Source organism: Castanea sativa, chromosome 2 (assembly GCF_040712315.1).
Source record: "Castanea sativa cultivar Marrone di Chiusa Pesio chromosome 2, ASM4071231v1".
NCBI lineage: Eukaryota > Viridiplantae > Streptophyta > Magnoliopsida > Fagales > Fagaceae > Castanea > Castanea sativa.
The window spans coordinates 19,598,128-19,670,216 of record NC_134014.1 but is presented as its reverse complement, the minus strand read 5'-3'; the positions used below and the strand labels follow the sequence as shown (position 1 = coordinate 19,670,216).

General features: G+C 34.8%; 2 protein-coding genes across 2 annotated transcripts; both read right to left on the bottom strand.

Moving 5' to 3' along the window:
- Nucleotides 1-40,247: 40,247 nt before the first annotated feature.
- LOC142625016 (uncharacterized) lies at nucleotides 40,248-49,651 on the bottom strand. The gene is made up of 2 exons (XM_075798732.1): nucleotides 49,458-49,651; nucleotides 40,248-40,812 (listed from the first exon to the last, which is right to left on the bottom strand). Exons 1-2 carry the CDS (start codon nucleotides 49,649-49,651, stop codon nucleotides 40,248-40,250), a joined length of 759 nt encoding a protein of 252 aa, XP_075654847.1.
- Nucleotides 49,652-61,173: 11,522 nt separating this feature from the next.
- Nucleotides 61,174-62,826, bottom strand: LOC142623586 (protein LIGHT-DEPENDENT SHORT HYPOCOTYLS 4-like). Its single transcript, XM_075797025.1, has one exon. The coding sequence runs from the start codon at nucleotides 62,292-62,294 to the stop codon at nucleotides 61,632-61,634; it is 663 nt and encodes a 220-aa protein (XP_075653140.1). The 5' UTR covers nucleotides 62,295-62,826; the 3' UTR covers nucleotides 61,174-61,631.
- Nucleotides 62,827-72,089: the final 9,263 nt, after the last annotated feature.

Below are 72,089 nucleotides of genomic sequence, written 5' to 3'. Positions count from 1 at the left end.
CAGTGAGATTTATGAATAGTACCAAAAAGTGTAGTAGAGCCCATAAATAGTAGCAAAAATAAGCTGAATAGTAAAACAATCTGGAAACTTTAATTAATCCAAACACACTCTTAGGCAGCGTTTGGATAGCGCTGATGCGCGTCCAGCGTCTGTGTTTTTTTTTTAATTTTAATTTTATTTTAAGACCAGCGTCTATTGCACTGTTCATGGGACATGAACAGTGCAATTAGGAAATTGAATAGTAACCCTTAGGGTGAATAGTAACTTTTTAATTATTTTTTTATTGTTTTCAGTTTTTAGTTTTTAGCAAAATAAGCGGTATCCAAACGTGACCTTAGTCTCTAATGTTTCAATTGTGTTAATTTGGTTTTGAAATTGATACACAGAGTAAAGGTTAGAGACCAAATATATAATTTAGCCTAAATTTATTTATAACTTGATAGTTACAACGAAGGAGGAGAGATTTGAATTTGGATGGCTCTTATAAAAATTCTAGAAAGTGCTAACTAAACTACAAGATTCTTGGTAATTATTTCTATTTAAAAGAAAAACCTTTGCTGCAAAATTTTATATTTCTCTAGAACTAATTTTTGCCACATAACTTTCGCTTGGAAATCAAAACCTATTACAACTAGAGTAATATTATAGTCACAAAACATTTTACAACATTTTTACTGGTTTTCGTTTTACTAACATTGCTATTTTACTTTCCAATAACCACTTACCAAATTAGTATTTTGTAAAAAAAAAAACAAAAAACATAGTTTGTGACTTTAGCATTTTCTGTAGCAAATGTCAATAACAACCTTTCTTGCAGAATACTCCTTACGCATTAAACACAAGCCATCCAACACAAAACTCTCTATAAATAGGCCAGACTAGTTTGCGAAACCTCTGCGTATAGAGTTGCCCATAGTGACAACAAAATATAATACTAGGAAATAGAAACATGAGTGGAGGAGGAATGGAATCAGTGAGTAGAACCTTTCAAAAAATAGGCAACGGAGGACCCAATGGGCTGCACACAAGGGAGAGGTGTGAACACTTTCAGATGCCACTGCACTACCCTAGGTACACCCAAGCTGACTATGAGACCATTCCGGAGTGGAAGCTTGATTGTTTACTTAGAGACTATGGGTTACCAATCATTGGGGACGTTGACCATAAGAGAATGTTTACAATGGGATCTTTCCTAATGGCCTCGCTAGAATTTTTCATTTTTAGGGGTTGTGAACTTGTGATGTAAGCTGTTATTATGTTTTGGTCTGTACGAGCTAGTTTAGTATTCCATATTTTCAAGTAATGTTTTGGGGCGGTAGGGTAAAAGATAGTCTATTCACAATCAAGTTGAAGTATATATCCACCTGAATATGCACAGACACACAAAGTCATCAGAACCATCTTGGAAAAGAATATTGTCACAGGAAACAAATATCAGAGCACAGATGTGATTACCAGGAAACTATAACACTAACTCTTCCATCATTCGTAGTCTTCGTGTGCAACTCTATTTCTTGATGACTGTTTGGCCATTTTCAAAATTCAAATTAGGCGAAAATGCACTTTTGGTCCCTACATTTTGGTCCCAAAATTGATTTCTTTGCTAATGTCATCCTTAAAAAAAGAAAATCGTTTTTAAAATGGTTCTTTCCGTCAGGCTAAAAACGGAGAAATCCTACGTGGCTAACGGAATGCCCTATTTGCTGACGTGGCTATTAAAATATTATTAAAAAAGATTATTTGGCATATTTAAATGCCATGTCAGCATTTTAATTTTTTTAAATAAATCCACGTCAGAAAATTTATATAAAAAAGAAATTAAATTTAAAAAAAAACCTTAAATCTAATTTAATTAAAAAAAAACTTGTTTCTCAAAAAAAAATAAAAATAAAAAAACAACTTGGTGTTCAGTGTTCTTCGTGTTCTTCCCCATCAAACCCAGGAAGAACTCAAACCCACATTCCCAGAAAACAAACCCAACAACCAAACAACAAACACATACCCAGATTGGCAGAACCACAACAACACACCACAACAGAAACAAAAACTCAAACCAACAGCACACCACACGGCCAAACCCACAAATCTGACCACCACTTCCACTGTCACCCACCAGCCACAACCCCAAACCACAGCAGCAGAAAAAAAAAAAAAAAAAATCAACCACAACAAGAAGTCACCACTTCCTCCTCCATCACTTCTCAACAAATCACCACCATCCACAGCAAGAAAAAAAGAAAAAAAAAACCCACAAACCAAATCAACCAAATCGGACCACGACTCCTACGATCCACGCTCCGACCCATGAACAATCAGACCCGCGCTTTGATCCACCATTCGATCCACGCTCATGACTCCTTCGATCCACGCAGACCCACGAAGAGAGAACAAAGAACAGAGAAAGAGGGAGAGAACAACAAGCCTCTGCGATGTTGGGTGTTGGGTTGGTGGGTTTCGGTCTCAGCGAGAACAGAGAAAAGAGGGAGAGAAGAAGAAGCGTCCGCGACATTGGGTGCTGGGTTGGTGGGTTTGGGTCTCGGCGAGAACAGAGAACAGAGGGAGAGAGGAGAGAGCAAAGAAAAGAAGTGAGAGAGGAGAGACAAGAATAAGCCTGAAATGAATTAGCTCCTTTGCTGTGGGATGATAGGTGTTGGTTTGTGTTTGTTGTTTGGTTGTTGGGTTTGAGTTCTTCCTGGGTTTGATGCAGAAGAACACGAAGAACACCTAGTTTTTTTTTTTTTTTTTTTGAGAAACAAGTTGTTTTTTAAATTAAATTAGATTTAAGGTTTTTTTTAAATTTAATTTCTTTTTTATATAAATTTTCTGACGTAGCTTTATTTAAAAAAATTAAAATGTTGACATGGCATTTAAATATGTCAAATAATCTTTTTTAATAATATTTTAATAGCCACGTCAGCGCCACGTCAGCAAACAGGACATTCCGTTAGCCACGTAGGATTTCTCTGTTTCTAGCCTGACGGAAAGGACCATTTTAAAACGATTTTCTTTTTTTAGGGATGACATTAGCAAAGAAATCAATTTTGGGACCAAAATGGGAATTGACCCAAAATGTAGGGACCAAAAGTGCATTTTCGCCTTCAAATTAAAATATTTTGAAGGGTTTAGATAGCTAGATGAATCTTAATTGAAGTAGAAAATTAAAACACTAGAAATTTCCAAGGAAGTTTGCTGAGAAATAATTAATGACATTACCAGGCCAGCTGTATTTGTTCTTTTATATATTGCATCACAATGCATGGCATATTGTTGGGATTTGACATGTAAAATACCATCCAACCAACTTGGAACAAGATGAATTTCTTCATATGTTTCTGTTTCATTATTATGTAAGTCATGTAGCTTCCACAAACATTAGCTTTCAACCATGAGAGGGCCAGAAGAAGAAGAGAGAGAAGGGGGCATGGGTAACCAATCTGTGTTAGCCTTGAAATCTAATGAATCTCATCCCAACATAGAGAAGTAAAATTAAAAATGAACTTAACAGATAGCATGAGATGCACACTAATTGTTGTATATATATAGGTATAGATAAGGATAGGTTGTAATAATGATGTTTGAGTTTGGAGAATATTATTTTATAAAGTGAAAATTCAAGTTCTAGAATTTTCTAAGTGAAAATTCGAAATACAACATTTTCGATCGGTTGAAACTTTGGCTCGATTGATTGAAAATGGTAAGAAAATAATTCAAGAGTCTTTGGATGTCTCGATTGTTGTTCGATTCCTATTCAACCAATCGAAAAGAGCACTCGATCGATCGAAAGTAATTTTCGACTTATCGAAAATCGTGAAACGAGATTTTCTATAAATTTTTCTGGTGACTGTTCAAAAAGGTTGAAGATGTTTCAAGCCTTATTAACGGTTTTATGAAATGTTTTAACTCTCCATACGTGTTTTTTGATGAAATATAACCCTATAGGTATAAATAGAGGCTTATGTTCACTTGAGAAAATACTAAGTTTGAGAGAAACACAAGAAATCTTGTGGTTATTCTCCAGAATTACTCTCCGTAGAACTTAACATCTTGGTTGTATTCTGGGGACAAATTTACAATAACCCTTTAGTAACGATAGCATGGGAGGCAAATATTGTCTAAGGAAAATGATATAGTGCCTCTAAGTTATCTATTTTTTGTTTTTTTTTTTTGTGTGTTAATCTTGTTCTTCTATTATTACTTTGTGTAATATCCCAACACTAATTAGTGTAAAAAAATTACAACTGTCAAGTATCTAGTAAAACAAATGTCTATGTGAGGCACCATAAGATCAATAACCACAATTACAAACAATGATAAAATAGAAATAAATCTTAGAAGAAAAGAAACAGAAAATTAGATGTGACCAATTTTCATAGTAATTCACATGTCTCAAATTTAGTACTGGTAGGAAAGCATTCAAAGAATATTGCCTATGAATACTATCTTTCAGTGAAGTAAATCCAAAGAAGTAGGATCACTCTTAAGAGGACATATTGAAGATAAAAAAAATGCACATCATAAGCTGTGCATAGAATGCAAACTATTATCTTTATAGGAAAACATAAATAACAAAAAAGAAAATAATGTGTGGTGATGCACAGAAAATCAGTAAGCTAAATGTTCTGAGTTTCAATGGGCTAGTGGTTGCTTGGAAGGCCTGAAAAGAAAGAAACACAAAATCAAAGGTAACTGGGGTGAGACGGCCAAGAACCCTCCGATGTTTAAGTTAGTTTTCTCTCTAGAACTCAAGAATTCCAACTTTAGGAGTGGTGAAAACTTACTTTCACTTTATATGGATGAGTCCTTTTATAATGAGCTTTGGAGTGGTTACTTGTTTAGTAACTTCCTCAAAGTGGATGGAAGTTAGAAGGTTCAGACTTAACTTCCACAATTGCTATAGAAGTTAGAAGGTTCAGACTTATTTTTTACAACTGCTATAGAGGTTAGAAGTTTCAGACTTATCTTCTACAACTGCCATTGGAAGTTAAGAACTTATTGGGAAGTTAGAGTGATGAATAAGGATTTTGCCCATACTTCATAATAGTAGAATGTGGTCTGGATTATAAGCTTTTGAATATAAATTTATCCTAAGAATTACTAAGTGTTGGGATGTTGTCTAAGTGCTGTCATGTTGGACGACCTTCTTACACTTGAACGACCTTCTCGGATTGGGATTACCTTTTTGGACTTGGATGACCCTATGGACGAACAAGAGATAGTCCAATTTTTTGGTCCACCATCAGTTGCCCCCTTAGTCCATGGGTCGTCTTGGACATTGTAGTAGTACTCTGATTCACCATTTATGTTTGACACGTGTCAATATTTTAATGGTTAGTTGATGTGCCACGTGTCGTCCTTGCTTAGGTAGATTTTTGTCGCTTCAAATTATGCCACGTGTCATGATCTTATTAATTGACTTGTTGCGTTGATTCATTTTTTCAAGGAATATGCCATGTGTCAGCTCCTGATTGGTCCGCATCGCTTCGTTGACCCACCTCTAGGGCCTATAAATATGTACATTCTCTCTCCTACCCTTTCACTTTTTTGATATTTTCCATGCTGCCATCTCGTCCAAGAGCTTCGTCTAGTCATCCTCGTCTCTAGTCTCTTGTCAAGTACTTCCTTCCCTTCTTCCTTAGGTTTTTGTCGTCAGGAAGTTCTGTGCATTTTTATAAATATGTTTGCATCTAATGGTAGTACAGAGAGAAAGCAATAGACCAGTATCAGGACAAGTCCTCTGGTAGTAGTGGCAGCTTTGAGAGTAGTAGTGAAAGTAGTGATAGCAGTTCCCTAGACGAGCATTATTTGTCTCGGGTTCCTGAAATTTTTTTAGAGGAATTCTAAGAAATGCAATGTAGGACGACTTTTAGGACTGAGGCTAGCTCGTCCAGAAGAAGTAAATCACCAAGTCCTCCTCAAGATGAAGAGGAGGACGGAAATGTCATTTATAGCTATGCCCCTGAGGTGGCGTCCACCTTATACACAAGTAAGTTGGCAACCTTTGTTGGTAGATATCATATTCCCAATGAGTTTAGGCCTCATCTACCTGAAAGTGGAGAACGGTGTTGTTCTCCTATTTCTGGTTTTGGTGTATATGCTTCCTACCTGTTATCAGGTCTTAGGTTTCCTTTTAATTCTTTCTGTAGAGGTCTCTTCTGTAGGTTGGGTATTAGACCAAACTAGCTTAATCTGAATGGATGGAGGACGATAGTAGCCATGCAAGTGTTATGGCATGAGGTGTTTGAGGAGAACCGTCCAATCACAGTGGACGAGTTTCTTTATTGTTATAGACCCTTAGAAATTAAACAGTCTGCTGGTTTTTACCAGTTTTTGTCTAGGGGCCTCTAATTTAGTTTGATTAGGGGTCGTAGTTCTTTTGATAGGTTATGGAAGAAATAATTTTTCTTTGTTTCTGGAAATTGGGCTGGGGACCCAATTGATGTAAATAATGCCCCCTTCCTTCCTTTTACTAATGCCCTAGGTTGTCTTCGTCCTGAGGGTACATCTTTCTTCCTTTACTTCGTCTATTATATTTAATCCTTTCTATCCCTCTCTTATGTTTGTACAGCTATTACTTATCCACGCTTTGACAAGTTTCACTTGGAGTGTATTGATGGAGCTCGTGCTCATCTTGAGAGGTCATTCCACAGCTTGGTAACCCTTCGTCGTCTTGCTGTCTGGGGACTTGGTCCAGAACCCACTGAAGAAAATCTTGTGCACGAGGAGACCACTTATCGAAGTAAGTGTTGTCCATTGTACTTCATCATTCCTCTCTCTCTTTTTATTTTTATTATTATATATATATATATATATATATTATTATTATTAACCCTATATCTTCTTCATCACAGGGTTAGCCACTATGAAAGAAAACAAAGGGAAGAATGTGGCTAGTGGCACTGAGGAAGAGGAGGACGTCCAGGTTCAAGACGAGCCAACTCCTTCGGCCGTCCAGAAACCTAGCATCCAGAAGTTTGCCATCCAGAAGCCTACCATCTAGACTTCTGCTGGGAAGAGGAAAAGTATTTCAAGCAACATTGACCTTGGAGACCTTCCAAGTTGTTGAGGCCAGAAGAAGCAAAAATCTGGCAAGACCCCTCTTCCCAAGGTTCCAAAGCCCCAAAACATGACGATAATCCTAGACAACCTGGCAGTGAATGTGATGCCTCCTCAAGCTTCTCCTTTAGTCATCTAGCCTGAAAATCCAAATCCTACTCCCTCTACAGCCAAAGGTCCACAGAGAGTTCATCCCTTAGTTTCAACCCCTCGTCCTCCTAACTTGGTATTGGACAAAGGCTATGCCTGGAAGACGTTCAAAAGAAGTATCACTGATAAAGAAGTGAGTGCATGTTATGACATGTCAGTGAAGGACTTACGATCTTTTCAAGGTATGTAATTTTCTTATTATTCTCATTTTATTTTCTGAGAAATTTATGAAAAATTTCTAACTCTCCTTCATCCATTTTTTTTCTAGGCCATGGCAAAGTTTTATATTGCGTCCAGCCAAGCCAAAGAACTCTATGATGAGACTAAGACTGCTAAGGCAAAGAACAAGGAGCTGAAGGATGAGTTCCTTTTGAAGAAGGGGGAGGTGATTAGGCTGACCGAGGAGCTTACTCATTTACAAGGGATAAAGAAGAGTTGACGAGCGAGGTGGAAGAGCTTAAGGCAAACTCCATTGAGAAGGAGACCCGTATCAATCACCTTGAGGTGGTAGCTCAAGGGTTTGCCTCATCCTTGGAAAATGCTCAGAAAGAAGTCATTGCAACTTTTTTGAAGTCAGACCACTATGTTGCTGGCTATAAAGACTTTCACTCTGATGCCAAGGAGGCTTAGCTTGAGATGGATTTTGATTCCTTCAAGATCCCCTCTGCAGAAAAGAGTTCCTTGTTGGGAATGCCCATTGTTTTGGGCTTTATTTTAAAATTTATTTGAGTAAAATCTTCTCATCCAAATGCATGGATGTATGATAACAGATAACTGCCTTTATTGGCACGCATAATTTAAGGGTTTTTGGATGATGGTCATCCACCCTTTTATGCTTTTATGAATTTGCACTTTCATTTCATATCTATTGTTGAACATATTTGTTTTTATGCTTGAATGAATTTTCTGAAGTTCACATCATCCAAATTATATTCAATGGTTTTTTAAGTGTGGTTTGTCCACTTGTGAATGGCATTTGGTTCGTCCGTGTTGGGACAACCCTTTTATGTTTAAAATTTTACCATTCATAATATAACAGTTAGATTTTACAAGTATAATTTGTCTATGAATGGAACTTCTTTCACCAGCTGTCCTTGTCCATGGGTTTGACTGTTATAGCTAGTGTTAATTTACGTCCATAGGTTGGACGTCTTATTATTCGTATTTGAGCAAGACGCTTCCAGCATTTCCTCATCTAGAAATTGGATTGTTTGGCTGGTTACACTATCCATGGATTTAAATATTTTTGTATGCATACTTTGCCTTGTCCATTAGTTAGACGAAGATACCTTTTTTTTTTTTTTTTTTTTTTTCTGCCTTTAGCTCGCCTAAGGAAGGCTTATAGACATTACATCTTTGCGTCTAGATTTTTTACTCGTCTTGGACCTTTAGCCTTCTTGTGGATTAACTTAGGTGAAAATTTCAACAACATAGATTGAAAATTCACACTTTATATACAGTGGGAATCCGAATTGTATTTACATAATATAAACATCGTCCACAAGCATGGCACATGCTGGACGCTAGTGCCTTTAGGGAATTGAAAACACAATGTACAAAAGGACTAAGTTCATGACCTCATCCTAGAAGGTACATACTCTAGAAGCTATTGTACTTTAGGGAATTGAAATGCTGGAAAGCATAAAATACTTCTAACAAACATAAGTAGATAGAAACAACAACATAAAAAATCTTAGTTGGAAGATGTCTAAGGTGATGCTCGTCCAGGATGGTTCTCGTCCAAGATGTCTTTCACTAGTAGTACCTTTTCAAGTGCTCAACATTCCAGAGGTGCTCCAATTTTCATCCATCTAGGGCTTCCAAATCGTATGATCCCTGACTTTTGCAATTGATAACCTTGTAGGGTTCTTCCCAATTAGGCCCCAATTTTCCATGGGCTAAGTTTCTGGTTGCTAAAGAGACCCTTTTTGGGATGAGGTCTCTAGTGTTGAGGCACTTATGTTTCATTATTGCATCATACTGCCTGACCATGAGGTTTTTATACCTCGTTGTTCACTATTCTACATCCATCCTTACCTCGTCTATGAGATCAAGGTTAAGACAAAGGTGCTCTTCATTTTCCTCGTCCTTGTACTTTATCACCCTGTGGTTAGCCATGTGTATTTCTATAGGTATGATTGCTTCATTTGCATAGGCTAGTTTTAAAGGTGTTTCCCTGGAAGGAGTCCTCACAGTTGTCCTGTAAGCCCATAGAACACCTGGTAGCTCTTCTGCCCATACTCCCTTTGCCCCCTCAAGCCGAGTCTTGATGATCTTCAACAAGGATCGGTTTGCTATTTCAGTTTGTCCATTTGCTTATGGGTGGAAGGGTGAGGAATAATGATTCTTTATCCCAAGTTGCTCACAAAAATATCTAAAGGGTGTGTTATCAAATTGCCTTCCATTGTCTAACACTAGTATCCTAGGAACCCCAAATCGGCAGACGATGCTCATTCAGACAAAATTCTTGACATTTTGCTGTGTAATCTTTGCTAAGGGTTTAGCTTCAACCCATTTAGTGAATTAATCAATCCCCACTACTAAAAACTTCATCTGCCTGGTGCCTGTTGGAAATGAACCCAAAATATCTAATCCCTACTGTGCAAAGGGCGATGGGGTCATCATCGGGGTGAGGTACTCCGATGGTTGTCTAGGGGATGTTGCTAAAAAGCTGACACTAATCACACACCTTAACACAAGCCTTAGCATCTGCTTGAATGGTCGGCCAGTAGTAGCCTGCATGGATGACCTTATGGACGAGTGCTCTTGCTCCTGAATGATTTCCACGTATTCTTTCGTGAACTTCCCTCAACACATAATTTGCTTCGTCTGGAGCTAAACATCTTAGGTAAGGCTGTGAGAAGCCTCTTTTGTATAACACCTCGTCTATTATGACATACTTAGCTGATTTGATCCTTAGCTTTCTGGCTTCATCTTTTTTCTCTGGAAGCCTTCCTTCCCTAATATAGGCCACTATTGGGGTCATCCAATTTTCTTTTCCTTGTATCTATTGTACCTCTAGAAGATCGATGCTCGTCATGTACTAGACTTCATCAAGCTCGTCCATAGACCCTTCTACTGATGCTGCTTTTGCTAAGGCATCTGCTTCCATGTTTTCTTCCTTGGGAAGTTAATGAAAATTGGCTTCCTTGAACTTCTTCGTAAGTTGCTTCACCTTACTGAGGTACTTCTTAGCTTCATATGTTCCATTTACTTGACCCATGATCAATTGAGAGTCTTTTTGGACAACTATTGACTCTGCCCTTAAGGACTTAGCCAATTCCAGCCCATTAAAGAAGGCTTCATATTCAACTTCATTGTTGGTTGTCTGGTACTGTAGACGAGCTACATATTTCAACTTGTCCCCCTCCAGGGATTTCAGTATGACTCCTATGCCTCCTGCATATAGTGTGGATGAACCATTTACATAGACGACCCACTTCTTATCTGCATTCACCTTGTCTAGATCACCATGGTTTGGAGTGAATTTTGCAATGAAATTTGCTAAAGCTTGAGCCTTTATCGCACTTCTTGGTTGATACCTGATATCAAATTTACTGAGCTCTATAGCCCATTGGATCAGTCATCCTGAGGCTTCCAGCTTGTTCATTGCCTTCTTGAGTGGATTATTCATCAAGACATTAATTACATGAGCCTGGAAGTAATGCCTTAGCTTCTTGGAAGCTATTACCAGTGCAAAGGCCAGCTTTTCAATCATAGGATATTGTCCCTCTGCTCCTCTTAGCGCTCGGCTTGTATAATACACAGGCTTCTGTACCTTCCCTTCTTTTCTAATTAATGCTGAGCTCATTGCATGTGGGGACACTACTAAGTATAAATATAATTCCTCACCTGATTTAGACAGGCTTAGTAGATGAGTCGTTGTAAGATAGACCTTAAGATCCTAGAAGGCCTTCTGACACTCGTTCGTCCATTCAAACGCCTCTTTGAGAACTTTGAAAAATGGCAAATATTAGTCAGTAGCTTTCAAAACAAACCTGTTAAGGGCTGCAACTCGTCTAGTGGGACTGGACTTCCTTGATGTTTTTTGGTGGCTCCATGTCTAGTATTGCTTGGATCTTATCAGGATTTGCTTCAATTCCTCTATGTGAAACCATAAATCCTAGGAACTTCCCTGACGAAACCCCAAAGACGCACTTGCTTGGATTCAATTTCATGTTATATCGTCTAAGTGTGTCAATGGTCTCCGAAAGGTCGTCTAGGTGATTCTTCTCATCCAAGCTTTTCACCAACATGTCATCCACATACTTCTACATTCCGCCCTATCTGTGGACGAAACATATGATTGACCAACCTCTGATAAGTTGCCCCTACGTTCTTCAAACCGAATGGCATCACTTTATAACAAAACAAGCCTTGACTAGTAATGAATGATGCTTTCTCTTGATCTACCTTGTCCATCATTATCTTGTTATAACTTGAGAAGGCGTCCATGAAGCTTAATAACTTATAACCCACTGTTGAGTCCACCAGCTAGTCAATGCATGGTAATGGATAGCTATCCTTTGGAAGGCCTTATTTAAATCGGTAAAATCCACACACATTCTTCATTTTCCATTAGCCTTCTTGATCATCACCACATTAGCTAGCCAATCCGGGTAGTAGACTTTCTGAATAAATTTTGTTGTCGTTAACTTCTGGACATTTTCCTTGATAGCATTATCTCGTTCAGGAGCAAAGACCTTCTTCTTCTGATGGATGGGCTGGGAGGAAGGATATACATTCAAATAATGGGTAATGACACTTGGGTCAATCCCCGACATGTCTTCGTGACTCCATGCGAAAACATCAATGCTTTTCCTTAAGAATTGGATGAGGTCTTACTTCATCTTCTCTTCCATGCTCGTTCTAATCTTGGTAAACCTCTCAGGGTTACTCTCGTCCAGAGGAACGTCTTCCAATACTTCAGTGGGTTCTGCAACAACCCTTCTCTCTTCTATATTCATTGACTGCACATGCTTGTCCATAGCCAACAGGGCTAAGTAACATTCTCTAGCTGCTAATTGATCTCCTTGCACTTGTCCTATTCCATACTCTGTTGGGAACTTGACAGATAAGTAGTAGGTGGACGTTACCACCTTCCAATTATTCAAAGTTGGTCGTCCAATGATGGTATTGTAGGAAGATGAGCAATCTACGACGAGGAAATCCACCTCTTTGGCTATCTGCTATGGTTATGTTCCTACCACGATAAGTAGAGTAATAGTGCCCATTGGTTAAACCTTCATTTTTCCAAATCTAACTAAGGGTGAGTTCACTAGATGAAGTTGATCTCGTCCAAGCCTTATCTGCTAGAAGGCGGGATAATATAAGACATCTGCTGAACTCTCATTGTCTACCAACACCCTTCTAGTCGTATAGTCTGTTATGAGCAAAGTTATGATGATTGCATCATCATGTGGATGGTGGACTCTTCCAGCATCTTCGTCCATGAAAGTAATAGCCTGCTTGTTTGCCACCCTTGTCCTTAGTGCCTGTCCAGTGAGTTGGATGTTTTGTACCACCTTTAAGTAGGTCTTCCTTGACTTGGAAGATTGTCCTGTTGAAGTTCCTCCTATTATAGCTCTTATTTCTCCAAGTAGGGGTCGTGATGACTCTTTTGTCTTCCCTTTGAACTTATCATTTTGTGATCTCTTCCAAGAAAATTTCTCAACTTTCCTTGTATGGTGAGATTCTTAATTTATTGCTTCAAATCATAACATTCGTTCGTCTCGTGCCCATGATCTCTGTGAAAGCGACAATACTTGTTCTTATTGTGCTTATTAGGATCCCCCTTCATCTTCTCTGGCCACTTCAAGGATGGGTCATCTTTGATCTGTATAAGCACTTGGTTAAGTGGAACGTTCAAAGGCGTGTAATGCATACTTTGTCCTGAAGACGAACTTGGCTTACTATTGTCTCTATCCTTCTTCTCTCTTGTTCGGGCCTTCTTTGGACGAGGGCCTTGTTTAGGATAACGTGGGAGCTCCACTTCCATCCGTTCTGCTCTTTTCCTTATCTTAGCAATGATCTCGTCTTTTACATTCAGGAAGCTTTGGGCAGAATGGATGAGTTCACCCATGGTTTGTGGTTCTTGATCATAAAGCTTGTGGATGAATAAATCCAAACTAACTCCATTTTGGAAGGCTGCTAACAGCATCTTGTCATCCATCTAGTCCACCGTTCAGTCTTCCTTGTTGAAGAGAGTGATGAAGGACCGCAAGCTTTCATTATCTCCTTGCTCTATGGTTAGCAAGCTGGATAAGGAGCGTTTATGCCTTTGACCTCCAATGAAATTATTGACAAACAACTTACTCAACTCTTCGAAGGAACTAACAGTGTTCGGAGGTATCTTACTAAACCACACTCGTGTTGGCCCAGAAATAAACTCAATAGGAATAGAAACAATGTTCATAGCAGGGGTGACTGGCTCAGTGGTCTTGATCTTCTTGGCAAAGGTGACTAACTTGACCTTCCTCACGGAATCCTCCATGGGGTGGGCGGCTCCCTCCAATACCCAGTTCTTCAACTCGGTCGTGGCTTCCACAATTACAGGTGGCTCCCATTAAGCTCCTTATTCCCTTAACATCAGTACTATGGTATTTATATCCACATAATTTGTAGCTTCTTCTTAAATCTCCATGTCTGTAGGCTTGTTGGTAACAAAATGCGGGGGTTTGAAGTTTCTCCCCCCTTGTGATGTGGACAATTTTTGTTGGGTTATTGGGATCTTGGGGTTTGAAGTGTCTCCCCCAGTTTGTGGGTGCTTGGTAGTTTGATTGGGGTTTGAAGTGTCTCCCTTCGTTTGTGGATGTTAGGTGATTTACTTGGGGTTTGAAGTGTCTCCCCCCATTTGTGGGTGTTGGGTGATTTGGTTGGGGTTTGAAGTATCTTGTAGGTCGGATATGGGATTGTGATATTGCAGCAGTGGAGTTTCTTCTATGCTTGATGGCTTTAGTGTGGTTATGGGAGTGACGGGCTTGGAACTAGAGCTACTGGCTTGAGTGTCAGACTTAGGTTCTCTTTGTAGCCTTCCTTTAGATCTTGATCAAATTATTTCCCAATGATAGGCTTGGTCAGGTTAATCAAAGCTAAGACCCATCCACATCCACCAGTCAACCAAAACAAACACATGCATCATGCAATGCAATTTTAACAGGGACCGACCTAGGGATAGGTTCTAAATCATCACGTTGTAGGGTGGGTTTGTTGTTTTATTGTTTCCCATAGCTAGGACGTTACAGCTCCCAACTTGTAATGTAATGAACATTGCGTTGGTCCGAACGACATGGTTTGTCCTTTACAGTCAACAGGAAATGATTCATTGACTTTGGGCTATGAGTTGGTGAGTTCACCACTGGGTACCCGAATCTAGTGAAGACCGGTGATCCATGGCTACTACCACCACAAAATTGTTGAAAAGGGGTGCATACATATTGTTTGGATGACACACACAATGACAGTTAGGGAAATATTTTAACAAACAATACATACAACAAAATATCATACAACATCCCATCAAACATAAACAAACAAACAACAACTATATCATGCAAGGCCATGCAAAATATTGGTACATATTTGGTCACTTAAGTCTAATACGAAGCTTAGCCCTCGACATCTCCAGTGGAGTTGCCACTGTGAGAGACCTCGCTTGAGAGTGCCCCTCAAAAAAGATAGAGAGAGATTTTTTGGTGTGCTTTTTAAGGCACCTCTCTTTCTGGGTAAGTGGTGTGGAGTCGCCACTTATTTTTTATGTACAAAAAAATAAGAAAAACTAATATACAAATACATGGCTAAATTGCTTCATTTCATTGATTGAATAATAAATAAATAAAAAATACAAATTTGAAAATTTGAACTTTACACGGCTTTAGGTCCTAGTTACAATCTACCAAATATACATGGCCTTTTGTCCTAGTTTCAATCTACCCAAAGTAAAAACAAAGATAAAGGTAGATCTACTTAACCAAAAATCTAAATCTGGAGGCTAGGTTACGGAATGGGAAGGTGTAAGGCACCAATTCCGCCCAGATAGAGTCTGGTCTTCTAGACTCTTATGACCAATGTACCATTTTATGCATGTTATGAATGATATGTTGAACATGTGAAATAAACTAAACCACACAAGGTCATTTATGAAGGTATCCTTTTTTTTATTTAAAAATTTAGATCTGTTTTGATGATTAGAAAGAATTAATTTTGAAAAATCAGATTTGTTTTTGTATGTGTAAAAAGTAGGGTTTTTTGAAGAGAAAATTCAGATCTGCTTTTATTTAATAAAACAAAGTTTTTTTGGTTGGTTTAAAAAATTCAGATCTGTTTTCAAGAGATAATAAATGGTTTGAGCTTTGTAAAAGATCAGATCTGTTTTGGTGATGACAAAAAAAAAAAAGGTTTTATATAACAGAAAAATCAGATTTGTTTGCTATACTTGAAAAAGATTTTTTTTTTATTTTATTTATAGAGAGGATCTCATTCATAAAATAATTTCATGCTACATGACTCAAACAAAACAAACAACAAAACAACAATTCATGATTTCTTTCTTTATTTCAAAAATCTACATGCATTAAAAAAAAATCAGATCTATATTTAAAAAAAGATACAAAATCCGTTTTTATTTTAGGAAAAGTTCAGATCTACATCTAAGGAAGATGTAGATCCGTTTTATTTTAAAGAAAAAGTCAGATCTACATCTAAGGAAGGTATAGATCCATTTATTTTGACGAAAAAGTCTGATCTACATCTAAGGAAGATGTAGATCCATTTATTTTGAAAAAACAAAAAATTAGTTTAGTGCATGCAGATCTTTAAAACTAAGAAACAGATTATAGTAATAATAAAAGAATCAAGAGCATATTTGGTAATCTAAATCAGCAAATCAAAATATGAATATTTAAACATGCATCATCATGATAAGAGAAGTATAAGAACAAAAGGGTTAGAAAGCAACCTCTTGCATGAGCACTCTTCTACTTGAGAGGATGTTTTAGGGTTCAAAGAAACTTATGCAGTTATCTTTGAAACCTAAAAACCCTAATTCTTGTAACAAATCTCAGAGAGGAGCAACTAATATTAGCAATTTGAGTCTCAAAACGTATGTCTCTCTGAGCGTAAAAAAAAGGTGCTGAATTATGAGACCCATACTCTATTTATAGAGGCTAAAAATCTCTAAAAAATAGGCACGGATGATTAGGATGCGAATCCGGACTCATCCTTTTGCGAAAAGGTTGAAAAAGGTGTGCCTTATCGTCACCCGAAGGCCGTTGGGCCAAAGCCCAACAAGGTGCAATTCGGCACTTTCAAAGGGCCGTTCGACAATCCAATAGTGCCGAATTGGCTCTTGGATGCCAAACACAATTTCGTGTTCGGGTGCCATTTAGACTCTCTTTCTAGGGTTTTTTGACCGGTCCTTGTATTTGGACGTGTTTCATCCTCCGTCCATGATTTTTTTAGAAATCTCTTTTCTAGATAATTCAGGGTTTTTAAGAACAATTATCTTGTGGATAAACCCCTTAAAATAAATCTTCATAAAGTTCAGATTATCCACAACTTTATTGTTATCCAACCATGCCTTTTATTCATATGCATGCATCCCTATTTTTAACACTAATTATCAATCAATCACGAAATTATTTAATTAATTTGAATTGTTCAGCCAATCAAAATTAATTTAAATTAATTGTGTGTGGTCAACTCTTCCTAGACACAATGCATATAGACCATGGAAACTTGATCACGAGATATCTTTCAATTCGATGGTTTGATTTAGAAACCGGACACACCGTTGTGATCGTTAAAATCTCAAGATCATTGTTATGATATGCAATGAATAGATTGATGTGTGCAATGCAAGAACAAATTGATGCATGTGATGCAAGAACAAAATGATGCATGTAATGCAAGAATGATTTTTTTGGGACATGGATGGTCACTCCAGTCATCTTCCTTGATTAAATCATGGGTACAAAATCGAGTGTCTTTGAAATGCCCCTTATTGATAGAGCTTGGAAAGCGAATGTCAATGTAAAACAAAGACACGGATTTTAGTGGCCATGATTTAATTGAGGTTGAATTTTCAAAGATTACCTAGCCCTCGAACCTAAAACTTTGGAACGTAGAACCAGTGCCTTATCTTTTGACAAAACAATGAGAATATTTGACTTAGTTGGTAATTGATGAACTTTGAAATGATTCTTGACAAATTGATATGACTGAGAGACTTTTTTTCATTCTGACCTTAACGATGGAGTTGTTTGCGACCAAGGGAGCTCGATCTTGATGAAGGTAGTGTTTGCGACCAACAGGCTTGATCTTGATGAAAAGGGAGCTTGTGACTAACTGGCTTGGTCTTGACGAAAGGCGATTCTGCAATCAACTGGCTTGATCTTGACGAAAGGAGCGTCTGCGATCAACTGGCTCGATTTTGACAAAAATGGGTGTCTGCGATTAACTAGCTTAATCGTGACTAAAGGAGTGTCTACGATTAACTGGTTTGATCTTGACAAAAAGGGGTGTCTACGACCAACTAGCTTGGTCTTGACAAATGGAGTGTTTGCGATCAACTGGCTTGATCTTGACAAAAAGGGGTGTCTACGACCAACTAGCTTGGTCTTGACAAATGGAGTGTCTGCGATCAACTGGCTTGATCTTGACGAAGGGAGTGTTTGCGATCAACTGGCTTAATCTTGACCAAAGGAGTGTTTGCGACCAGCTGGCTTGGTCTTGACGAAAGGAGTGTTTGCGATCAACTAGCTTTGATCTTGACGAAATAAGCATCTGCGACCAACTGGCTTGATTTTGAAGAAAGGGAGTGTCTGCGATCAACTAGCTTGATCTTGACAAAAGAAGTTTCTGCAATCAATTGGCTTGGTCTTGACTAAAGGAGTGTCTGCAATCAGCTGGCTTGTTCTTGACTAAAGGAGTGTCTGCGATCAACTGGCTTGGTCTTGACTAAAGGAGTCTCTGCGACCAACTGGCTTCGTCTTGACGAAAGGAGTGTTTGCGATCAACTGGCTTGATCTTGAGGAAAGGAGTTTTTGCGATCAATTGGCTTGGTCTTGACTAAAGGAGTGTCAGCAATCAACTACCTTGGTCTTGACTATAGGAGTGTCTACGATCAACTAGCTTGATCTTGACTAATGAAGTGTTTGCAATCAACTAGTTTGATCTTGACGAAGGGAGTTTCTGCGATCAACTGGCTTGATCTTGACTGAAGGAGTGTCTGTGATCAACTAGCTTGATCTTGACTAAAGGAGTGTCTACGACCATGATATTGATCTTGGATACATCGGTTCCTGCAACTAATGATTCTGATCTTGGCTGAGATAATCAAGGGCTTCTCGTCCTTGAAACCAAGTTGTTACCTGAAAAAATCAAAATTTGGAATCAGTCTCTAACTGATATATGCTTTGTGTTACCACTGCTTTTTGAGATGTGATCCCTTTCTTGATTTGAACTTTATTAAGAAAAGCTTTGATTAAAAAAAGATTTTATTTTCGGAAAAGATTTGATTTCTGAAACTTGAAAGTTTTGACATTGACATTTAAAATTTTGAGACTTTGGAACTTTGAGATTTTGATTTGAAATTTGGAAATTAAAATCTGAAATTTTGAGATTTAGGATTTTGAAAATTAAGACTTGAGATTTTCATCATGATATTTGGGGTTTGAATTTTTTTTCTTTGAAAACTGGAGGTTTAGATTTAGAAAAAGATTTGGTACCGAAAATTGTGAATTCTTCATTTTTTTTTTATGATTTGGAAATGAAAATTTTGAGAATTTAGAGTTTCAAAAGAAATTTAAAAAACTTTGAATTTTTTTTTGGGGTTGACTGAGTCAACTCAATTTGACTGAGTTGACTCAACTTTGACTGAGTTTAAAGTGTGAGGACTGAATTTTTGGGCCCCTACTTTCCTTTGTCTCTCTCTTTTTCTTTTTTGTTTCATCCTTCTCCACCTCTCTTCCTCCATTGTCACTATTCACTCTCTTCTTCCCCTTGGATTTTCTTCTTCATCTCACAATTTCTACTTACAAAAATACTTTTCTAAGCTTCTCAAGCTTCCTTCATCCATCTCCATCAATATTTCTTTAGATCCTTGTATTTTGAGCATTTTCATCACACACTCATTTTGGTGAAACCCATTTTCCAAATCCATTTGTCTTTGCATCAAGATGGCTTCTTCTTCCAAAGGACCTTCTTTTATTACTTTTCATGATAAGAAATATGATCCAAAATTTGATTGGCATGAGAAGGATGGACTTCTTCAAGACCCTAGGACCCATGCTCCATATTGTCATGTAGACACCAAGGTAAGTTCTTTCTTTGGTTCCTATGCTTGGAAAAAATGTTGTTGCATGTTTCGTTGAAAGTTTCATGGTGAGATATTGTCATTTGGTTGTTTGAAATTTAGGGGCATTGCTTAATTGGTTGTGTTGGAAAATGTTGGCTTTGGAGCATTCTTGAAGTATTATTTTTTTGATCATGGTGCAATTTGGACAATGTTGGTGGCTTATGGAATTTTGACAATGTAGGTAGATATTGATGGATGAATTTTGGTTTGGATTTTGGGAGTGTTGGCATTGTGAAAAATTGTGGTAGGCTTATGTGAATGTGTTCATGATGGATACGGAAAAAAGTTTATTGGCATGTGTATGTGTAAACTTTGTTTTATGGCCATGGCAAAATTTTGTGGGTGTGGAAGATTTTTTGGACATGGAAAATTTTCACGGGCATGAAATTTTGAAAAATTTTGTTGGGCATGTGATGTTAGTTCTTGAAAATTTTTTGTAATTATGATTTTGGCCATGTGGGAATTTATTTGTGCATTAGTATGAGTTTGTGGAATTTTTTGCTATTTTGAAATTGTGGGAACTTTTTTTTTTTGGCTATGGAAAAGATTTGGTAGTTGTGTATGGGTATGTGAAGAGTTTTGATTGTGATGAAATTTTGGTGGGGCATAGGTTTTTGTTTTTGTTTTTTGTTTTTTTTTTTTGTGATGTGGTATTGGTCATGGAAAATTGATGAGCTGAACTTGTGTTGTAGAGCCTTAGGAGTCGAGGCAGTCTCCAAATGTTAAAAAGTGCATGGGTAGCATTGTCTCCTAGCATTAAAAATATTATCAATGAAGAAGGCTTTGACACTTTCTTCGAAGCCTTGTTTAATCATGAGACACATGAATACAAAGATCTTCAGTTACTTCTCACCCTGGCGGAACGCTTTTGGGATACTACATGTACCTTCTACTTTCCTTATATTGGGGAGGTAATGTTGACACCTTATGACTTCTTTGTTATCACCGGTCTTAGATTGGATGGTGAAAGAATTCTTGTCAATGATTTATTTACTCCAGCTGAACTTAAGAAACTTCTAGGTGTAGTGCTTTCTAGAATGAGGAGTAACAATATCCATTTGTCTTACCTATGTGAAAATATTACCCATTGTGAGATTGCGGTAAAAGGTGCTCGTATGTTCATGCTTCTTTTTGTTGGAACTTTCTTGTGTCCGGATTTAGGCAGTACTGTGAATCTGTGTTACTTAGAAAGCTTGAAAAGAATTGGACAAATCCGGAATTATGATTAGGTTGGCATGGCCTATGCTTCTTTGCTGCACTTCATGACCCAACTCTTTAGGCGGAGTCTTTCAAGATTGGGGGGGGGGGGGGGCTTCATTTGTATGGCAGGTAAGGTTTTGAATTTTTTTTGGCTATGTGTAAACTTTTGGAAAATTATCTGGGCCTTTTGGTAATGGTGTTGTGGCAATTTCAGGTTTGGATGTATGAATATTTTGGAGTGGGTCGTGAAACCCGAGACGAAGTTGCTGGCATTTTTCCTAGATTTCTCCGTTGGTTGCCTCAGTATCGTTCGTCAGGGACCTCCAAACGTTCTTTGGAAATTTGGCACTTAGTGATTAACAATTTGACTGCCGATGACGTGAGTCCTTTTTCTTCTTCATCTCTTCATTTTTGTTTTGTGGGATCTTTGGTGCTTGATTATGGTTTGATCTTTTCTCATTCTGCGTTTTTTTGTGATTTTTCAGATGTCTTTAGATCCTTGGGTTGGATGCGAGGGTATGCAGAATGTGAACGGGCTTTGGAGCTTAATGGTTGTTAGGCGTTGTTTGAAAGTGGGCATGGAAGGTATTGGTATGGTGATTGAGTGTGTTAGGACATATGTGATTTATGTTAGGAACATTTGTCAACATTTCATGTATTGGCTAATCCTTTGATAAAGCGAACTTTACTTGTAATTGGGTAGATCTAGGATGTGTTTAATATTTCAAGAAACAAGGTTTCAAGTTCAAGTGTTAAAGCCATGTAAATCTGTCCAAGAATCAAGTGAAGAAGTGTTGTTCATTAAAGCTCGACAGCTAATATCTATCGAGATTTAAAAGAGCTATTTTAGCGTGAGACTCGACAGCTGCTCGATAGATAGAGTATCTGTCAAGATTTATGAAGTTTAGTTTTTCAGAGCATATTTTCATCCAATCTACGAATGTATGTTTGGGCTTTCTTTTCTCACAACCCTAAACATGTATAAAGATTATTTTAAGGGCCGTCATAGGCTGCATAGTTGCATAAGAGCACAATTCCACAAGTGTGAAGAAAAGTGTTACCGGAAACCTAGTTGCCCTAGTTCATCCTGAACAAGCTGTTGTGTTTGTACACTATAGGGTTTTGTAACCAAGCAACTTCATGATCTTCATCGTGTGATGAACAGAAGAACTTTGCAGCCAACATCCTGCTCAAGTTGGTGATCAAGTCGCGTACTAGGATCCGCTCATCTATTAGTTAGTCACGTATTAGGAGCTGTACAATACAATGAGAGATTGTCATTATAGAACAAGTCTAATTGGGTATTGGGGTAAGGTTTCAATTGTAGGTTGGTATAATCTACTGGGATTCCTTTACTTGTAACCGCTTGTTTTGATAATAGTGGATTCTCGGAAGTGGTGACCTTAAAATCACCCAGTGGAGTTTTTGCCTCGGAGGTTTTCCCCATTTGCAAACAAATCACCGTGTCAATTTATTTTCCATTGCATAATTATTTAGTTGGTGATTTGTTTGTGCTGCCACGTACATTGCATGTTAATTTGATTAATTAATTAAACTTGGCTAATTAATCAATTAATCCATCACAAGGGGTTAATACGTTTTTGGCCTATCAGGGTGTCGGCCTAAGTTCATCATGTATATCCTTCTATAACAATTCCAGTTCCTCCCTGTCCCTCCATTCGTTTAGTTGACTTTCTGACTGATGAAGAGATTGCTCAGGCCCGTGTAGGCTTTGTTGTTCCAGGAACGGCAGGATCTTATTTTGAATTTATTAAAACTTGTCTGCAAGGTTGCTTGGCTGGCCAAACGGTACTTCTTTTCCTTTCAAAAGTCAAATATTCATTTTGCGAATTCTTTCCATATTTTTGCTTGGTGAAAAAATTTGCATGTTGGATTTTCAGCCTCCACCTTCTGAAGGAGAGGAAGAAGGAGATTAAGAGGAAGAAATTCTTTCTCCTCATCGTGCTGGTAGTTCTTCTAGTTCCTTTGTGCAGACTTGTCCTCATTTTCCGGCATGGCAATATGATATGATGAATCCTGATGGGACGTACAATTCCATGCCCTTGAATAGGCCAGAGCACGTGCCAAATATTCCTTGGCCCGATCCAATGTGTTCTTGAATTTTCAGTTCCTTGTCCTTCTTTCTTTTTGGCTTATTGAATGGTTCATGATCTGGCAGATTCGTGCTTAAGGTTGATGTGGTTCTTGTGGAGGAAAGCATGCGTATGATTGGGGGCTTGCAGTCATTGGCTCGTACTTAATCCTCCCAATATGTGCTTAATGATTCGAGCTGGGTATGCCTTGTTACTCTTTGAGAATCTCTTGCTTTGAATTGTGCCTGATGGTGGAATTGACATGTAATTCTACTGACTTTTTAGGCACATAGATTGGAAGCTGCCGATGCTACTAGAAGGAATTTGGAGGAAAGGATCATAAGTCTTGAACTTGAAAATCGTCAATACTATCCTCGCTTTTTCTCAAGTCAAGAAGGGAATATCGAAGGTGGCTCATCTAGAGGAGGATCAAGGAGATCCTCGCGCTGGCGGACTCAAAGTCCCAATGATGTATGACTTGTACTTTTATTTTTCTGCAAAACAAAAGGAAATGTTCCTTAGACAATCTTGTATTAATTTCCATGTTTAGTACTTTGTCCTGGCATAACCATGGATCATGAGGAAACTTTAGCTAAGATAAGTTTAGAATTCACCTTATGAGGTCTTGTAGTATTGATTTAAACTTATCTTGATTAGCTCTGTTGGGATTTGCACTCGCTTGAATGTGGCAGAGCGGAATGCCTCTAGTTTAAATATGAATGCATGTTTTCTAGATGTCTTGATGATGAAAATTTCTCCACTTTTTTTAAAAATAAATAAATAAATAAATGAGCCTGGGCGAATGCCCCTAGTTTAAAAGGGAATGCATGACTTTTGGAAATCTCATTGATGATTTTTTTCCAAGATGATGATGATCTTCTTTTTTTGAAAATTGTATGAGGTATGGGTGAATTCCCCTAGTTTGGAACATAAATTCATAGGTCTTTGAAAAAACTTGATTTGATCAATTTTTTAAAAAACAATGATGCAAGTGATGATTTTTGAAAACAAGTGAGTTAGACACGTCAGAGTGTCTCAGTTTGACTTTAAAAAAAAAAAAACTTTTGAGTGTCAAATGGTCTTAAAAAAAAGTCCAAGAATGTGAAATTGCATGGGATTGCATGGGCATACGATGGAGAGGCTACGTGCCACTTGGCACATGAGGAGTGCCATTCGGCACTTTTAGAGTACCGTTCGGCACTCGGCCACATTTATGACGTTCGTGCCATGGTGGGCTGACTCCTTATGATTTTCCAATGCATGTTTTGCGTTTCTCTTTTTTTGAAAAATATTTACTTCTTTTGTGATCATGAACCACTCTCCTAGTTAGCTACAAACTCTATGAAACCTATTTCAAACCTGATTGGGAATTGATGTAGCTCATATAAATAAATTCTCCTACGACAATTCTCTGCATAAAGGTTGGCAACATACAATAATCACAAGTGAAAGTCATCCATGGCTAGTAATCAAAATTTTTTCATCCAACAATTCATGATATCAATAGATGAGTTCGTAGCTTTGGTTTCAGCACCAAGACCAATTTAACAACCTTCAAACTAGAGGGAATTAAGGCTTTGAGGAATGTCAAGATCAAATGGGACTTTCTTTGTGCTGCTATGAAATTCTGGGATTCGGAAGATCATGTGTTTCGGTTTAATACTGCTGAACTTTGTCCGACAATTGAAGAGTTTTCTGCTATTCTGGGCTATGATCCAAGCAAAAAATCTATTGCGGTTTCTTGTGATCCCAGGCATAAGGAATCCTTGTCTAATGCTCTCGATCTTCCTACTTCCATTACTAATAGTATGATTGAAGGTCATATGGTGAATCTTCGTGCAATTATCTCTTGGCTAATTGACAAACGCACCTATGGAGTGATCGAAAATATGTAGAAAAACTTTGGTTTGACCTTATGCTTTGTGGGAAGATTTTTACTTTGCTCTGAGAGACATGATTTTGTGGATGCTCGAGCCATAAGTGTTGTGAGACACATTAAGGATGGTGACAATCTTGTGTCTTTGATCTTGGCAGAAATTTTTTAGGACTAGATGCTGTATTTCATGGTGGAGAAACTCAAAACTTCTCAGGGAGTCCTTTGACTTTGCCAATATGGCTGATGGAGCGATTGGATATGATTGCTAAGCCTACAACCGGTAATTATGGACCTTGCAGTTTTCTTAGCAGGGCTGTAATCAAAATTGAGTGCCAAACTGAGAGTGATTGGGTGAAGTTTCTAGACAAGAAATCTAGTACTTCGATTCAATAAGATTGTTATTGGTGGAGGTGCCCACCCCTTTTAATGCGGTCTCTAGGATCAGATCACATCTTCCTTGTTGGGTTGTAGAGGGCAACTTTCTACAAGGCAGATAGACTCTTGAGACAATTTAAATATGAACAAGGAATGCCTGGTGAGAAAAGAAGATCTTTCTCTCCTATGGACACAAATCCTACAACTGCAAAGAATACGCTATTGGGTTTAGAGATGGCTGACCCGAGTGGACCAATCTTTTGTCAAGGTTCACTTTCACAGGATGACTACAAAATATTCAACTTGGCTGATAGATAAGATTATTGATAAGGAAGCTGAGAGGGTTGCTATGAGAGAGAAATTTCTCAGAGACAACCGGGAAAGACTTGACGAAGACAGCTATGAATTTAAAAGAAGAGACAGGGATGACGAAGCACCTAACACAAAAGAAATTAATGACCAGAAAAAGAAAAGGCTGAAGACAAAGTGACCTTCTTATTTTTTTTTGGCTTTGAGCATGTTTTTTTTTTTTAGAAGTTGATGTAAAAACTCTCAGTTTTAGGAATTATTTAGAATTTGCAGGTTAAGGGTTCTGTTTATGTTGCATACCTTCGAGGTTTGGTTTTTTATGGTTTGGTTTAGGGTTTAGGCTCTTGTGTAATGACATGGTTTAATGAAATGGTTGAATTTTTGGAAAAATTTCGATTTATGGGCAAATGGTGGGTTTTGGGAAATTGTGACCGGACCAATGCAAGGTTGCCTACTTACCCCCTTTGATAGAAGGATTAGGCCATCACGTAGTTTATTGATTTTTATTTGCCTTAATTTTTTCCTAGGCTGCCCTTTCGGGTTTTCAACCTAGCGGGCTCTCTCACTTTCTTTTTTTTCTCTCCTTTTGTGAAGGTCGCCCTCTTGGGTTTTCAACCTACCTTTTTTATTTTTATTTTTTTTTATTGCTCTAATTTTTGCCTAGACCGTCCTTTTAGGTTTTCAGCCTAGTGAGCTTTTTCTTATTGTTTTTTTTATGGTTTGGTTTGCAACTACCACTTCAAATATGGTACTTCTTCAATTGGTCCATATTGGTTGGCTCAGTGAAAGGGTTTGCATCTAAGTCCATCAACCTTACTGCTCCTTCAGAGTAAATCTGCTTGATAATGCTTGGGCCTGCCCAATTTTGCTTGAACTTTCCGTTTGCATCTTGAACCTGGGCTTGAATTTCTTCCAACACTAGATCTTCTAACTTCAAATCTCTGGTTCTTACTTTCTTATCAAAAGCTTTCCTAAGTCTCCTTTGGTATCCCTGAATGTGATACAAGGCTTTGAGTCTTTTCTCATCCAGCATGCATAACTGGTCATATCTACTTTGCAACCAATCTGCTTTAGGGATTTCACTTTCCAATACTGTCCTTAGTGAACGGACATCCATTTCAATAGGAAGGATCGCTTACATCCCATACACTAACAAATAAGGAGTGGCTCCTGTGGAAGATCAGATTGATGTTCAATATCCCCAGAGTGCATAGGGCAATTGTAGGTGTCAATCCTTCTAATTCTTTGTGCTTTTCTTCAAGATTCGCCCCATATTTTTGTTAGCAGCCTTAACTGCTCCATTAGTCTGAGGACGGTAGGATGAAGATTTGTGGTGCTGAATATTGAATTGTTGCAATAGCTTCTTTGTTTCTCCATTAAAATGTAGCCCATTGTCAGAGATAATTTCATGTGGCACCCCATATCTGCAAATGATCTTGGTTTGAATGAATTAAGCAACTTTCCCTGAATTAAGAACTTTGTAGGAGGCAACTTCTACCCATTTAGTGAAATTGTCTATAGCAACGAGTATGAATTTGTGGCCATTGGATGTAGTTGGATGAATCTGCCCTATAATGTCTATCCCCTATGTAGAGAAGGGTCATGATGATGTCATAGTATGTAGTGGCATGGATGACATATGTTTCAGATTTCCATGGACTTGGCATTGATGGCATTTTCGAACATGAGCCGCATAGTCGGCTTCCATGGTGGTCCAGTAATAGCCTTGTCTCATTATCTTCCTTGACAACATGTGTACATTCATATGTGGCCCATAACTTGAACATGAACCTCCTCAATTATTTGCTATGCCTTCTTAGCCGTTACACAAAGGAGATGAATTCCATCGTATAATCTTCTGTAAAGTCGTTCACCACAAATAATATAATTAGTGGACAACTTTCGGATGGTCAATTGGTCAATCTTGTCTATAGATGGCAAGTATGTCCCATCCTTGAGGTACTGAAGGATGTCTGAATACCATTCACCTTCCCTATTCTTTCCCTCATCTTCTTCAATTATCATGCAGTAGGTTGGTTCTTCTTTCTGTTCCAAAACTATCGATCTAGCTTCATCTTCTTTCGGCCCATCCATCATGGATGCCATGGTTGCTAAAGCATCTGCAATTTGGTTTTGCATCCTTGGCACATACTAGTATTGGATCTTGCTGAAACTTGACGCTCATTTCTGAAGACATTCATGATAAGGCACCAACCTTCCTTCTTTGATCTTCCATTTATTTTGAATCTGAGAAATTAGTAGAGCAAAATCTCTGTATACCTCCAACTCCTTCACTCCTAGGCCTAAGGCTGCATGTAGACCCATAATGCAAGCTTCATATTCTATGGCATTGTCGGTGGCGGGAAAGTTAAGTTTGCCAAAAAATGGAATATGTGTCCCCTTTGGTGAAATTAAGAGAACTCCAATTCTACTTCTGTTTTGATTTGTTGGAAAATATAGAGAAAATACGTATTTGTATCTCATACAAAATATGCGCAGCGGAAAATTCACGGATCTATTTCACTAGCAATTGATAACATGTACTATGTAAGTTTCAGAATTAGAGAACAAGAAAGCGTACCTTGGTGCGGTGAAATTCAAAACTGAAGATCAAAAGCACCTAGGAACACTTTTAATCTTCACTCCAATTCCACTTAATACCCAAGATGTGTGGTCTCTCAATCAGTTTCCAATGAGAGAATAGGAGAGTGTCCAACACTCACATACAAAACCATTTTATTTCTTGTATGAAAAAACACTTAAAAAAGTCTCATGAAAACCTTAATGAAATTCTGTATGTTTCTCTCCTTATATATAACTGATTATATAATTGGGCTAGCCTTTTGGGCCATTCCAATTGGGCTCTTGTGTGTGGCTTGGAGTGGGACCAAAAGGGACCAATAAGACACTAGCTCCAATGGGCCTTGAATTTTTCTGTCAACTCTTGATAAGTTCAAAGTTACCATTAACTATATTTAATGCCACTATATAAATATAGTTGCACTCTAGGCCTTATCTATAAATTATATCCCAAGACTTTATTGTACATGCAACTCCTTCATTAAAATATTCGTAGTAACACAAAGTCATGAATGTAGACTGCCACTTTGTAAATTACTACATCTTATCCTTGAGTACCCGGTTTAATCCTTTAATTTATTCATTATATATTTATGAAATCCAATTCCATAAATATATACTTTAGTAATTCCTTACTAAAGTGGTTGGGCCTAATTCTCTGAATAACCAAACCCATTAAACTTATCTCAAGGGAGTATTTTGTATCTCCGTTAAGAGACTATGAATTTCATCTTGAGAATACATGTTCCATCATGAGAATACATGTTCCATCAACACTAAATGTGGTTACCCAACATACTGAGGTTTTGACCGTGACTAATAGATCTCACTCCAGATATATCAAAGCAACCTACATCTCATGATTAGGTCTATTATTCTTTCAGGATTTAGAGTTTATGTAAATAGTAGTCGTGAGATTTATTATTCATTTGACAGTCGTTAGGAGAATAATAAATCTCACAGCGGTCCAGTTCAATACGTCTTAACTCTTAAAACATATCAACATACCAACTAGAAGTCTCCACTTCCATGATCAAGACAAATAATCTTAGTTGATATGTTATAGTCTTCGCAGATGAAACGTCCAATTTCATCATCGATTACAAACTATCGTCTAGTACTCAATATGACTTATATTGAATATCGTCTAGTAGTGTGATATTTCATACCAAAACATCTCATTTAGACTTAATATTAAGTCTAAGTCTAGTACTAACTTTTGCATCTCATGTTGTAGTACAATTGAGATAGAAGCCAATGTTACATTTCAGCACTTCAAAGGAGACTATGATCATATCATAAGCTATCTTTCATCAATGCATTATGCATAGGAAATTATGACAATGCTGAATTGAAACATAATTATGTACTTCATCTCCTTTAAGCACCATGTCCAAAATTATTTCTTAGTTAATGTGATTCAGTTAAAATAGTAGCTAGAGAACAATTATGACAACTTTATTTTGAGACTATGAACATAATTGCAGGGACATTATATTTTGCATCCATAACCATATAGTATATAACCCGAAAAACATACTATACTAGATGCAACGACAACCTAATCCCGCAATTAATATTCCTCAGCATAGAGTGTATACCAACCACTATGATCAAGCAAGAATTACTCTCATTATTAATGCTATCATGGTAACTTTTACCAAACAAAAATAATTTGCCGCTCTTCCTTTGGCCTCTAAGTAATAATAGTAAGAACTCAGCATAGAGGATATTATCAAACTTAGTCTAGTGTACACCATTGCCTAGAATCATGTGTAGCCACATTTCATCCCCTTAACAGGCTTATTATGTAGTGCAATGATACAAAACACCTTCCACATGGAATGTAAAGTTCAAGGCTAAGTCAAGGTGTTTGATCAAACTACTATAAACCAAGAAATTCAATCATGTAGTACCATGAAATAAATACTCTCCGTATGGAATGCTAAACTCGAAGCAAAGACAAAGTATATATTTCACATTACTATGAACCAACAATGGAGGCCATGAGATCCAACTTTTGTATCTCTCTCCCACTAGAAATTTTAAAACAAGTGGATTGTCCTAAAAACATTGTGATCTAATCACAATTTTAACCCTACACATCAAATATGTTTAATTCTTTAAATTCGATGTGATATTACTAAGTCACGTCACTATAGCGTAACGAACATTCGCACAATCAAAAAGAAGTTTAACATTGTAATCCATGAAATAAATACCCTCCACATGGAATGCAAGACTCGAAGTCAAGACAAGGTATCTATTCACATTACAATAAACTTAACAAAATGGTTATTTAAGCACTCCCACTCGTTATTTGGGTTTTTCTTAGATAATTGTGATCCCATCACAACTAACAACCTTGCACTTGTTGAAGACTCTAATCTCATTAGAATCACTAGCTAAAATGGAAGTCCTAAACTATTTAGGATTCCTTAAACACTAATGAATCAAAAATTAGTTATATAGAACTCTATCCTTAATTTCCTAAATGAAAAGTTATAATCTCATTAGAAACTATATACCTTTTAATTAAGCTTTAATCTCATTAAAACTTCTAATTAAAATAAATTAAGGACTTTTAATCATACAACAATTCCAATCTCATTAGAATGTTTGTTAAAAGACAAGTCCCAAACTATTTAGGACTAAGAGTTCTATTTAACTAAAACCATTGATCTCATTAGGTCTTTTAGTTAGAACCATGTGTCATCTCATCACACACATCCTTGTTCATTATATATGTGAAAAACACTTAGAAAAATTTAGAAAAAAAAAATTCTAAATACCCCAGTTCTTGATTGATCAAGAATGTACCTCGATTGATCGAGAAAAGTTCTGGCTGCTTGATCAATCCTTGATAGATGCTCGATCGATCGAGAAAAATTCCACGAAGCTCGATCGATGCTCGACAGATCCTCGATCGATCGAGAAAAATTATGCTAGCTCGATCGAAGCTAGACAGATGCTCGATCGATCGAGCGTTGCGAATTTTAAATTTCCCAGAATTTTTCTAAGACAGTTTTTAACGTTTTCATGAACAAAACAACCATCATATGAACATAATGGACAGAAATTGATATCTAAACTGAATATCATTGATGCTATAGCCTTAAAATTCAGCTTAACATACTTAAACTCAAAATTTAAACAACATCATAACATGAAAATCAGTTTTCATCAAATCATAGTTTCAACATCCATGCAGAAAATTAAATTTCTCAAAACATGAAACTATTGTCACTAATTCCAAAACTCACAAAACATGTTATACAATTCGAAATTGAAGGCCGCTCTGATACCATTTGTTGGAAAATACAGGGAAAATACGTGTTTGTATTTCATACAAAACATGCACAGTGAAAAATTCACGGATCTACTTCACTAGCAATTGATAACATGTACTATGTAAGTTTCAGAATTAGAGAACCAGAAAGCGTACCTTGGTGCAGTACAATTCAAAAATGAAGATCAAAAGCACTTAGGAACACTTTTAATCTTCACTCCAATTCCACTTAATGCCCAAGATGTGTGGTCTCTCAATCAGTTTTCAAGGAGAGAATAGGAGAGTGTCCAACACTCACATACAAAACCATTTCGTTTCTTGTATGAAAAAACACTTAAGAAAGTCTCATGAAAACCTTAATGAAATTCTGTATGTTTCTCTCCTTATATATAACTGATTATCTAATTGGGATAGCCTTTTGGGTCATTTTGATTGGGCTCTTGTGTGTGGCTTGGAGTGGGACCAAAAAGGACCAATAAGACACTAGCTCCAATGTGTCTTGGGTTTTTCTATCAACTCTTGACAAGTCCAAAGTTACCATTAACTATATTTAATACCACTATATAAATATAGTTGCACTCTAGGCATTATCTATAAATTATATCCCAAGACTTTATTGTACATGCAACCCCTTCATTAAAATATTCGTAGTAACACAAAGCCATGAATGTAGACTATCACTTTGTAAATTATTACATCTTATCATTGAGTACCCGGTTTAATCCTTTAATTTATTCATTATATATTTATAAAATCCAATTCCATAAATATATGCTTTAGTAAATCCTTACTAAAGTGGTTGGGCCTAACTCTTTGAATAACCAAACCCATTAAACTTATCTCAAGGGAATATTTTGTATCTCTGTTAAGAGACTATGAATTCTATCTTGAGAATACATGTTTCATCAACACTAAATGTGGTTGCCCAACATACTGAGGTTTTGACCGTGGCTAATAGATCTCACTCTTGATATATCAAAGCAACCTACATCTCATGATTAGGTCTATTATTCTCTCAGGATTTAGAGTTGATGTAAATAGAAGTCGTGAGATTTATTATTCATTTGACAGTCGTTAGGAGAATAATAAATCTCACAGCGGTCTAGTTCAATATGTCTTAACTCTTAAAACATATCAACATACCAACTAGAAGTCTCCACTTCCATGATCAAGACAAATAATCTTAGTTGATATGTCATAGTCTTCGTAGATGAAACGCTCAATTTCACCACCGATTACGAACTAAAATTCTGAGTTTACAAAGAACTTGTGATTTATATCTTCCGTGACTTTTCACATAAATCACATACTATGCATCTTATGGACTAAGATAATGTCCCATTAGTTCATTTATAAATAGTCTCATATAATTAAGCAATTTAATTATTAATGATATGCCAGTAAATTGGATTTTAGGGCATAAACCCCAACAGATTCTACCTCAATTCCCATGATATCTTCATCCGGAAGGTCCCCTTTGATCTCTTCAGCTTCTTCTAGTGAACATTGGGCTAAGCAATCGGCAATTGCTCCCCCCTTCACAGATTTCTGAGTTACATACTTAATATCAAATTCTGACAAAAGCAAGACCCATTTAGCAATCTTCCCATCCTACACAGGTTTTTCCATTAGGTACTTCAAATGATCCATCCTTATAATCAATAGAATCTTGTATGCAAGCATATAATGTCTGAGTTTGCGGGTTGCCCAAACAAGTGCTACACATGTCTTCTCTATGGACGAGTACTTTTCTTCATAAAGCAACATCTTCTTGCTGATATAGTAAATCGCATTCTCCATCCTAGTCTCTTCAAGGTATTGAGCAAGTAGAGCCCTTTATGTATCTGTAGAGGTGAGATACAACAACAATAGCTTTTCAGGTACTGGTGGGACAAGTATTGGTGGTTTCATCAAATAACTCTTGATCTTTTCAAAGGCTTCTTGGCACTATTCATTCCACACTATAAGGACCTCCTTCTTAAGCAGTCTAAAGATTAATTCACATGTCATGGTGAGCTGGGCTATGAACTTGCTGATGTATTGTATCCTCCCTAAGAATCCTCGGATCTCCTTTTCAGTTCTTGGGGGTTTCATCCCTACAATTATCTTGATTTTGTCAAGATCAACTTCTATTCCTCTTTGGCTTACCATAAACCCTAACAGTTTTTCAGATGTAACTCTGTAGGTGCACTTCTTGGGATTTAATTGTAACTTTTAGAAACAGATTCTTTTGAAGAACTTCCTTAAAGCTGGTATGTGTCCTTCACGGTCTTTGGACTTCACTATCATGTCATCAACATAAACTTCTACTTCTTTGTAAATCAAATCATGCAACAGAGAAGTTGATAAGTAGCACCAGCATTTTTAAGGCCAAATAGCATGACCATGTAGCAATATGTCCCCCATGGTGTAATGAAGGAGGTTTTCTCCATATCTTCTGTAGCTATCTTGACCTGGTTGTTGAAGGAAAAATGCATGTGCGCAGAGGAAGAAAAACGGATCTACTTCATTCATAAAAGTTAACATGTACTATATAAGTTTCAAAATTTGATAACAAGATAGTGTACCTTGGAGTGGTGAATTTCAAAACCGAAGATCAAAATTACTTGGAAACACTTTCAATCTTCACTCCAATTCCACTAACGCCCAAGATGTGTGGTCTCTCAATCAGTTTCAAATGGAGAATGTCAAAGTATCTAACACTTACATACCCCACTTCACAATAGTGTTCATTCAAAATCTCTACAGAAAATTTTGTATGTTTTTCCCTTTGTATCTAATTGATTATCTAATTGGGCTGGCCTTTTGAGTCTTTCCAATTGGGCTTAAGTGTGTGGCTTGGAATGGGACTAAAAGGGACCAATAAGACACTAGCTCCAATGGGCCTTGGGCTTTTCTGTCAACTCTTGACAAGTCCAAAATTACCATTAACTATATTTAGTACCACTATATAAATATAGTTGCACTCTAGGCCTTATTTATAGATTATATCCCAAGATTTTATTGTACATGCAACCCCTTCATAAAATATTCGTAGTAACACAAAGTCATGAAAGAAGACTGCCACTTTGTAGATTACTACATCTTGATTCCTTGAGTACCCGATTTAATCCTTTAAAGTTATTCATTATATATTTATGAAATCCAATTCCATAAATATATACTTTAGTAACTCCTTACTAAAGTGGTTAGGCCTAACTCTCTGAATAACAAACCCATTAAACTTATCTCAAAGGAATATTTTGTATCTCTGTTAAGAGATTATGAATTCCATTTTGAGAATATATGTTCCATCAACATTAAATGTGGTTGCCCAACATACTGAGGTTTTGACTGTTACTTTAGATCTCACTCTTGATATATCAAAGCAACCTACATCTTATGATCAAGTCCATTATTCTCTCAGGATTAAGAGTTCATGCAAATATAAGTCGTGAGTTTATTATTCATTTGACAGTCGTTGGAAGAATAATAAATCTCACACGGTCCAGTTTAATATGTTTTAACTCTTAAAACATATCAACATACCAACTAGCAATCTCTATTTTCATGATTAAGACAAATCATCTTAGTTGATATGTTATAGTTTTCGCAGATGAAATGCCCAATTTTCATCACCGACTACAAACTATATTTTGAGTTTACAAGGAACTTGTGATTTACATCTTCTGTGACTAAATCATATAAATCACATACAATGCATCTCATGGACTATATGATAATGTCCCAATTTTCATGTTACCATTATTTTTAGATAATAATAAAACAACTTTATTAAACACAACATTAAGTCATAAATAATAAAATACATAGTATCATACAATAGGATTTAAGGGCATACATCCTAACAGTTGTATCTTGAAAATCCGTCCATAAATGATAGCAGAGCATGACTCGTTGTGTTGTCAACCAAGACGTCGATGTGTGGTAAAGGAAAATCATCTTTCAGGCTGGCCTTGTTCAAATCTAAAAAATCTACACACATTCTAACGTTCCCATCTTTCTTTGGTACCAGGACCACATTAGCTAACCATTCTGGATAGTTGACTATTCTTAGGAATCCAGCATTGTATTGTTTCTCCACTTCTTCCTTGATCTTGAGAGTCCACTTTAGCTTCATTCTTCTCAGCTTCTGCTTGATTGGCTTCATGGTTGGATCTATCAGAATGCAGTGCTTTACTATATCTGTATCAATCCCAGGCATGTCTTCATATGACCAGGCAAAGACCTCCTTGAACTTTGTCAGTAGTGCCACTAATGCGTCTTTCTCTGAAGTGGTTAAGGTATTGCCCACTTGGATTATTTTGGGCTCATCCTCAGTTCCCAGGTTAATGGGTTGGGTTTCTTCTTTTATAGGTTATAGGTATCCATGTTTTATATCATTATTATTAAGAGTTTCTTTACCAATTTCAGAAATAAAAACATTCAAAGCTAGCAAATAAGTAGAATCATAAATCATATTAAAAGGAAAAGAGTTCTTAACAGACTCAACAGACTCAGTAGACTCAAAAGAGTTAACCGAAAAGCTATCACAAACAGACTTAACAGGGACAGAAATACTAGCAGAAATAGACTCAATAGGAATAGAAACAATGTTCTTGGCAGGGTGACTAGCTCAGCGGTCTTGATTTTCTTGGCAAAGGTGACTAACTTGACGGTCTTGACCTTCCTCACGGAATCCTACATAGGGTGGCGGCTCCCTCCCATGTCCAGTTCTTCAACTCGGTCGTGGCTCCCAGTAAGCCCCTTCTTCCCTCAGCATTAGTACTGTGGGATCTATATCAAAATAATCTATAACTTCTTCTTCAATCTCCATGTTTGTAGGCTTGTCGGTCACAAAATGCAGGGGTTTGAAGTTTCTCCCCCTTTGTGATGTGGACAATTTTTGTTGGGTTATCAGGATCTTGGGGTTTGAAGTGGCTCCCCCCATTTGTGGGTATTGGGTTGTTTGATTAGGGTTTGAAGTGTCTCCTCTCGTTTGTGGGTGCTTGGTAGTTTGATTGGGGTCTGAAGTGTCTCCCCCTGTTTGTGGATGTTAGGTGATTTACTTGGGGTTTGAAGTGTCTCCCCCCATTTGTGGGTGTTGGGTGATTTGGTTGGGGTTTGAAGTATCTTGTAGGTCGGATATGGGATTGTGATGTTGCAGCAGTGGAGTTTCTTCTATGCTTGATGGCTTCAGTGTGGTGATGGGAGTGACGGGCTTGGAACTAAAGCTATTGGCTTGAGTGTCAGACTTAGGTTCTCTTTGTAGCCTTCCTTCAGATCTTGACCAAATTCTCCCCTAATGACAAGCTTGGTCGGGTTAATCAAATCTAAGACCCCATCCACATCCATTAATCAACCAAAACAAACACACCCATCATGCAATGCAATTTTAACCAGGACCGACTTAGGGATAGGTTCTAAGTCATTACATTGTAGGGTGTGTTTGTTGTTTTATTGTTTCCCATAGCTCAGATGTTACACCTCCCAACTTGTAATGTAATGAACATTGCGTTGGTCTGAACGGCATGGTTTGTCCTTTACAGTTAACTGAAAATGATCCAGTGACTTTGGGCTATATGAGTTGGTGAGTTCACCACTAGGTACCCGAATCTAATGAAGACCGGTAATCCATGGTTACTACCACAACAAAATTGTTGAAAAGGCGTGCATACATATGGTTTGGATGACACACATAATGACAGTTAGGGAAAGATTTTAACAAACAATACATAAAACAAAATACCATACAAAAAAAATATCATACAACATCCCATCAAACATAAATAAAAAAACAACAACTATATCATGCAAGACCATGCAAAATAATGGTACATATTTGGTCACTTAAGTCTAATACGAAGCTTAGCCCTCGACATCCTCAGCGGAGTCGCCACTGTGAGAGAGCTCGCCTGAGAGTGCCCCTTAAAAAAGAGAGAGATTTTTTTGGTGTGCTTTTTAGGGCACCTCTCTTTTTGGGTAAGTGGTGTGGAGTCGCCACTTATTTTTTATGTACAAAAAATAAGAAAAACTAATATACAAATACATGGCTGAATTGCTTCGTTTCATTGATTGAATAAAAAAAAATACAAATTTGAAAATTTGAACTTTACACAGCTTTAGGTCCTAGTTACAATCTACCAAATATACATGGCTTTTCGTCCTAGTTACAATCTACCCAAAATAAAAACTAAGATAAAAGCAGATCTACTTAACCAAAAATCTAAATCCGAAGGCTAAGTTATGGAATGGGAAGGTGCTAGGCACCTATTCCGCCCAAACAGAGTTTGGTCTTCTAGACTCTTGTAACCAATGTACCATTTTATGCATGTCATGAATGATATGTTGAACATGTGAAATAAACTAAACCACACAAGATCATTTATGAAGGTATCCTCTTTTTGTTTAAAAAATCAGATATGTTTTAATGATTAGAAAAAATTGATTTTGAAAAATCAGATCTGTTTTTGTATGTGTAAAAAGAAGGGTTTTTTGAAGAGAAAATTCAGATATGTTTTTATTTAATAAAACAAAGTTTTTTTGGTTGGCTTAAAAAATTCAAATCTGTTTTCAAGAGATAAAAAATGGTTTTGAGCTTGGTAAAAGATCAAATCTGTTTTGGTGATGACAAAAACAAAAAAAAGGTTTTATATAACAGAAAAATCAGATTTGTTTTTTATACTTGAAAAAAATTTATTTTATTTTATTTTTATTTTTATGGAAAGGATCTCATTTATAAAATAATTTCATGCTACATGACTCAAACAAAACAAACAACAAAACAACAATTCATGATCTCTTTCTTTATTTCAAAAATCTGCTTGCATTAAAAAAAATCAGATCTATATCTAAAAAAAGATACGAAATCCGTTTTTATTTTAAGAAAAGTTCAGATCTACATCTAAGGAAGATATAGATCCGTTTTATTTTGAAGAAAATGTCAGATCTACATCTAAGGAAGGTGTAGATCCATTTATTTTGAAGAAAAAGTTAGATCTACATGTAAGGAAGATGTAGATCCATTTATTTTGAAAAAAAAAAATAGTTTAGTGCATGCAAATCTTTAAAACTAAGAAACAGATTATAGTAACAATAAAAGAATCATGAGCATATTTTTATATTCTAAATTAACAAATTAGAATATGAATATTTAAACATGCATCATCATGATAAGAGAAGTATAAGAACAAAAGGGTTAGAAAGCAACCTCTTGCACTAGAACTCTTCCACTTAAGATGATGTTTTAGGGTTCAAAGAAACTTATGCAATTATCTTTGAAACTTAAAAACCCTAATTTTTGTAACAATCTCAGAGAGGAGCAACTAGTATCAGCAATTTGAGAGTCTCAACACGTATGTCACTCAGAGCGTAAAAAAAAGGTGCTTAATTATGAGACCCAGACTCTATTTATAAAGGCTAGAAATCTCTAAAAAATAGGCACGGACAATTAAGATGCGAATCCAGACTCATCCTTTTGCGAAAAGGTCGAAAAGGTTGAAAAGGGAGTGCCTTATCGTCACCCGAAGGCCGTTGGGCCAAAGCCCAACAAGGTGCAATTCGGCACTTTCAAAGTTTCGTTCGACACTCCAAAATTTTCAAATTAGCTCTTGGATGCCAAACGCACTTTCGTGTTCGGGTGCCATTTGGACTCTTTTTCTAGGGTTTTTTGACTGGTCCTTGTATCTAGATGTGTTTTCATCCTTCGTCCACGATTTTTTTTTTCTTTTCTAGATAATTCATGCTTTTTAAGAACAATTATCTTGTGGATAAACCCCTTAAAATAAATCTTGATAAAGTTCAGATTATCCCCAACTTTATTGTTATCCAACCATCCTTTTTATTCCTATGCATGCATCCCTATTTTAAACACTAATTATCAACCAATCACATAATTATTTAATTAATTTTAATTGTTCAACCAATCAGAATTAATTTAAATTAATCGTGTGCGGTCGACTCTTCCTAGACACAATGCATATGGACCATGAAAACTTGATCATGCGATATCTTTCGATCCGATGGTTCGATCTAAATACCGGACACACCGTTGCGATCCTTAGAATATCGAGATCATTGTTATGATATGCAATGAATAGATTGATGTATGCAATGCAAGAACAAATTAATGCATGTGATGCAAGAACAAAATGATGCATGTAATGCAAGAATGATTTTTTTTTGGGTACATGGATGGTCACTTCAGTCATCTTCCTTGATTAAATCATGGGTGCAAAATCGAGTGTCTACATGGCTACATATAATAAAAATATTTTTAAAAAAACATTAACCTAAAGAATAGCACTATTTTCTCAGCTCATCTTAGCAATTGTTTTCTTGGTTACCATACAGAAAAAAGTATTAAAAAGAACCCATCACAGTAAAAGAAAGTAGAAGCAATTTTGAGATTGATTTTTGCAAACCCATTTGTTTCCTCTCTCTCTGTTGGTAGTGAGTTTGGGGTGCACTTCCTTGAACTTGTTGAGTCTTTGCTCAGTCATTACATCTATATTTGTAATATGTAACTTTCACTTTTCACACATACATCCTTCTCTTTTGATTCTCAAGTGTTCATTCCCTTCTTAACACAAGTCACAAGCTGTATCCATTTCGAATTTTCACTTCTCTACAAACCTTAAATTAAATCCTTTTTTTTTTTTTTTGTCCAACTCTTTTTTCAAGTGCATTTCTCAATATCAATACAATTTTTTTTTTTTTGAGAAGGAACTGAAATATCATTCAACTGCAAGAAAATAGATACAAGGCAACTGGAAAAATCACAGAAACAAATAAACACAAATACAAGGAAACCAGCAACGGCTTAGACCAAAAACATTACTCCGCCTAACTAGCTCCCTCAGATCTAGCTATCTCAGACAGAAAATCTGGGATCTCCATTCTCCACATGACAGTTTCTTTGATTCCTCTAGCATGCTGAGCTAGTTCATGGGCTATTTTGTTGCTAGTCCTATTAATGTGTCTGATTTTTCACTCCTGAAAACTGCATAAACTTTGCACAATGCCTTTCACAATGTGGCTGACAATTCCTCTAACATCATTAGCTTCAACCGCTTGGACAGTCAGGAGAGAGTCGCTCTCTATGATAACTCTCTCTAGGCCAAGCTTTTTTGCCAGCACACATCCTTGCTCCACTGCAGTTGCCTCAGTTTCCTCGACATAATATCTTCCTTGGAGGGGCACAGACATGGCAGCTACAAATTTGTTGTCACTATCTCGAACTATAACTCCAATCCTTGAATGTCCATTGGCCAAAGGGATGGCACCATCCACATTAATGGTGTAGAAGCCCACAGGACGAGGTTCCCAATGATCCTTCTTATCCATCATGTATTTAATTTTTAGGCCATTTGCTTCTTTAAAGTCTTCAATCATACGGATAGCAGTCCCCCAGATGTGAGCTTCCGAGGTTCCATTTGCCTTATAAAGCACCTGGTTTCTACTGTACCAAATCCTCCAAGCCATCCCAGAAAATTTCTCTAGGTCCCTTTGGGTTCCTTGGTGCAAGATCTCAATAGCCAAATTTGGGATATCCCTGTTGATTCCCAAAATATTAATAGGGCAATCATCCTACATCCTCCAAACATTACTAGCTATGTTGCATCTTAAGATAGCATGGACAGCAGATTCTACTTCATTATTACACAGCGGGCATATGGGATTTACATGGATTCCTCTTTTATTTATATTTACCATAGTAGGGATTGCATCCATACATAACCTCCACACAAAAATCCTTACCTTTGCTGGAATATTTAGGTGCCACATCTTCTTCCACAGTGGAATATCAATACTGTTCTGTTGGTTCAAGATTGGGAGAAGGACATCGTAGCAACTTTGCTAAGAACCTGATGGTTCTTGTAACTGAGGAAAGTAGCTTTTCATATGGAGGCGAAGAGAGGAAACAAATTTGTTTGCAAAAATCAATCTCAAAGCTGCTTCTATGTATATTGTGATGGGTTCTTTTTTATTCTTTTATTTGTTTTTTGTTTAGTAAACTAGAAAATATTTGTTGAGAGGGGCTAAAAAAATAGTTTATGTTCTTCTTTACTTTAATGCTTTTTTTTTTTTTTTAATTCTATGTGGCAATTAACATCTTATCTGATTTGGTAGAAAAATAAAATTTTATTTTGGTCATTAGCCACATTAGCATTTTTCATCAATAACTTAACGATAAGGACTATTTTGATACAATACCAAATAGTCAGAGATCAAACTGGCATAATTGACATGTTAGAGACTAAATTAACACAGTACAGAAGTTATAAACCAAATACATAATTTAGCCTTTATTTATTTATTTATTTATAATTTGATAACTATAACGAGAAAGGGGAGATTCGAATTTGGATGACTCTTAATTTGGAGGTAGGGGCATAGGGAGGGAGGCTAGGTGGTGCAAAGGCCCCCTGGGCTTTTTAAAAAATGCCCCTTTCCGACTATTTAAATGTTCATAATTTAAAAAGTTTGAAAATTTTTTAGGTAATGACCCTCTTTTATTTTATTTTTAAAAAGTACAACTACTTTTTAATTTATCATTGTCTCATTTATTTTTTAAAATTTTAGGTAATAGCCATATACATTTATATTAAGAGAATTAGGAATTCCATAATACAATAATACATTTAGCTTGACCTACGGGTAGCAAAATTGGGTACGGCTCACAAACTCGACATGACACGATATGAAATTAGTAGGTTAAGAGTTGAGGTTTAATGAATTTGTGTTATATTCGGATTGGGTTAATGTCCATCACATATAACTCGTTTGATCTATTTGACTTGTTTAATTAAATGACATTTTTCCAATATACCCTTCAAATCCTAGGTATATAAACTTATTAGTTGTTATAGTTTATTTTCTTTGACATATTATGATTGATTATTTGTGATATTGAGATATGCTCTAGTTTTGAATGATTATTTGTGATGTAGTTACTCGTTAGTTTTGAATTTTATATTAAAAATATTTATTTGTTTGGTTTTTCATAATTCATATCAATTTCGTTAATACTAATTTTTTTTTCGTTTTGATAAAATTTGATAAGCAGGTTGACACGATTGACCTGTTTAATAAATGAGTTGTATTAGAGTTGATGAATCTTAATTCGTCTAATAAACATGTCAAGTTAGGGTTGACTCATATAGTTGAATACTCATGAGTCAATATGACACGAACAAATTACCATTCCTAGAGTTTTGACCACTTTAAAAAGAATTTCTGACTCCATTACCGTTTGGAGGCATTTTTCATTTATCGTTTAATGAGGATTATTATTTTTATTTTGAATTGAGAAATGTTTGGGAGACCAAAAATAAACAAAAAAAATAGAGGAGGTCAATTATTTTTATTCTAATTAGGAATTACTACTTGTACTATTAAACACAATTATTTCCTGCTTAGCCAAAAAAGAAAATACAACTATTTCCTGAGGGAGAAAAATTTAAAAGGAAAAAAAGAAAGAAAGGCTACAACTACTTATTTGATCAATGCTGTCACATTCCTGACTTTTAAAGTAAAAGTGGAAGTTTCTGAATGCATTAATTTAACTATAAACAGGAAATTAAAAAGATGGGTGGGGGGAAAAAGAGTAACTGAAAACTACTGACGAAGACATGACAAGGGAGATTTTGTATGGTCCAATATCAGGAGGACTGTGACACTCACGATCATGATGAAGCCACGTGGCTAATGATCAGTGTGGGACTGTAGTCTCTCTCTCCTCTGGGCCGACATGAATGACGGGCCAGCACGTGCGAGGGACAGACCTTTTGGGGCCCACCATCTGTCAAGTGTCAAATTGAAGTGACCCAAGAGTGCGGAATTCTCGTACCTAATGTATTTTTGGACATATTATTTCTTTATTCCTAGATTCGTTGTGTGCGTGAAAAGTTACCCCATTTTGTATATATAAAAAGAAAAATATACCACATAAACATGATTGCTTCATTTTGCCAGAAAATTTTTCTTTGTTTCACAATCACAATTATTTATTGTGATTGATGTACACTAGTTGGTGTTAGAACTCCATGAAAGCGATTTATATCAATTTCAATTATTTATCATTATATTAAGTTTTGAAAAAACGAAGAGAATCATTTATGTCTTTAGCATTACTTGTATATTGAAGGTTGAAAATATTCATTCACACAAGAAATTTCTTTCTAAGATCTACTTTCATTTATTCTTTTTTTTTTTAAATATATAATTTAGTGTATTTTTTATATAAAAAAATCTTAATTTAGTCTTTAGAAAATTATAAAGTACTCATTTCATCCCTTGTTTATTCGATTTTTATTTTTCACTATATATATATATATATATATATATATATATATATAAAGAGTAGGGATTTGCATCAAAGCCACTTACTCGACTAAATTGATCTGACTTAACCCAATCCAATCTCTTGGGTTGGTTTTTGAGGCTTGGTAGATTAGGTTGGGTCGGTTTCAGATTGATAATTTTTTCAATTCGTCTTACTCAACCTAACCCACCATATATATAAGTGTATTTTATTTCACATATTTTAATTTTTTAACTTGTTTTATATTGGTATTTTGAGAATTAGTTTTGATGAATTTGTAAATTTGCAATATAATTTAAGCATTTTCTTTGAATTGTAATAACTTATTGAAAAAATGGTTAAATAGTTTATGAAAGTCGATTATTCATGGTGTGAAACATGTAAATACAATTTACTGACTCAACTCAACTTGATCCACATGGGTTGGATTGGATTGGTGTCTATGCATGTAACGGGTTTGTTTCAAAATTGTTTTAGTTGAAAAAACCTTCAACCTAACCAATTCACATCCATAGATATTTGATAGTTGACAAATACAATATTTAGAAGTAAAATTAAAAATGAAATTGAATCTCTCCTAATTAAATTCCTAACAGCCTCGGCAGTGCTCTCGTTGCGACACAATGCTAGATTTGCAATGATACCATTTGTGACGATTTAAAGAAAACTCTGACTACATTTGCACTTATACCTGAAAAGGATTAGTTATGTTGGGATGACGGTTTCTTGTAACCACTCATAAGTCCAACATTTACCTAATAAAAACTCAATATGGGACTTAGTATATGCTTACACAACATACATCCAAATAATTCAATCCAATCAAATTTTATAATTTAAAATATCACTTATTTATTTCATAAAAATAATTTTTGTGAGAGTTCTAGTTAACTTGAAACTTTTCCCAATAATAATTATTAGGTTGGGTTCAAGTTACACTTGATGTAATTCTAAGCAATGTTATACCACTCAATAACTTATTATTGAATTCATATTTTGAAAATCTAACTGTTAAATTTTATTTTTTTTTATGTTCTTAATATGGATGCTAATTTTCATGTCAATCAGATGTAATTTACCATTTGATCCATAAACTCATATTTTATGTATTATTTTAAATTACAAAAACTTGAATGTAAACAATTAATTGATAATATGGCTATTGATATTTGATTATTTTTAAATTTTTTAAGTATAGAGAATACACAAAGATAATGTAATCAAGCGGTAGATTTATCAAAATTCATATCTAATTAAAAAATATTAGGTGGTGTAACATTACTTATCCTAACTCATAATTATCTAGTATATTTACAATACAAGAATTCCTTATGTTGAAAAAAAAATAGTCTTAACAGTCAAACTCAAAAATGATATAGAGAACATGGATGTACCGTTGCCATGATTAACATGGTAATGCATAATTATTTGACAACATAAGATCGTGGATTTAGATTATTCATTTATTTTTAATAAATTTTAGTATAAGTAGAGGGATTTATATTTTGAATATCTTCAATAAAAATACTAAGAGATTCTAGTTTAACTACAGGTCTCTTAATATGATTATGATTTAGATTCAATATGTTCTAATACTTAAATGTTTAGATATATTTCTAAAAAAAAATATTTTGTTGAGATTTGAAACACTGTGGGCTAGATGTCTTCTTTTCTAAACTACTTTCAATAATGACAACTCTATTCCATAATGATAAAGACTGATTGAAGAGGTTCTATGAAACGAAGGAAAAGACCTGAACAATTAGTATATGTGGTTTTTAAAGCATGTGATGGTCGATAACTTAGGTCCCCACCATTTTTTCCCTTAATAATTAAGTCTTCACCATTACCTTTTCTCCCCTTTTTGCTGAATTCATCAACATTGTTATTGATTATTGGAAGCATTACCGATATTATACATACGATACAATTAGAGCGAGATTCCCTTCCTTTGTTGCCATCTTTTCAATACTCAGAATAACCTTAGAATGGCCTTAAAAAACAAAAACCTTCAATAATCAAATTGTGTAATGTTTTAGATACTACAAATTTTACTATATTAATTTAAAATTCAGTGGTGGTTAAAATTCAACAATCGCATTCATTGTCACATTAAATTTTAAGCATCATATAGTCAAATTTGTAATATCTCTAACAATTTTGTAATAAAATTACATAATTAATAAAAGATTAAAAATGTAAAACAAATGCTAATATACTTTTTTTCTTTACAGAAAATACTTATAATATTGGCACCTTTTAGTAAACCACGGTCACTCAATTTCCAAACTATAATTCCTATTACCATTAAGCAACCTCTCTCTCTCTTAATAAAATTACATATTTAATGAAAGATTAAAAATGTAAAACAAATGGTAATATACTTATTTTCTTTAAAGAAAATACTTATAATATTGGCACATTTTAGTAAATTACGGTCACTCAATTTCCAAACGATAATTCCTATTACCATTAAGCAATCTCTCTCTCTCTCTCTCTCTCATGTAGCTAAACAACTTTCCACATTTACAATCTTTTTAATGTCTTATACTTGCAACTGAACTACATTTATATTATTATAATTTCATCACATTTGTGAGTTGCAGTTAGCTTATCATGTGTAATCTTTTATTATCTAATAAGCGATATGAGTTCAAATCCTGCCTAAATAAATAATAAAAAACTCTCATGAAATTTTGGCTTGATGTTACACTACAACAAACATGGACTATGGTGACGAAATTTTTCATCACGATATGTTCTTATTTTGTTGCCTAAGACATATGGTGATGAAACAACATTCATCACGTAATTTTGGTTACCAAATGTCCTGATAAAGAAAACTTATCATGTAACAGACATTATATATAGACACATGCATCTAATATTATCCCAAATTGTGCTGAGTGTGGGTAAAACTTTGTCTGTTTTGTGTCCATTAATTCGCATCTTTCTTTTCACTATTAACAGATGTGTCTTTTGCCTTCGCAACTATTCCAAATAGTCATAATTCAATCTATAAATATCCGTCTATCTTGCAAATAGTTTTTAAATTTTTTGCATTGTCCAAAGTCTATGAGAGAGATAAAAAGAACAATATTTGGTTCGCTAGGCACACTTATAACAGTGTTTTTTGTGTGTGTATTCGATTATTGTATTCTTGGAGATAGACATCCAAGAAGTGCATAAATATCAATGTCAGGGGTCAAATCTATCTTATGGACGTATTTTCAAACACTATCCCTGATAAATTGCTGTTAATAAATTCTGAATTCATTCGTAAGTCATTCAATTTTAGTCTTTTTTGATTTAAGTGGTAATATAGATTTCGAGTTTCATAAATCTATACTGTTTACAAATTCACAAATAAGTAGCTTAGTACATTTAAGAGCCTGTACTTGCAGGTCAAGTAACCTAGTTGAACTAGGATTATAATAGAGTTAGGCCAATTAAGGTTTCTATAAATACTCTATTATGTAAAATTTTATAATGTGAACCAATTCCCTTTTCTTTCTTTTATCATAAAAAATTTATCATTTTCAAAAATGGCTAATGTGGGGTACAGCAATTTAATAAGATAGCAATGTCACGCGTCATGTCCGTGGCCGAGGAGTCGTTTCGTGGAGACCATCCTCTCGAACAGTGAGGCCAGGGTGGCAAGCTTTGTGCACATCAATGACACGTCATCAGAGGAGGTCACATTATAAGGGAAGAACTCTAGGGAGGGGGACAAGCCTGTCGTGTCTGCAGGGATGGAAGCTACCACCACATTAATTGCATCCCACTAAACCCCCTGATTGCATTTATGTGGAGAAAACCCCTGAACAGTGCTGTCTTGGTCGCCGCAACTCACAAAAGACTTAAGAAGGTGTCTGATAGGACAAATACTCAAGTAGTGGCTTGCATGATCAACGAATGGAAGGCTAAGATTAATTGAGGGAGGCTATATAATGTAAGGGATCCTCCAAGTAAGAGGGATCTGAAAAATTGTGGAAGAGGACACTGTAGCAACCTTGAACAGGAATTGTAACCAAGTTTGAAAAAATATATTCTAGAACTACCCTTCTCGGACTCTACTAAGGAGATTTTCTTCATATAAAGCTTGTTTGTCTTTATTTTCCAAAGGCCTTTAATCCATTGTGCTTACTGCTCTACCCATTGAAGCCTAGTTTTCAAGTCCACCCTCTACAAATTCATTGTATTGGGCCATTTGGACCCTAATCTTGTTGCTTTGTGAGCTTAGGATCCAAATCGTGCCCCTACAACTAACATTGTTGATTTTTATTTTTTATTTTAACATTATTGATTTTAGCCTTTTCATGAACGAGAATATCTAGGATTCAATTCAATCCCAGTGTCAGGCCAATGAACCTAGTTCCTCTGATGCCACCATCTTGCAACCTCTGTTGAAGAAGATTTGGGACTTAAAAGTTATTGAAAAAGTAAAAAATCTGGTCTGGCGTGCTTGTAAGAATTCGCTGCCCACCAAGACAATTTTGGTGAAACACAAAGTGGTTACTAGTGATTTGTGTGAGATGTTGATAGGCCAAGAATGTATTGACCCTTTAAGTAAATTAAGCAATTAATTAACCAAATGAATTAATTAAGTCAATTTAACATGCAATATGCGTGGTAGTATAAACAAATCACCAAATAACTAAATGCAACGGAAATTAAATTTGACATGGCTGATTTGTTTACGAATGAGGAAAACCACTGAGGCAAAACCCCACTAGGTGAAATAAGGTCACTACTCTTGAGAATCCACTATTATCAAAACAAGCGGTTACAAGTAAAGGAATCCCAGTATCTTATACCAACCTACAGTTGAACCCTTACCCCAATACTCATTAGACTTGTAATGTAGTGACAATCTCTCCTTTCAATGTACGGCTCCCAGGATGTGACTAACCAATCGATGCACGGATCCAAGTACGTAACTAACACATCAACTTGAGAAGGATGTTGGTTGCAAAGTTCTTCAGTTTATCCACACGATAAAAATTAAGAAGCTCATTGGTTACAAAATCCTACGACATACAAACGCAGCAACTTCTTCAAGAGAAAGATGAATTAGGGCAAATTGTCTCTAGTCATAATTTGAGTGAACAATCACTTTGCATCAAGTTGCATTACCTTTAACGGCCCTTAAAATAATCTTTATATATGTCTAAGGTTGTGAATAAAGAAAACTTACACAGATAGCTTGGATATATGTGAAGAACAGATTCGAAAATTTGAATTTTGTAATTCTCGATAGATAGGTTATTTGTTGAGCTGCTGTCGAGCATCGAGCTAAAATTCCCTTTTAAACCTCGATAGATACCATCTGTCGAGTTTTAGAATACAACACTTCTTCACTTGTTTCTTGAACAGATTTGCATGGCTTTAACTCTTGACTTGAACAATATGTTGCTTGAAGACTTAAACTATCCTAGATATACCCAATTACAATAAAGTGTGTTTTGTCAAAGGATTAGCCAATTTTAAATGACATATGTTTATAACAATTTCCACATATGCCCTAACAAATTTGCAAGCTGTACCCTGGAGACATGGCTCATGCTTTATATTGCTGCCCAGAACTGGAGAATTTCTGGCAAAACTCCCCCCTATGGAGCCACAACACCATTAGACAATGCACTAGTTTTTTGGAAATAATGTTTGTTATTTGTGCAGATAATAGAGACCCAGAGTTGTTCTTATCGGTGGCTTGGGCGTTGCGGAATCGAAGAAACAATATCAGGCTAGGGAAACCTTCCATCCCGCTAGAATAGTTGTTGGACAAAGCTCGTGACCTTACACTGGGATGCTTACTTGATCCCACCCCAACATCACCAGCATCGTGGACACCCCCACCTTTACATAATTACAAGATTAATTTCAACGGAGCAATTTTTGAAAGAGAAAATAGAGCTGGTTTGGGAATAGTTATATGAAACCATGATGGATTGGTGATGGCTTCATTGTCTGAGGTTGTTCCGCTGCCATCCACAGTCATTGAAGTGGAAACTCTAGCAGCGCGTCGAGCAGTGGAGTTTGCTCTAGAACTGGGATTGAATAACATCGTCCTTGAAGGTGATTCCAAAGTTTTAGTTAAACTCTTGAACAGTAGCATCAGGTCTTTGGCGCCCTTTGGGCACATCATAAATGATATTGTTTTTTTTTTTGGTTCGTGTTTCTCATGTTTTAGTGTTGCACATGTCCGAAGGCAATGTAAAAAGGTTGCTCATTTGCTCGCTAGACAAGCAATCTTCCCCTCCCCTTTGTCTGTCTGGATGGAAGATATACCACCAGACCTTTTATTTGTAATTCCGGAATGATTTGAATAGCCTCCCTTAATAATACGTATTACTTTGTTTCTCAAAAAAAATTCAATCCCACTTTCCTCAATTATCAAATGATAAAGAAAAAAAAAATCAAAAATCATAAAATTAGCATGCATATGTTTTTTATTATTCTGATTAAGTAGCCCAAACCAAAAAGGAAAAAAAGAAAAAAAAAAAAAAAGGAAATGTATGTGTAACCCTTGTTACGATTAATCCTTATTCTAGTTTCACAATTTGAAGCTCATAAAATCTAGCACGGATAGATGCCTGATAATCATCTTCATTACCTTGACGTGATTTCATTGCTTAGCATAATGTCGAACGTCATCAAACTTTAGTTCTTTTTTGAGAAGACATCCAACTTTAGTTTTATGTTTGAGTAAAAGTTCAATAAATTTTCCTGCGAATTAACTAAAGTAGCTAGGTGCATACGTACTAGAAGGCATGCTAGATTATCTAGGAAAAATGTATATGCATGTTTATTTTTTATTTTTTATGGAAAAATGAGAAAAATTTTATTAATTGGCTTGCATTACATCATAAGAAGCATGTTAATAAACTCAAGCACTTCTTCAGTTTTTCTATCCAAATACAAACACTTTCCACATGGTATTGTACATGTTTTGCTAAACAATGTGCATCTTTGTACCCATTCTTACCTGTTGGGAAATGCTCACATTTCTGAAATTTCTAGGATGCCAATGGATTTGTACTATAATGTGACCAGTGTTAGAAAAAATTCTCTAATTTAACAACAAGGCTCACATGGTAGTGAATTAGCACTCCTACGTCTCTTGTAAGCTGTAGCTGTAATAATTATAATGTGCATGCTTGTTTGACCTAAAATTAATGGGGAAGCTAGTGGCATGGTGATCTTTTTGAATCGGAAGCTATAAATTATCTTTTCAATGTAAAAAAAAATCAAGTTAAAAAGCTAAAGTGCTTAGATTTATCAGTTTGCTATTAATTACTTGAGAAATCGCAATATTATTACAAAATGGTCATTTACATTTCCATTAAGTAAACTGAGGAGATTTACAAAAACATCAGACAATTCCTAATTATGTAATACGAAAAAGGTAATCAGCATAAATTATATTTTCTCTTGGATTAATGCTAAAAATACACATAACATGACATTTTGTGTGTTTCCAGGCCAAAATGGCAAAATACCCTTTTCTCACTAACTTTTCAGCAAAATGCCTCCTGTCTGAAACTATTTAGGGATATATCCCTGTTTTGAAACTCGATTTTCTAAAAATCGAGTTTCAAATGTAAAACTCGATTTTTGAACAATCGAGTTAAAATGAAATGAAACTTAAAAATAAAAAAAAAAGTATTGAAACTCGGTTTTCTAAAACTCAAGTTTTAAAACAGGGGCATATCCATAGTAGTTTCAGACAGGGGCATTTTGCTGGAGAATTTGTGAGAAAGAGGTAAATCCCCATTTTGGCCTTATGTTTCCATATATGTGTCTTTCATTGTCTTTCTAGAATTAGGTTTTGATTAAACCCTTCCCAAGAGCCATGAGGTACGTGCTACCAACCAAGGAGAGAATTTTAAGTAAGGGAAATGATAGTAGTGGGAAGCAAACTATTGATTTTGTACCATGAAAAAAATTATTGAAGCCGATATAAGGACTACTTGTTAAAATTAAAACTAGAACAAGCTAGGTTACGTTGGACATGATAATATTTTATGTTGCAAATGTAAAACAAGCTAAAAGATCATGTACATTTTTATCATGTAACTCGTGTTTGCATGCATACATTTTAAGCAGTGTGTTATTTATGTGTTACGATTAAATTATCACAAATTTTTTTGTTTATTTATTTTAATAATATGAAATATATTCATATTTGCTTACAATTGTTTATTTATTTTGTTATTATTGTTGATTAATGTTTTTTAGATAGATTTCACTTTTAATATCGTCTTTTAATTTTGTCCCCTCTGGACTAAAATCCTAGCTCCGCCACTAGCCATAGCGCCCCCAAGTTTTTTTTTTTTTTTTTTTTTAATTTTTACTTTTATAAATCTATAAATTCTTCTCTTTTGAACAAGCGTGGTTCCCTTTTTAATCTCATATTATGCCCACTGAGACGGACATGGGAAAGTTAATGGGGGGACAAATCATATCAATTGATTTTCTAACTAGATTAGCCACTATAGCTTTTTAAGGTACAAATGTTAAATAAGTCAAAAGTTTATAAATTAAATCTCAGCGACACTGACCCTCCAGGATTTTGCGGATAATTCACAAAAACACCAAATCAACCCATTTATGTCACAACATAAATTACAATTTACCTACATGTGATTTGGCCCAAATTTAAGCTACTTACCTTTAGTTTGAAATTTGACACTTTATCCACCTAAGGTTAGCTTAGTTAGATTTCTATAACTCACATCTGTTAAAAACAAATCTAAATATGTAATTTTTTTTTACTTTTATGTCTCTTTCTTCCAAAAACACAAAATACATAAAAATACAAGATCAAATAAGATCAAAAACTATCTATCGGAAAACTTGCATTGTAGAATTTTAAATCACAAGTAGGCAACTTAAATTTTGATCAAACCTCAAGTGGGTAAAGTGTCAAATTTTAAACAACAGGTAAACAACTTAAATTTCAGCCAAACTACAGGTGATAAATTGTAATTTACCCTAAATATAAAGAAGTCTGTCTTTCTCAAGGGCCAAATTTCAGTGGCGGCCTTTGGTTAATCTATGGTAAAAAAAAAAAAAAAAAGACTAAGAAAATAAGGAAAAATTATAGAATACTCCGAGACCGAGTATCATAAATCTGTACTTTTTCATCTTATATGAATTGTAAGTTTTACTATGAATTTAATTAGTAAAACCCAATATTATGTAAAATGGGAAAATGCACATTTATGGTACTTCCGGATTATTCTATAATTATTCGAAAATCAAAAAATTTTGTTATAAAAAAAAAAAAGGATCAAGAGCTTTTCAAATCACATTGGAAGTTTATTTTTATTTTTATTTTTATTTTTTATAATTTATAAAATATGGGTTTACTAACATAATGTCCTTAGGCATACATTAGTAAAACCATTTTAGAAAATTTTTATGAGAAAATGAAAAAATGACTGACTTTCTTGACAATTTTGTTAATGATGATAATAATTACCTAGAAAAATGATGATAATAATGCACCATATACTCAATGGCTCACGATTATAGCCACAATATTGCAGCTATTAAAGGTTGTTTAATAAATATGACCATTCAGGTTGATATTGTGGAAAGGGTAAGACTTAGGTATAGTACTTAGATGATGTTTCTTAGGTTTCCCCTTTTAGGATTTTGCTATGTGGATTTTTTCTTATGAGATGAAAGTGTATTTTTTAGTTAAGTAGTCACATGGCATAATCTTAAGAGGGGAACCTAAAAAACAACACCTAAGGGACTACACCTAAGTTTTGTTCTTGTGGAAATATAATGAATAAAAAAATAGCTTAGAAAAACAATGCGGATTGTGTTTGGTTCAACAAAAAATATTTTCAAGTGAAAATACTTCATGGAAAGAAAATATTTCCTAATGTTAGGTTGCATTCCTAAAAATCCTATAGAGAACATATTTCATACTACTTCCTTACATTTTCTCATCTCCTAAGCACATATATAATAAAAAAAGGGAAAATTTTGTATTAAAAGAAAAATCATAATTAAGGGACCGGCACCCAGCTGCAGTGGTTGGCAATTAGAGATTGAGGATGTTTGTGGGAGGGGGGGAGGGTGGTGGTTGGGTGGCAAATAGTGGGAGATGAGGGGAGGAGGTTCGGTTGATGAGTTTTGGGTGAGGTGGAAATTAGGTACAATACTTAGGTGCTGTTTCTTAGGTTTCCCCTTTTAGGATTCTGCCATGTGAATTTTTTCTCATGAAATGAAACTGTATTTTTTAGTTAAGTAGCCACATGACAAAATCTTAAGAAGAGAACCTAAGAAACAACACATAAAGTACTGTACTTAAGTTTTGTCATTTTTGGAAATATAATAAATAAAAACTAGCATAGAAAAACAATGCGGATTGTGTTTGGTTCAACAAAAAATATTTTTAAAAAAGGGAAAATTTTTTATTAAAAGAAAAATCGTAATTGGGGGACCGACACCTAGTTGCAGTGGTTGGCGATTGGAGACCGAGGATGTTTGTGGGAGGGGAGGGGGGGGGGAGGGTGGTGGCTGGGTGGCAAATAGTGGGAGATGAGGGGTGGAGGTTCGGTTGATGAGTTTTGGGTGAGGCGGAAATTAGTTTACAAAAAATGAAAGCTTAAACAAATTTCCACCATAAGTACATTTATTTTATAGTCAACTAGAATATAATTTATGGTTAACTAACATTTTTAGTCATCCCAAACACCTGCAAACATTGAGAGTGTTTTCCGGAAATCAATTAACCAAACACAATCTACATTGCCTAGCATGAGACCTACGTCTATGGAAGAAAGCCTTTAATAACTACATTTTTACTATGGAACTATATATCTGTATTACAATGAATGCATGGCAAGGTATTTGTAAGAGAAAAAACTTAGACTAATAGGAAAAAAAAAACTTGTAATACAAGTAAAAATTATGAGTTCTTTGCTTCTACACCAGTTGGGATTGGACTTGGATTTAACTAGGGATGAGCCTTGATATCCTTAACATCACTCTTCAAACTCAACGTGTAAACTTGGAGACAACTAGAGTTTGAAGAAAAAAAGTAAGACATTGAAGGAAAGTATGATCAAATTAGATGTGGAACAAATGAAATGCATATGACAAACAATAACAAAGGCTAGATGCACACGATGCTTGAGGCTTGAATGATCAGCACTGAAGGCTCCTGACAAGAGCCGTTGTCTGAAAAAATCAACTTGAAGATGATAGAGACACATGACTAGAGACAAAGCCAATAGTGACTACGATCAGAGGCGTGATCTGAATAATGTGACATAAAGATGCATGACCCAAAAGAAACCCAATAGAGGAGACTACCGATTAACATGGTTTGTGATGCTCATACAAGATGTACATGAAAGGTGATTCGAAGTAATGACAAAAAACCGGTGAAGAAGAAAGATGAAAGATGCACGTGCCCATTTAATGTAGTTGAAATTAATTGCCATGATTGCCTTGTGATGAGAAAATTAAATTTCAGATTTGAGAAAGACACGTGTGAGGTTGATTTGAGAAAGAAGCGTATGAAATTGTCCATATGCTGTCCACGGAAGGGAATAAAGGAGGATGATCGCATAGAGTGGCTGATAACAATGGTGAAAGAGAACCTTTGTCTAGTGATTTAAAGATAGGCCACAGAATTTTGGTACTAATAATACACTAGAAAACAAGCATGGAGGTTGGAGACCATAAATAAGCGGATCCAAGATGGCTTGCACGAGGCCGAGTTGGAATCAAACTCAAAAGGTAAGGAAGACCTTCTTCAAGATAACAAATGGCAGCTTCTTTCTTTCAATATGCTCTATGATCCAGTCCCTTGCATTATGATGCAAACAGCCATATTTAAACTTAAGCACCTTAAGCGAATTATTCTATGAGGGCCATGCACATTGTCCAGCATTGGAAGGAACAAGTTCCCTGATGCTTGGCCAATTGGGTGGTTGAAGTTTTATACGGTCACAACTTAAAAGAAAACTGAGAAACTGGATTGTGGGTTCGCTTGAGGATTAACATTTGGCTCTGATAACACGCGGAAATAGAACAATAGAAAAATTTGTAAATGACAAAGCAAAAGTGTTAGGGGAGACAACGCCTCAAGGAGATTCCAATTGAGGATTTAATATAACAAATATGAACACCGCGTGATTCAAAAGCTAAGCTTATGAGTTTAGCCAAATTATGTTATATTAATCACTCACTCTTTGATTATAATTCCACGACTTCAATTACACGTGTAGATCCAACAATTTCCTTCAATTCTCATATGTGAGTCACTATTTCTGTGAGCTACGAACAAGTCTTACTAACTTTCCTTTCTGTATGGGCTTTTTCCATCATTAGCACATTATCCACGGGCTTTCAGTACATCATCCATAATAACCACATGTTAACCCTACATGCTCATCCATAGATACTGACCCACATGTTCATGTCCATGGGAACCTTGCGCTACACCATGGTCTAAGTCCATTGGTATTACTCTTTTGTTTGGCCTGTTAGGCTTGCCCTATCCCCGCTCCAACTGTGAAAGAGATCCCAAACACCTTGTCACACATTATCTTGAACTTTGATACCACATGCATGTTGGGGAGAGAACACTGTGTGGAGATTCTAATTTAGGAGTTAATATAACATATAGGGATGCCACTTATATCAAAAATTTAAACTTATGAGTTTAAATCCAACTATGTTAGATAAACCACTCACTTTTTTCATTGTTATTTAATGTGAGACACTCACAATACCCAACAAAAGGAAAGAGATCTAAGAATGAAATAGAGAAAGCATTGCATTCGTAATAGTCTCCGTTCATGGAAGAAATCTCTTAATAACTACATCTTTACTACGAAATTATGTGTATTACAATGAATACATATCATTGTATTTATGGGAGGCTAAACATTAAACTAATATGAATAAGAAAACTTGCAATACAAGTATGTATTTTTTTACTTGCACACCAAGTAAGATTGGACTTGGACTATACTAAAGTAAATCTATGATACCATGTTGGAAAAGATAGCTCAATACTATCATAAGAATAAAGTAATGTAAAGAGAGCCAAAGTGGAAGCAAGAGAAAGAAATGGGGGATTTATGTGATTCATCCTCGTGGATTACATCCAAGGAGGAAAAACCTTGTTGATTACATTTTTACTATTGAGTATTTATAAGAGAGTAAACCCCAAACTAATAAAAATAAAGGACCTGAAATACAAAAAAAAGAAAAAAAAATTAATAACTTTTTTTTCGCACGTCCAAGTGGGAATGTAATTGAACTTGACTATGAATGGGTGTTGAAATCCTTTCACAAACATGAATTTCTATATGGTCTTTATTCCACCTATTTTTTTAATTGTTAATAATTACTGTTACTCTAGGTTTAGCTTAGGGTCAATAGGAATGTAATTGAACCGCCTTCTTTTTTCTTTTTCCTTGTTTAACGCAATAATTTTTTAAAAGCTCATTATTGTGTTTTGATTACCCCTCTAAACATTAAATAAGCAATAAATCGATTTTTTCAAATCCATTACTTTTTTTATAGTCATGTTATATCTTTAAATTGCTTAATGTGAATCATGTGATTAAGATACACAATTAAATATAAGATCACCACGTATTAGGTGGAAGGGATTCCTTCAAATTTATTTAGACAAAACCTTAATCCACAAAAAAATAAGCCGCATAACTCAATTCTCCCAAGAACGAGAATTTGGGTTCATATCTCTCTTCCCCACTTATTACAATGAAAAAAAAACATTGTAGAAAATATATTTATGTATGTATATTATAAAATTTGAAACTCAATTATTTTTATATAACTAATTTTATTACATAAATAAAAATAAGTTAAAATATTTTAAAAATACTAGTTAAAATTGATTCTCAAATAATATACATATAGGATTGAGCTCAAGTTACACTTGGTGTAAATCTAAGTAATGTTATACCATGCAATAACTTATTATTGAATTCATATTTTAAAAATCCAACTGTTGAATTACATTTTCTATATGTTCATAACGTGCATGCCACATTTCATGTCAATTAGATGTAATTTAAAATTTGATCCATTAACTAATCTTTTATACATTATTTCAAACTACAAAAACTTGAATTTAAATAATTGATTAATGACATGGCTATTGATTTTTGATCACCTTGAAATTTTGCAAGCATGGAGAATATACAAAAATAATATAATCTAACGGCATATTTGTCAAAATTTGCATTCAATTAAAAACTATTGGTTGGTATAATATTGCTTAGAGTTATAAATTAAATTTTTTTGTGATTTTACCATTATATTACAAGAAGATGACATCAATACTTATCTAGCTATTTTTGCCATTTGTGTTTGTACTACTTAAAAATATATGGTTTATTCATAACCAATCGCATTCACCAGAAATTTTCAGTTAATCTAGCTTAGAGTGCCTTTATATCACGGACAATGTCAGGGTCCACTGAAACATATATCTTCCAACCAAACAATTCAAGAGCAAGAAAAAAAAAAGACTTCAAAAAATAAAATTAAAAATAACTGCAGAAGCCTATTAACAAGGAAAAGACGATTTACTTGATCATTGATTTCAAGAAACCCTCAGAGGCATAACAAAAGCTATTAAATTTGAAAAAAATTTCGCATAGAAGTTTGGAAGAAACAATTAAGACACAAGAATTATAATGGAATATGAAGGTGAAGGTTATTTAAACCAACTGCTTAGGCATGACATTTGCCTCTCGCGGCTAATCACTTATAACTATGTAAATCATGATATAGAGACAGTAAATTTCAATAGAAAAAAGGATCAGACATTAATCTTCAATATGGTGCCTCTTCAAAGTCACCTTCAATATGGTGCCTCTTCAAAGTCACCTTGAGTCACTAAAAATAAAAGGATAGAGAAACCAACCTTATAGAGTAGTTGAACCGGAGGTATAGGTTATTATCAGAATTAGGCCAGCCCCATTAATTTATCCAATTTCGACCATATAAAGGAGGGAATTACTCTTCTCAAAAGAAGACAGTGATTTATGAATTGTTTTTCTTAGTACACTTAATCAAAACGATTTTGATAGCTTAGCTTGTAATCTAATCCTTAGAACGTTGAATATAATTTAACTCCTATAATTTGATACCTTAATTTTCTAATTCCACCAACGCATTGTTTAGTCAAGATGATAGACATGTTGTACTATTAAAAAAAAAAGCGGCATAATCTCAATTCAAACAAGAAATTATACGTCTGAAGGCACAATTATTCAAAACGAATAACTCCTTAATCTAACCAAAAGACGTATAACAAATGAATGGCCACAAAAGATGAAGAAATATGTTCTAAATCCGAAAAATCACTGTTGCTTGATGAAGCAAGAAATTAAGCTGACAAAATAACATTAAACTCCAAAACAAAACAATGTTGATATCCCTAGAGAACCCAAGCCAATATGAGTGTGTGTGTCAGTGTATGTGTCTTTGCCACACATCACAGATCCATTTAATTGACAAGCATCATACCAATATAACATTATTATCCACTATGCCAATTATTATTTCTTAGCATCCAAGCACTTTAATGATTTTATCCATAATGCTTGTGTTGATTCTAATTATGCATCAAAAAATACAAAAAAAAAAAAAGTAGCTCCAATATCAACGGGCCCCATTACAACCGTAAACAAAATCTGACGATTAATGATAACCAAATTTGATAAATGATGGCCTACTGTAATAAAAATTTTAGATATTATAGATAGGCAGCTATAAAGTAAGCTCATTGCTAAAATAAACTATTATAAAATTTTGTTAGTATTATTAAAATTTGCTTTGATAAATTCTTCTCTTTTTGTTTTATTAATTTCCTATTTATGGGTCTCTTTTTTTTGACCTGAAAGCATCCTGAGGCTGATATAATCCCATATATATGACCTGTATATATGAATAGTTGGAAATAGTGTTGGCTACTAAAGCCAATTAAATGGATACAAGCAACAAAATCTCTAGAATCTAGCATCACTTAAATCACATCATTATGGACTAAAAGTACGTGCACAATGATCTAACTCATTTAGCATAAAAGAGTTCCTTAATAAAGCTTGACTGAATATGTTGAAGATATAAAAATTCATGGCAAACAAAAAGAACATTCAGCACTATCGGCCAACCATTGGAGGCAGTAGTCCATCCTATTCAACTTGCTGTCGGCTATAGTAAATTGTGCCCCTAAATGACCAAGAAAAAAGAGCACCTGGTTTATCACAAATCCCGACCTTACCCCATGAGTATCAGCTCCCTTATCCAACATAAAAGTGCTTCCTTCTAGTAGCTAGCTAGAATGAAAAAAAAAATTTGTTGGTGGGGCTTTGTCTTACTTTGCAAGATCTAAATCAATACTGAAATGCCAAAAATATCGGAGAACCAGTTTGAAGTGACTGTGTATTAGGATTCATTTACTCAAATAATATTCTCTTTTTCATTCAAGACATATGGTATGTCATGGAGAAAGGTATTAGGATCTTATCTTCTAAAATGATACAAATACAAATCTAAAAGTGTATCGTGAACACATTTAGGAGACATGGTAGTCTGTATACTGTCTAAAAACTATGAAATGGGTCCTATCCATTTTGAGTGAAATGGAGAAATGGATCATGAATTTACATAATGATGATTATGATCCTCTCAATTTGAAATGATACAAATTTAAAAGTGTACCAAGAGCTTGTCTTAAATGATGTGGTACACAGTCTACTTGAAATGATACAAATCTAAAAGTATATCATGGTACAAATTTAAAAGTGTATCATGGTACAAATTTAAAAGTGTATCAAGACCTTGTCTTAAATGATGTGGTACTCTGTCTACTTGAAATGATACAAATATAAAAGTGTACCAAAACTTTGTCTTAAATGATATGGTACTATGTTTACTCTTAGGTAACTATGAAATGGGCGCTCTCCATTTCAAGTGAAATGGAGAAATGGGTTATGAACTTGCATAATAAATGAGGCTATAGTGTACACTATTTGAAGACAAAGACCGATCCTGAGGAGTTGCTGAGACGTGAAGACAAAGGAGCTTGCAAATTGCAATGCCTAGCTACCATAGCTAGTCTATTTCTTGCACTGCAATTAAGAAGTTGGACAATGGAACTTTTAGTTTCTAAAAGCAGTGGATTATCTTAGCTTAAGACATACCTGTTACACGACTGTTTTGTACTGTGAAGTTAGCGCTTTGTTCTATTTCTTCACTCTATATCCATAGGAAAAGCTAGTTTATAGAAGGAAGCAAAAGGAGAAAGCAAACGCAAGTGACCCACACATATTTTATACCTAAAAATATACAAGTATAGTGCTAGACAAATCTGACACATGATCTTTGCAAAGTTCTATTTTTATTTTTATTTTTTGGCTGAATATGAACTTTGCAAAGTTACTTATATCCACCCTTTTCAACAGCTGAATGAATGATCTGTCAATACCAATTCAAAGACCGGAAATTAATGCAAAACCCAAAAGATCCAAAAAAAAAAAAAAAAAAGAACACTAAAAAAAACGACATTCAACATGATCTGCAAATCTATTACTTGTCATAGATGAGCTTTCTTTCAAGTACACATATCTATGACAAATTATATGTTAAGTCACAGCTACAACTACTACCATCGACTATTACTACTAGAATAAAAAGAGTACCCAATAGTTTCATACCCACTAATTTTAAGCATAGTTTCTGAAAAAAAAAAAAAAAAAAGCAACAGCAACATAAAGAAACTCTTACTACATAAGGATGCAATAATACTAGTAGTAAGAGAAAAAAAAAAGTAAAAATACTTATTGAAAAAAAAAAAAAAACTAATGCAAAGTGGTGGAACATTACGATAGAGTACTAGGAGATAACGAGAAAGAGAGAGTTCTCATTTCCCATTTCTTAGTTTCCCAGGCAATTAAGCAACATGGTGAGTTCTCATGCAGTGAGAGCTTTTAGATGATGATGATGATGATGATGATGAAATGATTTTGATCTTACTGAGACAAGTGAGAACTCGCATTTGGAGGCGGTGGCATTGCATTATTAGGTGGGTGCTGAGGTGGGCGCTTCCGCTTCTTCTTCTCGTAGCTAATCCCTCTTGCTTTAGCCTGTGAATCACGAACCTCACGTAGATACAGCCTCACTGCTCGAGCTCCAAAAGGGTTCGCTTCTGGCTTCCCTCCGTGTTCTTCGAAAGCCGCACGAAGTCGGCCGATGAGGGCATCGAGTGATCCCCAAGCTTGACGGAGTGGACATGGACATGGGGCTGGTGGGTTTGGGTGTCCAAAGAAGGGACACAGCTGAGTGTGGACTTTGGTCTTCCCGAACTGGTCTAAGTACCTCAGGAATTCAAGCACATGAGCTCCGCTACAGCGTGAGAGTGACAGTGGTGGACGGTGGTTCCGCAGGTACTGTCCGAAAGTGTTCCAGTCACGGCGCTTCTGGTTCTCATAGCGGCTTAAAGTAGCAGTAGATGAAGATGCTGGTGGAGATGAGGATGATGCCATTCCTCCACCTACGTTTGTTAATGGTGAGATGTTCATGCTTGTGTTTATGTTTTGGTGATGGTGGTGGTGAGTGGTTGTGATGGTATTGGTGCAGAAGTTGATGCTTGCGCTGTCTCCGTTTGAGGTGTCAAATTCGCGAAGTGAATCCATAGGGTATGGAGGAATTTTACTGGGTTTTAGTTTGTTTTCTTGGATCTTGGAAGTGGTAGCTAGCTAGCTACTGAGATTTGGGTCTCTTCTTTCTAGTTTTTTGGGTCAAAGGGGTTTTCTGTTTTTTCTTTTAAGGTAGCTAGGTTTTGTGGAGGAAGGTTAGACTGAGAGACAAGTGCTTAGAAGTTAGGAAAGAACTAAAAAGGGAAAGACTAAAGGAGATGATGAAGTTTAGATCTAAGATAGATCTGGGGTGTGAGTGATGTGATGAAGAGACAAATTGAAACTAGTTTTGGTACTGCTGACTGTTCATGAAGAAATTAATGGAACATAAAAAAATAAAAATAAAAAAGAGTCTTTTTTGATCACCAACATACACCAAGTATATTTCAGCTGGACTGTTTCTGGATTTCAATCATGTCATGGGAGTGGGAAAAAGAGAGACCGAAAGACAGAAATAAGAGTTATAAACAGAGAGAGAGAGAGAGAGAGAGAGAGAAAATAAGGAGGATTTGGGAGTAGGAGGAAGAAGATGATGATGATGGGGATGATATATAGGAAGGGGAAATAGTAGGGCTACACTCTGATTATTTTAATGTTTTATTTTTATTTTTTATTTTTTTATTTTTTTTTGTTTTGCTTTGAGGTTCTTTGAGTCTTTTCTTTGATCAATCCTAGAAACCTTGAAAGGCTTACGATATTGGTTGGCTTTTGCAAACTTTGTTTTCCGAAAACAATTTCGAGAAATTTGGGCAGATTGATTTTTGATTTTTGATTTTTGATTTTTTGGTTTTTTTTTAAAGAATTTTTTTTCCTAGAAAAGGGGAAGCAAGCGAGTTCCTCTTACTTAAGTCCTACTTTTTTTTTTATAACACCTCTTAAATCCTACTTACCCAAAAAGAGCTGAGTTCCTAGTAGGCCTAAATCAGAGAGAGAAGGATGAGAAGGGTGATTAATGTTTATTCATTATTGGGTAAGTGGAAAGGAAATTGTTTAGGGCTTTTGTGGTAATAGTTAGAGGTTGACAGTGAGACGGAGAGAGAGATGGAGTTGATGGATGGGGACAAGACAAAGCTATTGGTTTAAAAATATGAGGGAATAACATGATTTTGTTTCTTCACTCTTTTGTATTGATTGACAACACCTTTTTGCCAATGACCACTTCACCCTCCCACTGATTTTCCCCTAGAGAAACAACTTGCCTATAATATTTCACACCCTAAAAGGTTCAATTACATGGCTCTATCAATTACAAGTAAAGATTCAATGCACATCACCACCATGTAAAGATGGTCCGGTGACTCAGGTCTAATGTTGAAAAGAAGGGGCCCATTGTCAATGTATGGCTGTGATGCAGGACAGGAGTATATTAGAATCTCCAATTACGGAAGAAGAAGAGCGTTTTTTCTTAAGGAATGAGAATCATACATAATGGGTAACACCTCACAAGAACAATGAAAAATTCACAAGATGAATGACACTAGCTTGACAATGAAAAATGTTACTATTATTTTATTATTATTATTTTTTTCACACTGTTTTATTTCATGATATGGATGTTGACTAGTTAGATTATGTAAATATATTATCAAATTAAAAAAAATGATTATGTAAATATATTATCAAATTTAAAAAAAAAATGATTATGTAAATATATCGTATGGTGCAAGGCGAACTACAAAAGATGTCATGAATTATTACACCGTTTATGGGGGGCGTTTGATGACTTTACTATCAAGAATCTATTCTAGAGGAATGCATTTAAAAAAATATATTCTTGCAGAATGTTTTTTTTTTAAATAAAAAATTGTGTTTGGTATTATACTGAAACTTTATTAAAAAGTAATTATATATGTTTGGTTATGAATTCTTTCAAAATGCATTATCGGCCAATTTTTCAGGAAATTCTCTTGGATGGGTATAGACAATATTTTTTGAAAATGAACATATAAATTTACATGCATATATTTAAATTCAAAATACATATAATGCAAATGATGAAAAATCCAAAATTAGTTAAATTAGTACTATTAAACACAATTAGCATAAGTGACATGAATAACATATATATAATATGCTAATGGAATGACAAAGGAACTACAACAACATAAAATGCATCCTTTCACACCCTTAGTGGAGATTATGTACCTGAATCATGTGTGTGAACATGATAATATGATGATGTACGTGTCGGGCAACTACTAGTTGTCTTATGACTCGAATGAAACTATTCTTGTGATTTTGTACAATATAGCGAAAAATATTTCCAGATTTTAGAGATTGGTCAATAAAATAATTATGAATCATAAAGTTAACAAATCTTAATCCTTGCAGAGGTCCAAGTACCTTATCACCTCCACCAACAGAAGAACTTTCAAATGTATGTTGAATGTGAGGTTGTGATGCCATTACTGACCCTCGGACGAAAAATTAAATGATTATAGAAAAATTCATCTCAAACTAATAGTTCAGAAAAATTTTATAGGTTTTCAAAGTGATAATGTGGCTCTGTTAACAATTTTTTATTTTTATTTTTTTTGAGAAATAGCTCTATTAACAATTGATGTAGCATAAGTGTGTAGAAGTAAAATCTGTAACATACAATAATTACAACTCTTTCACAAAACTTAAGTTCTACAAAAACTTTAGGCTAGCAGGCAAAAGAGTAGAGAAAATCTCTCAAAATAAATTTTTATTAATAACAACTTAATTATCACCACCTCCTTCCAAAATTTATTTATAGGAAGAGATTTTATCCTACTTCTTTTAGAAAATGAAATAATAAAGTCTCTCTTCTACTAGAAAATGAGCAATTACGCACTTAACAAGGAAAAGAAAAGAAAAATGCTTTTTTAACTAAAAAACTAGAAAGAATATGATCTAAAATCCTAATTTAACTAGAAAAGGGAAATAAAATCCTAATTCAACTAAGAAAGGGGAAACACCATAAAATATTAAAAATCATTTTCTACTCAATCATCCAATTTGCATCAAAACGTTTTCATGCATTCACCTTACAGAATTCACCACATATCTTGTTAGGGTGCAACCTAGTGATTGAAGGCTTAGAATGAGTTGTAGACCCAGATATCTTAAGTTCAATCCCTTAAAACTTACCAAGAGTCTCTTGGAATATTTGATACATGGTTTTTGTGGGTGAGTTCGTGTATCTGTACTACTCTCCTTAGGGGAGAGTCCAAAAGGCTTGGCCTTAGTGAAGTTTCACGTCATCAAAAAATAAAAAATAATTCACCCTACATATAATGCATTAATATGACCACCATCAACTAGTAACCACATAAAAATGCATATATATATGTAAGGACACAATTCCTTACTTGTGCCATAGGGCCCAAAGCTCATCTTTCTTTGTTGTTTAACCATCTTTAGAACCTAGACTTCAAGCCCATTTTTTACAAATTTATTGTAAAAAGGTCTTTCAAGCCCTTTCTCTTCGGATTGTGGGTCAGGGGCTCGAATTATGTCCTTACAAAAAAAAAAAAAAAAAAAAAAATATATATATATATATATATATATATATATATATATATATATAACATAGCAAAAGTAGACATGGCAAATGGTTTGGTCAGGTCGTGTCAATTGGGTTGCAGGCCAAAACGAACTTGGTCAAAAAATGGCTATTTTAAACGGGCTATTAATGGGTTGGGTCAGGTTGACCTGTATTTTTTTATGTTAAAAAAAAAAAAGAAAAAATCAAATAAATGTCAATTTTTTAGAGAGAATGAATCAAATCAATCATTGCACCCAATAGTCTAATATCCTTTGTTTTGTTTTGTTTTTTTTTTTTTTGGGTTAAGTGGACATCTACTATTGTTAGATAATTTGTTACTAACATACTATTCTACATGTGAAAAGAAAAAAACAAACAAACCAAAAAATATAAAACTTTCCATATTCTTGCAATTCTGACAATTTTGAGCATGACTAAAATTCTTTATAGTCATAATAACAAAATCTTCCATGTAATGTTATTAACAACTCACAGCTAGAATACTTATAATTACAAATATACAAATTGAGAGAGAGATAGATCCTAAGGAGCACAAAAAAGTATTTATTTAAGTTTATACACTTCAAAAGGAAGCTTGTGGGGTGCGGGGGTTTTGAGTCGAGGTTCAAGTTTTCAGAAGAGAACTTTACACACATATACATTTAGATTAGATTAAAGTAGAAATTTTATCTTATATATATATATATATATATATATATATATATATATATATATATATATATTCAAAGTTCACTAATAATATCATTCCCATAAAAAAACATCAATAAAAAAAAAACTAAATGTCATGGATCATGTTAAGTCATCAATCTTCTTAAGTACACAAATTCCTGCTTTTACTTTTGTTGTGTTTTGTGCTAGTTGGACACTTGGATTTAGACTAAGTGTTGCTAATAGTTAATAACTTAGTCTCAGATTTCTAGCTGGCTGGTACTTAGTATTTAACTTAGTTAGTGTTAGTTTGTTAGACAGTGAGCACTTAGTAGTGTAGACAGTACTATAGACGTATAGAAGTTCTAGTCTTGTAGATGCTTTGGTTTTGCCTTTTGTATTTTTTTTTTCCTTTCATTTAACTCTTTTTTTAATAAATAAATGGGGCACACAGTAGTGCGTTTTGTCTTTATGTTATTGTTATTCACCTAGCACCATGCCATGTACTTTAAATATTTTTTAGGGAAAAAAAAGTTTAAAAAATAGGTCGGGTCATGGGTTAGCCAAGTCGGGTTAGGTTGATTGGCAAAAAATGGGCGGGTTGTGAGTTGACCCGTTTTTTATTCAGGCCAAAAAATTCGAGCTTATCGAATTTCGATCCGTTTTGCATGTCTAAGCAAAAGTAAGCATCTTAAGTAGCTTCACATTCCATCTGATGTAGAACAGAATCTATAATTAGATTTCTGTTATTTGTTAATTTTTCCATTTTTATGTAATTTTTAAAATTTTAGGTTTATGGTAATTATTTTAATTTTTTAGGAGTTTCTAATCCTTTTTAAGTCAAATTAGAGTCCTATTATTCATTAAGATCTGTTTTAAAATATATTTTCTTATAAGTCAAGTTTTATAGTGCCTTTAATTAAGTCTATAAATGTTTTTAAAAATTCATTATTTACATTAAATAAATTTGGATTTTTTTCTCCATATGTTTTCTTTGGTGACTTCAAGATTTGTCACTTTGTGGACTCAATGAACTTTTTATAGATACGAGGTTATTTTCTTGAAACAAGCATGTTTCATTTCGTGTAAACTATTATGCTGCATCAAAATCTAATACCAAGTTGTAAAACACCAAATAACCATCAAAATGAAATACCCATGTTACTAGTAAGCAAATCAAGTAGCTCCACTCAATCCTCACAAACCAAACAACAACTAACTGCCCAAACCAAGACAAAAACAAATAGAGGAATATGCCAAATAACGGTCACATGTCTAGTTGTAATAAAAAAAAATGGTAATACTTTGTCAATTTCTATTGTCCACAAGCGCATTTGGAACATACGTAGCACCATCAACTATTACTAATATGAATAATTTTTCTAACAAACTAAATAGAAATTAAATTCCATAAAAATGAAATGCCTTTACAATAATATCAACACATATCATTTTATTCAATATCTCCACACATATTTTTTTTAATAAAAAAAACCTACCAAAAACCTTTCATAACAACTTAAAATCTGTAATGGAAGATCTAATGCTCTTGTATTCACATGGTCTTCAAAAATTGAGTCATATAAAATAAAGGTAGAAAATACATTATAGTTTCCAAAAAAGATAAACATATAAATGTTCATATAATTTTAAAAACACTCACAATTTCACAATGAAACTCTATATATATAAAGGAATAAAAAATCATTTAAATATTTTCAAAGTTTAAAAAAAAAAAAATAGCACAAGAACTTTGGTAAGCACTTTGCTTATATTTTTTTTTTTTTTTTTACAATTTCTCAATCAAAAAATCAAATTAGCTTAACAGATTTCACCACAATGTTGTGAAAGTTAATTCAACAAAAAAAAAAAAAAAAATTGTGAAAGTTAAAGTAGATTGTAAGAAACATCACAACACAAAGCACTCTGCTCATAACTTTTTAACAAAATTTCAATAAAAATATATCAAAAAATCAAATCAATTAAAAAAATATGTCATCACGATATTGTTAAAGGTAAAATAATTTTTTTTTAATAAAGAAAAACATTATAACTTGCAACACAAAGAACCCGAGCTTACCAAAATTTTCACAATTTCTCAATCAAAATATATCAAAAGTTCTAACTAACACATATCATCACAAGATTGTGAAATTTAAAACATTAAAAAACACACACACACACACATACACACACAATTTGCAGCATATTCTATTGAAATTCGTCAATTCTTCTTCATAGTTCGAACACACGCTTACAATCACACTCGCCCAAAACCCAATTGTGGGCTCACTGCCACACAAATGCGGTGTTGCCCTTGGGAGTACGCCTTTTGTTGCCCTTTGAAAATACTCCTTAGCCGAGTAAAAGGCAGAGGGTTAGAAGTTGCTGCTTGGTTTAGGTCCAAGAACCAATTTGGGCTCCTTACAAAGGGCTCACACTAGACTTTGGGTTCGGAGTTAGGGTATGAGATAAAAAGGCATTATGTACTCAAGTTTGCCAAGCCCATAAGCGGACCTCCACTCATTGTGTTTCATAGCCAAGTTCTATCAAGGAGTCCTATATTGGGCTATCCTATATAAGCATCCACACACACTATCATATCATTGCATTTCAGCACATCACAACATGTTCATTATATATTATTAATAATTTCATCTCATCATCATACACCATCCTAATCTTATCATGTTTGTTCGCACAATTCATGTATGATCACGTTACCCATGCTGGCGGAGTCAGGAATTTAGGTCAGGGGGGGCAAGATTAAAAGACAAGATTGGAAAATCATGATCAACTGGTTGACAAGGTTTATTTTGTAGATAATGCCTTCTAATTTGATCTCTTTCATTAGGATGATAGTTACAAATTTTTATTCTTAAACCAGGATCCGTGGGAAGATTTGCAACATCCACTTCGATACGAGTTCGTTTAGGATTTGATCCGGACTCATTATTATGATCAAGATTCTCCATAATCTCAATTAACTACAAATATATATGTCATATCATTAAAATAAAGAAAAAAAAAATTACAATCTATGATTAAGAATAATCAAATGAGGAGATCATTATAAATACAAATAGTTTAAACATATAATTTGAATTATAAATTTATGGTTAAGAATAGTCAAATTAAGAGATTCATCTAAATATAAACAGTTTAAACATATAATTTGATTCTTTAAAAATAAATAAATAAATAAATCAAAGAAAAAGTATTAAGAGTATGCATACCTATAAATATTTGAATGTAACTTAAAAACCCAACTTGAATGCTTTTAAAAACTGCACAGCAATTCTGAGATCCAAACAAAGAAACTGGATTGAAAAGAAAATTTTTCGTTGTGATGGGAGGCGTGCCTTGTTTGCATTATATATACTTTTTTTTTTTCAGAGTTCTACTGACTTCTAATCCGGGTAGGTGTAGCAAAGTTGTTATAGAGATCATTAGAATTGTACTACTTCTAGGGGTAGAAGTCTACTACTACTAGGAAAGCAGGAAAGGTTTTATCACTTCTGTCAAAAAAAAAAAAAAAAAGGAACTCAATTAAGTCACGTTACTTTTCCTTTCTAGCTTTTTTTTTTTTTTGTAGGGGGGGGCAAATATGGTATTTCCTAGTAAAAAAAAATTGAAATTTCAGGGGGGCACCTGCCCCCCCTCGCCCCCCCCTCCCTCCGCCCCTGCCCATGCAAGTACTTATCTCATTGCATCTCCACAACACCACATATTAAAATGCATGTTTATGTTAGATCATCCATTAAATTCAAATCCTAAACATGTTTCTAATTGATCAAAATTCCTAGACATGTTTCTAATTAACCACAAAACCTAAGCATATTTATATGCTACCTCAGGAGCCTAATGATGCTACTAAAAGGTATCAAACAAATATATCACAGAAAAATTAATCTGCTAGTGTTCCTAGCCTCCTAAGTGAGATTGCGTGCGCAAGGTTGAGGTTGCGCACACAAGCCCATGGAGTTGCATACGCAGGTTTGATCCTATGCACAACCCGACCTTGAACCAAAATCCTAAGCTATTCTAATTTGAATGCATGTTTCTAACCTACAAAAAATCAAATAAATTACTAAAAACTAAACCCAAACTAATTAAAAATAGAAAACTAAATATAAAACAAGATAAAAATGAAAGTAAAAAAGATAGATAACCTTAATGATATTTAAGCTTGATTTTTTGCCGTTCTTCTCTGTCAATCTAACAAAACAACCCACAAATTACAATAGGTTGGTAAAATTTAACTAGAGGGCTTAGACCAAAAATGGTCCCATTCATAAGGAAATTTTAACTAAAAGGTGTTTTTAAATTAAAAATAATAATAATAATAATAATAATAACTCTATCTTGAATCACACTTTTTTGAGCTAGGTTTGATGTGTTTTTGAAAAATGTGCCCAAAATGCCTTTTATAGTGCTTAAGAGGGGGTGCATGCTTGTTCTCAGATGATGTGGGATTAGCTTTGCATGGATTTCTGTCAAACTTTCCTTACAAGACTCTCAAATGTGAGAATAATTCTCTACTGGGTTAGTTTCACCATATCCATTTCAATATTCTCAAATGTGGACTATTCTCTACTTTGGGGGAGGAGGGGTGAATGCTCTAAATTTTTGTTAGAAAAGATAGTGCCTTTTTCTAATTGGATTATTTATTTTTGGATTTTTGGAATATTTTCTATTACCCAAAAAATCCCCAAATTTATTTTAAATGAAAATATTTCTCTTTCTAAATTTCCAAATGATGAAAAAAAATAGAGATTCATATATATATATATATATATAGAGAGAGAGAGAGAGAGAGAGAGAGAGAGAGAGAGAGATAAATGGAATCGAGGGAGTTGAAGTTGTGGGTGGACTTGCCATTGTCGGTTGAGGGAGAACTTTAAAACCCTCACCCTATGATGTACAAATTGGACACCAACATTAAAGGGAAACTGAAGAGAAAAGAAGAAAGAAAGTGAAAGATTAAAAAAAGAAAAGAAAAAGAATGGTAAGAAAAGAATCCTTGGGCCTCATTTAGTGTGCAAAGACCGTGCATTACACTCTTTAACAAAACTTAGAATCAAAATTGCAAAGTGAGAATTATCAATTTTTAGAAGATGAACCTAAATATTACAACGACAACAACAATAATGTAACAATATATAAGAAAGTCTTAGTCCCAAAATTTTGGGGTCAGTTATGGATCTTTAAGAAATTAGTTAGGGTTAGTCACATGTATTCTTTTACATTATTCTATTTAATCTAAAGTCACAGGTTTTTTTACTTCTTTAATTGACATAACCTTTTGTATTACTCTACTAATGTGATTTTTGGTTCCCCTTCTTTCTTCTCTTGTTTCTTCTACTTAGATCAATTTACTCTTTCTTAACGGTGTAAGATAATCCTATATATTTGCATACAAAAATGAAGAAGCTTTTAAATATTTTTTTTCCCAATTGATTTCCAACAAATTTATGGCAAAATTGTGTTTTATTCCGTTGGGTCATCATGCCAAAACTGTGTGGCCTATTTTTTTTCAGGCCGGGTTTACATGGTAGTCCATTTTCCATAGGTCAAAAAAAAAAAACCCTTTCATCCCTACATACTATTTT

Excerpts from the sequence above, each read along its gene's own strand:
- LOC142623586 (XM_075797025.1), bottom strand. The coding sequence starts at position 62,294 with ATGGATTCACTTCGCGAATTTGACACCTCAAACGGAGACAGCGCAAGC.
- LOC142625016 (XM_075798732.1), bottom strand. The coding sequence starts at position 49,651 with ATGTTATTCAATCCCAGTTCTAGAGCAAACTCCACTGCTCGACGCGCT. Across the intron at positions 40,813-49,457 it reads GCTCCGTTGAAATTAATCTT|GGATATCCCAAATTTGGCTA; the intron begins GTAATTATGTAA and ends GGGAATCAACAG.